At 60.6% G+C, this 68,440-nt stretch overlaps 1 protein-coding gene across 3 annotated transcripts; it reads right to left on the reverse strand.

The window, feature by feature from the left end:
* Nucleotides 1–6,168: 6,168 nt before the first annotated feature.
* Nucleotides 6,169–59,821, reverse strand: NDRG3 (NDRG family member 3). Of its 3 annotated transcripts, XM_075900764.2 has the most exons (18): nt 59,665–59,751; nt 57,111–57,175; nt 37,835–37,922; nt 34,998–35,033; nt 33,016–33,121; nt 22,042–22,162; nt 21,615–21,677; nt 21,316–21,376; nt 18,062–18,148; nt 17,693–17,749; nt 14,232–14,335; nt 13,565–13,630; nt 10,503–10,554; nt 10,022–10,069; nt 9,731–9,766; nt 9,603–9,654; nt 7,603–7,641; nt 6,169–7,338 (listed from the first exon to the last, which is right to left on the reverse strand). In XM_075900764.2, the coding sequence occupies exons 3-18, from the start codon at nt 37,889–37,891 to the stop codon at nt 7,160–7,162; spliced, it is 1,164 nt and encodes a 387-aa protein (XP_075756879.1). In that variant the 5' UTR covers nt 37,892–37,922; nt 57,111–57,175; nt 59,665–59,751; the 3' UTR covers nt 6,169–7,159. The 3 variants fall into 3 exon arrangements, with proteins under 3 accessions (XP_075756879.1, XP_075756878.1, XP_075756880.1); XM_075900763.2 differs by lacking the exon at nt 57,111–57,175 and having other exon boundaries at nt 59,665–59,821; XM_075900765.2 differs by lacking the exons at nt 7,603–7,641; nt 57,111–57,175 and having other exon boundaries at nt 59,665–59,821.
* Between the last annotated feature and the right edge of the window lie 8,619 nt (nt 59,822–68,440).

Below are 68,440 nucleotides of genomic sequence, written 5' to 3' on the forward strand. Positions count from 1 at the left end.
AAGGGGGCAGGGACGGGACACCCCTTCCTCTGGCACCTGCCTTAAGAACACAGTGGGGCTAGACCTAGGCCTGGACTCTGGGCTTACACACACCAGGCAGTGTGCATCATCACAGCCCACCTGAACCCTCCCCCACACAGATACATACACCTCAACACCCCCTCCCCAGGCACGCCTGGACCCTCTCCCCCAGTATAGGTAGGCTCACCTGAACACCCCTACCCCCATGTACAGCTGAACCCCTCCCCTTCTCCGGTACAGCCAGCCAAACACTCTGGCTGTGTCTAGACTGGCCGCTTGACTTTCCACAAGAACCCTGACTTCCTACTGTCTGAAATCAGTGCTGCTGGCGGGAATACTGTGCTGCTCCCGTTCGGGCAAAAGTCCTTTTGCGCAAGAGGGCCAGTGTAGGCAGCTCACATTTGTTTTGTGCAAAAAAGCCCCGATTACGAAAATGGCGATTGGGGCTTTTTTGCGCAAGAGCGCGTCTAGATTTTGCAGAAAAGCGTCCGTGCCAAAGTGCTTTTGTGCAAAAGTGTCCTGCCAATCTAGACGCTCTTTTCCGCAAATGCTTTTAATGGAAAAACTTTTCCGTTAAAGCATTTGTGGAAAATCCTGCCAGTCTAGACGGAGCCCCTCATGTACAGCGACTTGCACCTACACTCAACACACTGCACGGCCCCCTGGTTTCCTGGCGCGGCTAGAAAATGCCCCTCCAGGCATTTGGCCCTTGGCTCAAGCCCAGGCAGGGCAGAGCGCCAGCTGGCTGGTTGACTCCGGCTGCCCCACTCCTAGAGCAGCGCCCTGTGCGCCAAGCCGGTTTGGCACAGGGGTCGGGTGCACCGAGCAGCGCCAGGCATGAAGGCCATTGCCCAGCTGTGGTGCCGGCTGTGACCCTGGGCTAGAACCAGTGTATCACCTGTGGGCTTGCTCCCAGCAGGGCTGAGCCCTTCCCCGGCCGATGGCACCCACAGGCTCTGGCCCAGCCCCACGGCTGGCCTGTCGGCTTGGAGGCGCTGAGCGCTGAGGCGCTGCCCTGTACTCGCTGGGCTGGGCTGCCCCGCCCCAAACTAGCCTGCGTGTCACCGCAGCCATCACCGCCATCCCGCCCACGAGCTGACACCAGCTAGGAGGCGGCTGCTTCATGGAAACTGTAGGACGGGGCCTGCACCCTCCCAAGCCGGCAGCTCGCAGATCAGGACCACTCACAAGCAGCCCCCCCCATCCTGCAGGGCCCTGAGCCCCTCGCCCACGCCTTGCCCAGCCCTGGCAGCGCAGCCTGCAGCTCGCAGGCCCTTCTGCTAGGGTTACCAGGTAGTTCCAGAAAAACTACCCGACACACTTGATGGCGGGGGGGGGGGGGGCAGAGATTGGCCGGGACGGGAGGGGAGCGGGGCTGGCTGGGAGGAGGAGGAGGAGGGTCTGGAAGCAGGGCTGGTTGGGAGAGGTCGGGGACAGCTCGGGCGGGCAGCAGGAAGTGGGCTGCTCAGGGTCAGGGGGAGCAGGGCTGGTCGGGGTTGGGGGCAGTGGGGCTGGCCGGGGGAGCTTGGCGGGGTGGTCAGGGGGGGAGTGGGGCTGGCTGGGGGAGATCGGGGGGGGTGGCCGATCGCGCCCCCCCTCCCCCAGCCACTCCCTCGCCCCCCGCCCAGGCTTCTGTCGGGCGCCCAGCCGGAAAACCAGAAAGTACCGGATATTGCACGTGTCGGGTATTTTCTGAATTTTTTTACCGGCCATAGGGCCCAAAAACCGGACTGTCCAGTTGAATACCGGACACCTGGCAACCCCGCCTGTAACACGAGACCGCCGGACACCTGGCAACCCGACCTTCTGCTGTTTCCAGCGGCCCCCTTGGCTACACGCCTGCGGGTAGGTGCCAGGCTCGGTCGCTGGTGGGTGTCCCGGTGAGCGGGGCGTGCTGGGCGCTGCAGGCCGGGCGCAGGGGCCTGGAGAGGACCCCTGCTGTCCTGGAGGAAGAGCCCTGCAGCCGAAGGGCACGCACACCGAGGGAGAAAGCCCGGCCAGCACCAGCCCAGCTCTCCTTGGCCACTCCGGCCGAGCCAGCAGGCCCTTTAGTTTGGGCTCCTGCAGCCAAGCGTGGCCAAGCCAGACGCTACAGGGAAAGGCGCAGGGGCCCTGCAGCCGCCTAACGGAATAGCCAGTCCAGACGGGAACCTCCTGCCCCCGGTGCCCTGTGAGGTGTTACCCCATTTAACAGGCCTGTGGCTGCAGAGACGTGGCCAGTCCTGGTATGTACCTGTGGCAGCGTGTTCCCCGCGCTAGCTATGTGCTGCGCCGAACCATAGTGCCGTGTATGGATTGGCTGCCAGGCTTGCTGGGTGCCCCCTTCTGCCTCAGCGATTTTCAGCCTTTCCCCCATTTACAGCCCGGTAACACGCTCTGAGGGTGTCTAGACGACACGCCTCTGCCGACAGAGGCATGTAAATTAGACATACCGACATAGTCAATGAAGGGGGATTTACATATCCCCCACTTCATTAGAATAAAAATGGCCGCCGCGCTGTGCCGGCTCAGATGTTTTTTGGAACAAAGCGGTGGTCAAGACGGGGATCGGTCGACAAGGAACGCCATTGCAGACAGATCCTGTAAACCTCGTTCTCCAACACGCCCCGGGCCCCGCGCCCGGCTCCGACACGCCCCGGGCCCCGCGCCCGGCTCCGACACGCCCCGGGCCCCGCGCCCGGCTCCGACACGCCCCGGGCCCCGCGCCCGGCTCCGACACGCCCCGGGCCCCGCGCCCGGCTCCGACACGCCCCGGGCCCCGCGCCCGGCTCCGACACGCCCTGGGCCCCGCGCCCGGCTCCGACACGCCCTGGGCCTGCCTCTTGCATGTCTCCAGCGCCCTGGAAGGGGCTTTTCACAGCACTTAGCCCCCAGTAGCCCAGGGTCGGGGCGTGAGTCCGGATGCAGGGAGCCAGGGTAACGGCACTAGGGCAGACAGCTGGAGCCAGGCTGGGGGATGAACTTGGGGCCAGGGCCCACAGTGCACAGCTAGGGAATGCAGCCTGGGGCAAGAGCCTGCCAGCCACCAGCCACAGGCTGAAGCCCAGCCCCACCCTCACAAACCTGCTGCCTGCTCCTTCAGCTTGGGGGGGGTCCCCAAAGGGGGCAGAGCAGGGACCCAACTACTGCTGCAGGCCGGGGGGGGGGGGGGAATCTGCTGCTGTGTCGTCGTCCCCCCCCCCCGCACTGCCCAGGAGCCTGTTTGTGCAGAAGCCCTGGGTGGCCACAGTTGAGAAATGCTGGGAGGTGACGCAGCAGCCCCTGCTGCTGGTCCTGGTCCTGTCTAGGCTGTGCCCCCCGCCCAGACAGCACTGCGCACCTGAGCCATTGGCTCCCGGGGGCTCGTTCCTGCCCCTCTAGCAAGAAAAGAATTATCCCTTTCACATGCAGCACAAGAGGGGAAACTGAGTCAGGCCCTTTTTCCCCTTAGCGCCCATGGCACCAGGGACTGCAGACTTGCCCGTCCTGCGGGGCGTCGCTGTTCCCTCGCTGGCTGGGCGGCACCAGCGCTGCCTGCGCCATGGCGTTTGCCGTAGGACTCAGACCCATGCGAGAGCACTTGGCCCAATTGCCTGGCAGAACAGCTGCCCCCGGCGCTCCTGGGTGCCCGGCCCTCAGGACGGGGGGTGGGGGGTGCGCTCACATTTGGCCCAGTCTATACCCCTCGTGAAGAACTTAAATCGTGTTGGGCAAACGTCACACAGAGGACCAGGCCTGCAGCCCCGCCAAGCCCGGGTGCCCACAGACACTCACGTCCCATCGCCATGGCTCGCGCGGCTCCAAGGTGCTGCAGGGTCTGGGCTGCTGCTCTCCCGGTGAGACACGAACTCGGCTCCCCCCGAAGCGTTTCAGTCATTTCGGTTCAGCTACAACTGCCAGCACCACACGCACCCTGGGCTGCAGGCCCCTAGCGCAGCCCTGGAAGCAGCTGTGGCTACGTGTGTGATGGGGAAAACTGACCATTTAGTCCCAGTTCCTGGCCAGTGTCTCATCCAGGCCCGTGCTCTGCCTGCCAGCCCAGTTCCATCCTTTCCCCAGGAGTCACAGGTGAAGGGCTGAGAGGAAGTGGGGAGTGGTGGGGATTCAACGGGGGGTGCTGCATACAGGGGGGCTCAGTGCCCGGCCCCTACTGGTTCAATGTGACAAAGGGGGGAGTTTGTTGTTGCAGAGAACAGCCCTGAGTTGGAGCTGCGGTGTCCAGGACCCTGGTGCCCCCGACCCTCCTTGGAGGACATGGCCAGTTCTGGCCAGATGAGAGACAAGGGAGAGACCCAGGCCACCAGCCCAGCTGACCCCAGCGAGGGGAGGACATTGGACAGCGGCAAGGAGGGGCCCTGGGGGAAGACACTGGCGGGGGAGGTGCTGTTGCGGGAGTGTTGGAGTCTCTGCTGGGAGACTGGGGCTGTTTTTGGGGGCGGAGGGCAGGGCAGGCAGCGCTCAGCTGGCTGCAGGGGAGGCTGGCGTGTGGGCCGAGGGCGAGACCCATTGCTGTTCAAAGCTCCATAACCCTCCTGTTCGGTGCTGGCTGGGAGTCGCTCTGGGCGGGGGAGCGGGGGGCACTGTTCCTTCTGGGGGGAGGCCCCGGGCATCCAGCGAGAGGGGACCCCCAGGGGCTCACGGCGGAGGCGGGCGGCTGGAGGCCCTGAGAGGTGGCCCCCCAGGCGAGTGGCCCCCCGAGAGTGTTGCAGCGCTGAGACAGGGCTGTGTCTCTGCCGCTGCAGGAGAGGGGCTCCCCGAGAAGGGGCTGCCGCACTGGAGGGGGGGTCCGCCCAGGAGCCAAGCGTGGGCCCCACCTGAGAGCCGTGGCAGGCTGTGGCCAGGGACTCGCAGAAGCCAGCAGGACCGAGCGCTGCTCCCCCACTGCGGGTTGGAGACCTCGCTTTGGGATGAAAATCCAACCCCACCCGCATGCCCCAAGGGCGCGTGCAAAGCCACAGTCGCGTCACGTTCCGCAGGAACCACTCAGTCCATGGCCACTGCCCCGCTGCTCAGTGTCCCCCGCAGCCCGGCCTCGCCCTAGGGCTGGCGCCTACACGCCGCCCCAAGCCACAGGGGAGCGCGGAGGCAAGAGCACCCCCCCGCATGGGCCGGTCCCCCCATGAGCTCGGCCAGTGCTGCAGCCTCCCTCCCCACTGCTGCCACAGCAGGGCTCCTCCACTACTTGAGGCAAAAGCTTGTTCGGGAGGGGCAGCCCCTTTGCCAGGCAGAGCCTTGTGGAGTCAGTTCTGACCCAGGTTTGGATTCCCCTGCAGACGCCTGGTTTAGAGCTGCTGGCTGCACACCAAGCCAGCGCTGCTGGACAGCCAGCCGCCTGCCTCCTGGCAGGACTTGTGGGGATCAGCATGGCCGAGCGGGCGTGGGGCACTGCCCCAGGCCTGCAGACTCCCTCCCACTCCGTGAAGGGCTCGGCTCTGCAGCAGGATGGAGAGCGCTGCCAAGCCTGACGTGGCGGCACAGCCACAGCCACGCACCGGAAACGGGTGGCCGAGCCAGGCGCCGCGGCCAGTGAATTGGCCCAGCCTGCGGTAGGGTCGCCAGGGGTCCAGTTTTCAACCAGACAGGCCGGTATTTGAGGTTTCTGTCCAGGAAATACATTGAGAAAATACCAGACCCAGAAAAGGTCCAGTGTTAAGCAATGAGCTGAGTTTTATTAGGAGCGTTGGGACATAGCTGCGAATGGCCTGGCTGGTAGATGCGCTCGCGCTGCACGGGCACATCTCCAGCCAGGCAGCTGAGAGGAGAGGGCGGGGCAGGCTGGAATCGGGCGCCTCTGGGACTTGCACAGGGCAGGCAGGACCCTGGGATCTGCGTGCGCCTAGGCCAGCCCTGCTCCCTGACAGCTGGTTTCCCCCCCCTGCCCTCCCCCAGCAGCCAGTTCCTTCCTAGCCAGCCCCGCCCCCCAGCGAGGGGAGGACATCCTCTCCCAGGCAGCCCTGCTTCCTGCCAGCCATCTCCCCCCCCCCCCAGTCCAGCCTCGCTCCCCTACAGGCCGTCCCCCCCCCCATCTGAGATCAAGTGTGTCCCATAGTTTTTTTGAAGCCATCTGGTAACCCTGCCCATGGAGTCCGAGGCGGGCGGCTCCCTCCTGCGAGCAGCTGGGCGTTTGAGGCAGCAGTGGCACAGCCGCAGGACCACACAGAGCCAGGCCACAGTAACTCATCTCTAGTTTTATTCATCGGTACCAAGTCTCCCATTGGCAGAGGCCAGGGCCCAGTCCTGAGAGCCGGGCGGCAGAGGGTGTCACCTTGGCTGTAGCAGGGGCCTGACGTAACCCGGCACCTTACCCTTCCTTTCAGGTCCCGGCTGGCCTGCTGCGTGGCAGGGTCCTTCAGGCGCCTGCTCTGAGTGACTTGCCACGCCCAGCGAGCAGCACACGAGTCCACGACCACGGATCTGCAGCGTGCGGCTGTGGTTGGTCAGCCACACCCCCAGGCCTGGGAACAGGCCGCCCCTGGCTGCGGTCAGAGTCTGGCACTGCGCAGCACCCCTTGAACTGGGAAAGCTGGCGGGGCCACGGGCCGGCATGCGTGGCAGGGCGAAGCGGATGCTGGCACACGACCCACAGCCTGTTTCTGGATCCCAGGCCCAGGCCCACGTGCTGCACCGCGCCGGCGAGGCCCTGGGGGACGCAATCTGAGTAGCGCATTTCAGCTGGGGAATTGCTCGGCCCTTTCAAGAGGTTCAGCTAAGACTTGGCTCTGCCCATTGTGAACACCCCAGGAGACCGAGCCAAGGCGCTGGGAACCCAGCTGCCCTCGGAGGGCCCGGGCCCTGCCGTAAGACTCGCCTCTCCAGCCCGGAGCTCTGCCCCGCCGTGGGCTCACCCCCCAGGCGCCAGAAGAGCCGCCCCTCAAGAGGCCGAGTGTCCTCTAGCAGCAGCACAGCTAGGAAGCAATTGTAGCCTCACAAAGACACAGACGTGGGGGCCGGCTCAGCACAGGAGGGGGCGCTAGCATGGACAGTGATGGGCGGGTGGGCGGGGCTGCTGGAATGGGAATGGCTGGGGAAGGACCAAGCGCAGGCTGGGGAGGGGCATGCACAGGCTGAGGGGAACAGCCTGGTTTTGCTGGGGGGAGTGCTGGGGTCTGGGAGGGGCCAATGGGGGAGGGTGAAGTGTCTGGATCCAGAAGGGCTCCTCTCAGCAGGATACTTCCATGGTCTGAGGTGTGTCCGGGAGGTCGGCGGGGCCCGGGGGCCCAGCAGCGCCCTCGCCCTGGCTGCTGCCGTGGGACCGGCTCTGGGTGCTCTCTCCAGAGCCCACGCTGGAGGAGGAGTGGGTACGGGAGCGGATCAGCCTGGTCATGCTGGCCGTTGGCACTGTAGGAAAGAGAGGGCTGTCAAGGCCGGGAGCGCCGGGCTCCCCTGGGGCAGCGCCGGGACGCTGCGTAAAGAGGGGAGCCGCCCTCTGCCGCCAGCGCAGGGCGACAGCAAACGGCAGAACCGGCCACGGCCTGTCTCCACTGGGGCCGTAGCTGGAGAGCGGCAGCCATGCGGCAGCGCACACCCTGCACAACGGAGCCCCAAGCCATGCTGTGAGCAGCCAGAGCAGGGCCCCGGCCGGGCGGGCGAGGGGGCAGGTACCTGACTCCGGGCTCAGGTGGCTGAGCTGCACGTAAGGGACTGGAACAGCGGGAGACAGGGAAGAGATGAACAAGAGAGAGCAAGTCAGCTCCCCGTCAGCTGGGCTCCCCCGTCCCGCTTGGAGGCAGCGGCCCTCACAGCCCCCGCTGGCAGACAAGGAACCCGACCACCACGTCCCGAGCGGCTCCCCGGGCTTTTGGAGCGCCCCAGGTCAGTGCTCTCAGCCTGCTGCCCCCCACGAGGCCACAAGGCACCGGGGCCCTGACCGGAGAGGCGTGGGCTCTGCCTGGGGGCACAGGGCCCCCTCCCCGCTGCGAGAGCACAGGCTGCTGTGGCCAGGGGGCAGGAGCCAGGCAGGAAGGCGCTTTCCCTCACTGCCGAGACCTTGGGCAAACAGGCCCTGCTTGGAGTGGCCGTGCCTGGCCTAGCTCTGTTCTCAGGGCTCTGCTCGACCACAGCCTGCACCCCACCCAACATGTCGCTGGGAGGCTGAGGGGCCCTGCTCTCGCTGACGCTCCCCAGCCCGCCTGACGGAGCCGGCCGCCTGATACCAGCAGCACCAGCTCAGCTGCCAGGCAAGACGGGCCAGAGACAGACTCAGGAGACTCGGCCATGCTGGCATCTCAGCCCATGCAGAACCCCTGCGCCCCTGCCGCCTCTGTGGCTACCGGAGACGGCCAGGGCTCTTGTGGGGCTGGCTGGTGCCGCGTTTGTGCTGGCTCCCTGGCCTCAGGGGAGGCTGGCCTAGTGAGCTGGGACGAGCCATTGCTGCCCAGGAGAGCTCTGTCACACCCCCACGCACACAGGTCTTGCTCTGCCCCGTCCTCGCCGTCCCCACCTCACAGCCGGGCACATGTCCTGCCCTATCCCTGTCCCCCGCCCGGGCACGCCCTGCCCTGTCCCCTACCCGCACACGCCCTGCCCTATCCCTGTCCCCCGCCCGGGCACACGCCCTGCCCTGTCCCCTACCGCACACGCCCTGCCCTACCCTGTCCCCCGCCCGGGCACAAGCCCTGCCCTATCCCTGTCCCCTACCCGCACACGCCCTGCCCTGTCCCTGTCCCCCACCCGGGCACAAGCCCTGCCCTATCCCTGTCCCCCACCTGGGCACGCACACGCCCTCCCCCAGGGCTAAGCACACGCCCTACCCTACCCTGTCCCCTACCTGGGCACACGCCCTGCCCTATACCTGTCCCCCACCCGGGCACAAGCCCTGCCCTATCCCTGTCCCCCGCCCGGGCACGCACACGCCCGCCCCCAGGGCTAAGCACACGCCCTGCCCTACCCTGTCCCCCACCCGGGCACAAGCCCTGCCCTATCCCTGTCCCCCGCCCGGGCACGCACACGCCCTCCCCCAGGGCTAAGCACATGCTCTGCCCTACCCTGTCCCCCACCCGGACATGCGCCCTGCCCTGTCCCTGTCCCCCGCCCGGGCACACGCCCTGCCCTGTCCCTGTCCCCTACCCGCACACGCCCTGCCCTACCCTTATCCCCACACACACCCTGCACTGCAGCAGCCAGTCCTGTGGTGCCAGCTGCTCCAGCAACCGTGGCCTGAGCACTTGCCTTTGCAGCTCACCCGTCCTCAGACCATGCTGCGACGGCCCCAGCATGACCCCAGGGCCTGGGCCCCACACTGGCGCCTTGGCCAGGCCAGGCAGGCTCAGAGCTCTGCTGGACAGGTCACTGGGGGAAGGGAAGCTAACCGGGCCCAGGCCCCGCCTCCAAGCCACGCCCCTGCTGGCCCAGAGCACATGGAGGGCGGAGCCTAGTGCCCTGGGCCGCTGGCGGGCACCCCTGCCCAGGGACAGCGCTTAGGCAGCCGTGTCCGTAGCCCAGGGCACAGCCAGCACCACTCCCTGCGCGCCTGTCAGCACGAGGCACCTGCCTGCCGGCCGGCCGACCCCAGGTCGTGTGCCTGGCCGACAGCCAGCGGCCCAGCCCCGCCCAGGAGGCCAGCGGCCCCACCCCGCCCCACGGGGGCTGCGTTTGGCACTTACTGTAGCCCATCCCTTGTACGAAGTACTTGAAGGCTTCTGTCAGCTTTCCGGGCTGAGGAGACAAAAGCGAGTCGTTAACCGGCACCACTGGGCCAGGCTGGGGAAGGCGGGGCCAGACAGGCTCTCACCTGGACCACCTGGGGCAGCCCTCCACAGTCTGCCATCTGCAAGAGAGAAAGAGGGTTGGTAACACTGCCAGCCCCAGAGCCACCTGCAAGGGCCAGACTCCTCCCCCACCAGCCAGGCCCTTGCGCCCAGCTGAGCAGTGCCCAGGTGATGGGCAGAGGGGGCCTGAAGGGACACGTGACTCGTGCTGGCCCTGGCACAGGGGCCCAAGGAGCCCTGCGCTCCGGCTCTCGGTCGGCGCGTGTCCGTGTGACGCGGCGCAGTCCCCAGGCGGGAAGGCCGGGGGCGGATACCTTCAGGAGCGTGGTGATGGTGGGGTCCAGCCGGGAGTTACATTCAACCTACAAGCAAGGAGAGAAACCCACTGGCACCGCATGCACGCGGGCGAGAGCTCCAGAGCAGGGGGGCTGAGCTCCACGCCGCACAGAGCTACAGCAAGGGCTGGGGCGCGCCCTCCCCTCGTGCCCACTCCCACCCTTCCTCGGGTGCTGCTTCTGCTGGCAGCACGGCCGCTAGAGCTGGGGGCCTGGAGAGCGGCGGCTGCTGGCTGCCCCGCCCAGCCGCACCCAGTCTATGGCAGCAGCGGGTCCTGCGGGTCCTCCCTGGTCCCCCGCCAAGGGATGTGCTAGCCGGCTCCCAGGGCACACAGCCGGGCCTCTGCCTTGGGGAAGCCCAGCAGCACTCCTGCCAGAGCAGTGCCGGACGGGCCCTTTGCAGCAGGCTGCGGTGGGCTGGTCCGCGAGGCGAGGCAGGGCGGAGCCCCCGTGTACATACCACAGCCTCCACGGCAGGCGCGCTGTCACCAACCACCAGCAAGGCAGGGCACCTGCGCAAAGCCAGCAGAGACGGGCGTTAGCGGCTAGGCCACCTGCCGTCTAGGCACAGCTCCATGGCTCCAGCTTCACCGCCTTCTCTTCAGATGCCTCTGGCCAGAGAGCCAGGGCTGGCGTGCTGCTACAGAAGCCTGTAGCGCCCCCCACGCGCGCCGCTGCCGCCGCCCCCTCCCCCACCGCTACAGAACCCCGCGGCGCCTCCCACACGCGCCGCTGCCGCCGCCCCCTCCCCCGCCACTACAGAACCCTGCAGCGCCTCCCACTCGCGCCGCTGCCGCCGCCCCCTCCCCCGCCGCTACAGAACCCTGCGGCGCCTCCCACACGCGCCGCTGCCGCCGCCCCTCCCCCGCCGCTACAGAACCCTGCGGCGCCTCCCACACGCGCCGCTGCCGCCGCTCCCTCCCCCGCCACTACAGAACCCCGCGGCGCCTCCCACACGCGCCGCTGCCGCCGCCCTTTCCCCCGCCACTACAGAACCCTGTGGCGCCTCCCACACGCGCCGCTGCTGCCGCCCCCTCCCCCGCCGCTACAGAACCCCGCGGCACCTCCCACACGCGCCGCTGCCGCCGCCCCCTCCCCCGCCGCTGCCGCCGCTCCCTCCCCCGCCACTACAGAACCCCGCGGCGCCTCCCACACGCGCCGCTGCCGCCGCCCTTTCCCCCACCACTACAGAACCCTGTGGCGCCTCCCACACGCGCCGCTGCTGCCGCCCCCTCCCCCGCCGCTACAGAACCCCGCGGCACCTCCCACACGCGCCGCTGCCGCCGCCCCCTCCCCCGCCGCTACAGAACCCCGCGGCACCTCCCACACGCGCCGCTGCCGCCGCCCTTTCCCCCGCCGCTACAGAACCCCACGGCACCTCCCACACGCGCCGCTGCCGCCGCCCCCTCCCCCGCCACTACAGAACCCCGCGGCGCCTCCCACACGCGCCGCTGCCGCCGCCCCCTCCCCCGCCACTACAGAACCCCGCGGCGCCTCCCACACGCGCCGCTGCCGCCGCCCTTTCCCCCGCCACTACAGAACCCTGTGGCGCCTCCCACACGCGCCGCTGCCGCCGCCCCCTCCCCCGCCGCTACAGAACCCCGCGGCACCTCCCACACGCGCCGCTGCCGCCGCCCCCTCCCCCGCCACTACAGAACCCCGCGGCACCTCCCACACGCGCCGCTGCCGCCGCCCCCTCCCCCGCCGCTACAGAACCCTGCGGCACCTCCCACACGCGCCGCTGCCGCTGCCCCCTCCCCCGCCACTACAGAACCCTGCGGCGCCCCCTGCATGCGCCGCCGCCTCTCCCCGCGCCGCTACAGAACCCTGCGGCGCCTCCCACACGTGCCGCTGCCGCCGCCCCTCCCCGCGCCGCTACGGAACCCTGCAGCGCTAGCGCCCCTGCTGTACACACTGACAGAGGCTGCTGGGCACAGCTGCCGCCCAGACACCGCCGCCTTTGCACTGCTTAGCCAGCAAACTCAGGAGTGCCCCGCCACGAGGGAAGGCCCACCTAGCACCGCTGGCTCTCGGCCTCCCTCCCCAGCTGCCCAGCACAGGCAGCATGGCTAGAGCCAATGGCCATCGGCAGTGTTGGGCTGCTCTAGCAGCCAGTGATCAAGGGAGCAGCAGGGTGCTGACTGGCCTGTGCCGAGACAGCTGGGCAGGCCCCCAAGAGCCACCTGCACTGGCTCTGAATAAAGAGGTCAAGGCCAGGGCGTCCAGGGCTATGCCCACCGCTCGCGAATGGGTGGAGGGATCTGGGGGCCTCGACGTGGTCACGCTCTCTCCAGGGCTGGCACTGCGCTGTGCCTGGAAATCGGCGAAACTCCCCCTCCCTGGGGGCCGGGCCCCTCTATGAAACTCCCCCTCCCTGGGGGCCGGGCCCCTTTACGAAACTCCCCCTCCCTGGGGGCTGGGCCCCTCTATGAAACTCCCCCTCCCTGGGGGCTGGGCCCCTTTACGAAACTCCCCCTCCCTGGGGGCTGGGCCCCTTTACGAAACTCCCCCTCCCTTGGAGGTTGGGCTGGTCCACTTTACGAAACTCACCAACTCTCATCCCTCAGGACAAGCACACACCACACACTGGCGCCCAGAGGGGCTCCTGCTACCAGCACCCTGGCCTGGGCGGCACAGCGGGTCCCGCAGAGGGAATTTCTCCTGTCTGCGAGGTCTGCAGGAGGGGACGCCAGCCCCGATGTCCTGGCCACTAAAACAAGTTCAACTCCAACCACTGAAAGAAGCGGAGCAGTTGACACCTCCCAGAGCTGTGATCTCAGGCTAACAGCAGGGATCGCAGTTCTGCTGAGTTGCCTCGGGAGCGGTTCCCTCAACCCGAAGGCGGGAAGAGCTGGGGTTCTGTAAATGAAACCTTAGACTTTGTGCTTCCCTTGGATGAAAATTTACCAGCCAATTCTAATGTCTGCCGACCAGCATCGTAACCCTAGAACGCAGGGCGGGCAGAGCCCTCAGGAGTCGTCGAGTCCAGGCCCCTGCCCAGGGCCCGACAACCCGACAATCAGCCCAGCCAGGGCTTGGTCAAGCCGGGACGTAAACACCTCTAGGGACGGCGATTCCGCCCCTCCCCAGGGAACCCAGCCCCCCTCCCGCCCCCCCGGCCTGGGCAAACAAGGTCAGTGAACTCTCCGTTGGCCTCGGTCTCAGATTTTGCTCTAATACAGAAGCGAGTCAATTTGCAAATCCCCAAAAGGTAAGACCGACAAGTCTTTCATTGAAGCGGCTAAAGCAGCTCTTCCGAGCCCAGCGAGGCCAGGAGTGCTGAGAGCTTGGGAGGACCCGCCACGAAGGGCAATTCCTGCTGTCAGGGCAGCACCAGCACCTCGCCCTGGAGCCGCCTTGTGCTCCCACCACGCTGCCCTCTGGATTCAGATTTCTGCCCCGAGCTGCCGCTGCTGAACACTCTTCAGCATTCAGGCTCTTGGGGCTGGCGCGGAGAAGCGGTTCTCCCTGCTGACCGACGCCGCGGGAAGGGGAAGTGCTGGTCTTCCCGCAGCCACTTACTTGAATGTCTTTGCTGTGTTTTCATCGGCGCCCAGAACCGGGCGCTGAATGTCCAGGTCTCTGCGGCTGGAAGACAAAGCAGAAGAGCACCCCAGGTCATCTGGACGTGGCAGAGCCAGTGGCTTCTGTCTGCAGGGGCCATGGCCAGGAGCGCCCGGCCTCCCGAGCGGAGCCCAGAGCCCAGAGCCCAGAGTGAGGAGGGTCACGCTCAGGAATTCGCGAGCCACGTCTGCCAAGGCCGCTCGATGCCCCACACTGCTTGCAGTCAGAAAACAGGGCTGGGCCCGCAAGCCTCCGAAACAACGGCTCAGAGCAGGGGCCGGGCGGCTCACTTGGCGCACACTTCCAGGGCAGGAGGGACACCAAGCGGTGGGAGGTGGGGTGGAGGCTCTGAGCACAGCGCACGAGGCGCTTAGCCGCTGTCTGCACGAGGCGGGTCTGGGGAAGGCGGCGGAGGCAACAGCAAACCACCAGGTCCAGGAGTCCAGGGCCGTGCGCACAGAGAGCGAGGCTGGGAGAGTCACTGCAGACGAGGAACTTCAAGGCCCCTTGGACTGAACCGTTCTCTCCCCGTGTCACATTTGCTCCAGCGCAGCGCGCACCCCGTGAGGCACAGGGCCCGAGGGCAGCTCGGAGATGGACATCCCGCCCCGGCACAGCCCTGTACCTGTTATAGGAGGCAAGGAACAGCTGCAGGTTCTCCGGGTTAATGTCCTGTGCAATGTGCAGTCTGTAGGTCTGGATCAGGTCCAGGTTAGCCTGCAGCTCCTCCTGCGGGGGCGGGGAGGGGGAGAAGATACTGAGCGCTGCTTTGTACGAGCAAGCGTCTCCAAACGACACCCCCGAGCGTCAGGATCCGCCAAACAATCCCGCCCACGAGACGCCCCGCAAAGGCCAAACCCCAAGCCCTGCTCTGGGCCGGCCCTCAGGTTGGCCGAGCCGTTTCCAGCAGCACCAGCCCAGAGGAGAGGCCAGAGGCCTTCCTGAACGGGACACCACTGCCCTGGAAAGAGACACCCACTGCGGCAGCTGCCGCCAAGCCAAGGGCTGCTACTTGCTCTAAACCTTGTAGCTCAAAGGCAGACACGACCCCTTCGACTAGTGCTATATGCAGAGAAGCATCGCGCCCGCCCCCCGGCACCTCTGCACCCGCCCAGGTGGGGAGCATCGCGCCCGCCCCCCAGCACCTCTGCGCCCGCCCCCCGGCACCTCTGCACCCGCCCAGGTGGGGAGCATCGCGCCCGCCCCCCAGCACCTCTGCGCCCGCCCCCCGGCACCTCTGCGCCCGCCCAGGTGGGGAGCATCGCGCCCGGCACCTCTGCACCCGCCCAGGTGGGGAGCATCGCGCCCGCCCCCCGGCACCTCTGCACCCGCCCAGGTGGGGTCATCGCGCCTGCCCCCCTGGCACCTCTGCACCCGCTCCCCGGCACCTCTGCGCCCGCCCAGGTGGGGAGCATCACGCCTGCCCCCCTGGCACCTCTGCACCGGCTCCCCGGCACCTCTGCGCCCACCCCCCTGGCACCTCTGCGCCCGCCCAGGTGGGGAGCATCGCGCCCGCCCCCCAGCACCTCTGCGCCCGCCCCCCTGGCACCTCTGCACCAGCCCGGGTGGGGAGCATCATGCCCGCTCCCCCGGCACCTCTGCGCCTGCTGGGCGTGGGAAGGCCCCTCCCCCACAGCTGTGCCACCAACGTCCATGTGGCCTGGGGGGTGGTGTCCCTGGCCTGGCAGAATTCCTTCTCCTCCACGCGGGCACTGCCGGCAGCGCAGAGGAGCCCTGACTGCGAGATGGCCGCAGGCGGGGAGGAGAGACAGCAGCGAGGTGGGGCAGTGAGTAGTGGACTGAGGGGTGAAGAGCAGCGCGTCTGCTAAAGCGACCGACGGGCTCGTGCGTCAGCAGCTCCTACCAGCCCCGACATACTCCCTGGAAACCTGCATCGGCAGAGCCACCTCTGCGGGAACCCGGACGTTCCTCACACCCCTCGCTAGTGGGGAATTCGGGGGAGGGAGCGGCAGGACAGCAAAGGAGCAGGTGCAAGCGGTGCCATTGGAGCAGGCTTGCTTTGGAAGTGGAACGGCTTCATCTTAACTCCACCTCTAAGGGAGCCCTGACCCTCTGCCTGCTCCTCCCATGGCTCTCCCGCTTCCTCCGCAAGGTCACTGCTCTTCCAAGCAGTCCAATTTTCCCTGTAATAGTGTCTCCAGCTCCACGTGTTGTCCCAGGCCAGGAAAGCCGTTTACCTCCCTGAACAGGCTGCTGGTAAAGGACTCTCCTGGATCACCGGCTCCCTGAAGCATTCCTGCAAAAGCCTGGGCAAGGGATGGCCTCAAACATTAAACATCTGACCTCTGCCCAAAGGCACAGCTGCTCCCTGGGACGCTCCCAGGCAATGAGAGCACAGCCAGCTTCCTCGGTGCCGACGCTCCCCAAAGCCAGAGGGGCCTGCCTGCAGCAGGAGCACCGAGGAAAGAGCTATGAGAAGAGTCTTGTTTTGAAAACCAGTTTGTACTGGTGGCCTACGGGGAAGCTGCTGCTTCCCGAGAACTTCTACAAGCCTGGAGGGCACCAGGGCCGGAAGACTGGCATCCGCACATGCCGCACCACCCGCCCTTCCGTTCCCCTGTGCAGACGGGGGAAGGGCTCGTGTAGGAAACCAGCAGTCTGTCCACACTGCACGGCCTCGCCCCATGGGGAAAATGGAGCAAGAGGGCTGGGCAGGCGTGTTGCTCAAGTGCCAGCTCAAGGCTGCAGGGCTGCCCAGGAGAGCCCTTGGCACCACGTGTGGCACAGAGAGATCTCAGGGTCTGACACACAGCTGTGTCCAAAATGCAAGGCCCACACTTTGCCTGGCGTGGCCAACTCTGCAGCCTGCCAGTTCCTTATGTAACCCCCAAGGAGATTGCTTGGATTCCCGGGGCTTTGTCTGCTGGCAGCTCAGGGAGAGGCACTCTGAGTTTGCCTTGGCTCCCCCTCCCTACCAGGGCCAGAGTCTGCCCGGCAACCCACAGGGAGTGAGATGCCCCTCCCAGGGGGAAGGAGAGACCATTGTTGAGGGGAGTCTGGAGCCAGCCAGGAAAAGGGGAGGACTGAGTGTGTGGGAGCTAGTAAGCCCCAGGCCTGCATGCAGGGTTCCCCCTGAGAGCTAGCCTCTAGGGACCTGAAGGCAGGATCCCTCAGCTGGGTTTATGTCTCCACTGTTGATTCCCAGTTGTGGAGTTTGCTGGGAGGCTTCCCCAGCCAGGCGGAGTTGGCTCTCCAGCTCCCTGGGTGAGAGAGTCACTGCATGGTCAGCTGGGCTCTAGCAGCAAGTTCAGGGCTGCTGCCTGCTGTGTGGGTCTGGAGGCTGGCCTGGGAGGCTATAGTTTTGAATTTTGGTGCAGTTGTGTGGTCTGCATCTTGAGCCCTGCACCCCTTCACAGTGAGGGGAAATTCTGGGACCGAAGCAGCCTGGTTCCTGCTTGAAGAGGACCCCTGTGAGAAGAGAGCAGCCCCTTTGCAGAGACTGAGTCATCTCTCAACCTGAGGTCATTCATGGAGTGTGTGAGTGCACCAATTTTTAGTTAGTAAGTCAGGGAATTTGTTTAGGGATTTTATTACCTGCAGCCTATTAAACTGTGGAGGGATTTGCTGCCTTCTCCCATTTGTGAGTCCTTTGGGCTGTACTGGACCTAGTCAGCCCCACTGCTAAACCTCTGCAGAGAAGGATTGTGTGGTCAACAGTCATCAAGGGCCCCAACAAAGTACGCGTACCAACGGGACACTAACTTCACAGTTGCAGGGCACCGGTGACCCTAAAAATAATGTTTTACCCTGTTCTGTTATAATTGTCTCCTGTTTAATATAATTGTGTTTATTATAGTGTATGTGTTTGTGTTATTTTCTGGGAGTCTCCAACTATCTGGCGAATACGTGGGGATTATCCTGGGCTAGAATTTTCCTCCCAAGCTGCCCTGGCAACCCTGCTAGGAAGGAGTGAGGGGGGTGGAGGCACCGCCAAGTACATCAATCAGAAAGAATAAAATTGAGTAGGTGGCGGGATCCAGAAGAACCCAGACCTATCCATCCGAACCTGAAAGGAGATTGGCTCTAAAAGAAGGTAACCAGGTGGAGAGGGGGCGCTACACTTACCTGCCCAAAATGGTGAGCCAGGACAATGTCCACGATGTTGGTTGTCCAGCCAGAAAACTGAGAAGGAACAAAAATGTCTCATGCAACTGGCACCCTGGGCAGCGTGGTGCCGAAGGGGGAGACCCTGCAAAGGCCACAGGCTGGGGCAGGCAGCAGAGGCTGGCGCTTTGGTGCCTGTCGCAGAAGCATTCAGAACACAGCTCCTTGGGGCAGGTCACCGGCACCCCAGAAACCCTCCGTGCTGGGCCCGAGTGCAGTGCTGACTGCTGGGTCTCCCAGCCAAGCACGCCCAATCCCAGCCTGCTTCCCCCGAGAGCGCGGCCTCAGGGCCTGCACGGGGCGGTCTGTGGCACAGCCGGGGGGTCTCACCTTGGCTGCGGCCCAATCCATCCAGCCTCTTGCGCATGGATCCACATTGATAAGCACGAGCCCCTCCACCAGGTCGGGGTGATTCAGCTGCAAGGAGAGACACAGCGTGAGGGCCCCAGGAGGCGCCAAGCCAGCAAGGGACGAGGACCCTCATGGACAGTTCTCCCGGAGCTGGGGCAGCAGCCTCGCCCTGGTCTATTGGGCAGGACAACCCAAGGGACTGTCTAGGGCAGCCAAGCAGGCAGAGATTCTGGGGCCGCACCCTGCCTGGAGGCTCCTTGGGCAGGCCCCGGCCCAGGGACAGGCCAGCACCCAAAATTCCCCGCAGGGCCCGTTTCTTTACAGCTGCCTCGAGCCGTTTCAGTTTGCACCCACGCACAGGAGGCAAGAAGCTGGATGGAGCCTGGCATGGGACTTGGGTGCCTCTGCCCCCACATCCCCGCCGTGCTAAAACCACCAGAGGTCCATTTTCTGGAACAGCCATGGCCACGCTAGAGCCTGCACCCAGAGCGCTTGGCACAGGGTGCAAGAACATCCGTCCAGCTGTGTGCTCCGAGCCCGCAGCGACAGCGCTCACTCCCAGCACCGCGCTGCGCCGTACCGTGCTCCACGTCTGACCTGCAGCTTTGGGAAGTGAGATTTCTCTTTCCAGCACGGGCCTTGCTCCCAGGAGGTGACAAAGCCGCCAGCCAGACGGGGGAGCGCAGGGAAGCGACCGGACGATGCCACGCACCATGCCAGGCTGTGCTTGCAGCTCACCCCAGCCAGCCCACTGGCAGCGCCACGAGCATCGTCAGGAGGGGGACGAAGCGGGCGCACCAGTTAGTTTTGCTGATGTTTACAGGGGAAAGCATGAGGGTGCTTGTTGAAACGTTCAGCGGGCAATGCAGGCCGGTGTAATGGGCACACTGGAAGAGCATCAACGTTTTGATACGGAATGAGAGAATCAGGTGGGGATAGGCCAGGAAAGGCCTTAGTGACGATAAGCAGCTTACTTTTGCTGTGACAGAGATGGGGGCCCTCGCGGGGGGAGGCAGACGGAGCGGGGGGGAGGCAGAGCGAGCGGGGGGGAGGCAGAGCGAGCGGGGGCCCTCGCGGGGGGAGGGGTAACAGGGTCAAAGCAATAAACTAGGCAAACGATCTTTGCTGCAGCATTGGGAGTGGCTCTCAGCGGGCCACGGCTGCATCTGTTCACCCAAGGGGGGTGTCGGCAGAAGGTGCAGTTCCACACGGACTCCTTTGGAACCAGACGTGTGCACTCCGGGAGCAGCAGGGAGAGATTCAGCAAGCTCGGGAAGCCGTTCCGGTGCTCGTGGAAGTCCATGCTTGGAGGCGGACCTTCGAAAGAACCGCCCCAGGCAGCCGCCACCCCACAGCGGTTGTAACTCTGAGGTACGCAAACGGCTCCGAGCTTGGGCGGGGGGATTCAGTCGCAGGGAAGGACAAGGAAGAGCACTGTCTTGGAAACGTGATGGAGAAGGGATCTGCCAGACGCACAGCAGGCCTGGCTGTGAGGCCCTAGGAGAAGCCCGAGTCAGAGGTTGCTCGGGCTCCAGGCCCGAGGCGGTGGCGTGCGCAGGGAGCAGCATGGAAGGGCTGAGCAGGAAGGGGCGGAGCTGGGTTTCAGCTGGGTGGAGCATGAGTCCCTAAGAGACTCCAGCAGAGAGGTGGGTGGGTCTGTTTGCAGAGGAGTCGCGAGGACAAGGCCAGGCCTCTGTGGCCTCCCTCCCGTGAAGGAAGCGATGGGCAGCAGGAGCATCCTTGGCTGGATCCGCCGGGGAGAGCCTCGAGGGGCAGGGAGAGCAGCAGGCGAGCCCAGAGCCGCGGCGCCGAGGGAGGCCAGGCTTTCTGGAGGGGTACGGCTGACGGGCGCCCTGGTTCTGAGGCTTGGCTGAGTGGTGGCCCTTGAGAGCACGTGGAGAGAGCGGTGTCAGCGGCCTGTGAAGGGCAGAGGGGCTGGCGTGGCAGCAGAGGCACTCCGGACACCGATGCAGGCAGCGCCTGCCGTTAAGGAGAAGGAAGGCTGCCCAGAGGGATTCTCGGCAGCGTGGGGGCAAAGGGGGCATGTGACACGAGGTGAAGAGCGGAGGGCCAGATGGCTTCTCCGCATGGCCTGATGCCGCAAGGGAGGGCCCCTTAGCGGTGGCTTGGGAGCCCGTGGCAGTGGGGTGAGGTTCTGCAGAACAGCCTTGCTGCGCCTCCCCCACCGCCACGGACAGCACTCACAGGTGGGCCCCAAGCAGTGGGGGGAACCTCACTAGCCCCGCCCCCACAAACCCCTCAAGTTCACTCGTGAAGTGAGCTAGGCTTTTTGCCCCCGCTTGCCAGGCTGGTCCAGCCCCTGCCTCTTGTGATAGCTGGAAACCTTCGCCTCATTGCTACTCTGAGCTTACGGATGGCCAGTGTCCTTGTGCTACCATTGGCTCTGAGCTTCAGCGACTCCGCCTCCTCCCCGGGTCTACCCCTCGGCATCTAGCGCGCCTCAGCCTTGGCTCTGCTAGGCTACACAAGCCAAGCACCCCCTCCCCGGCCCATTCCAGGGCCCTTCGCTCTGCAGTCTGGGACCCTGCAATTGCCCAAAGGCGAGTCTGGCGAAGTCTGAGCATGCCCCGCTTTGTTCACCGATCCTTATGGGCCAGGTTTCTAACCCCTTCCTTGGTCCCGTGGGCTCTCTGCAGTCCACCCAGCCTAGTGGCCCCCACGTCTTACACACCACTGCGGTGACTCGCTGCTCCACCGGGAGGAGAAGCAGAGGCAAACGTCCAAAAACTTGGTAAGGAAACCCCCAATTGCTGGAAGAGCAGAGAGCTGCAGAACACTGCCAGAGCACGGTGGGCTCCAAGAGATGCCTTATCCGTGGGGAGCGCAGCTGGGCAGCTAGTGCCAAGCGCATCGTGGCAGACAAGGACCCAGAGACTCCTTAATCAACGGTGGCAGCCAACTTTTCCCCTCCCGGGCTCGAAGCCCGGCTCCCCTCTCGCTCCCTCTGGCTCGGAGGGTGGGTCCCGGGGCGCCCTCCTCTCACACAGCAGGTTTGCATCAGGTCCCTGTGGTCTCTCACTGGCTGGCCAGACAGACCACGTCTCTGTTCGTGGGTTCAGGGCCTTCGTGGGCGACCATGGCAGGGTCCGTTTTCACGTCAGCCTTTTGATCAGATCCCCTTCCAGCACTGGCTGGCCACGCTGCAAGCCCTGCCTCTCTGCCCAGGCCCTGCAAAGAGGCAGGAAGTGAGGGGAGGGGGAAAAGCTACTTACTGCAAACCTGCTGAGGATGTACGCCCCAGCGCCAACGCCAATCCCAACGATGCTCCTCAGGCTGAAACAGACACAGTCAGAAAAGACACTCGCTCCCGCTCCGGATCCCTGCCCCAGCCAGGCCTCACAGCAGCTCGCCTGCACTGAAGGCTTGTCCCTGGAGTCGCGCAGGGGGGCGTGGCGAACGCGTCGCCCACAGAGCCCCTCTGTCCCACGGCTGCGTGGGCCACTGGCAGGGTGGGGTGGGGTGGGGTGGGGTGGGGTGGGGTGGGGGGAGCCCGCCAGGAGCGCAAACTCACCTCAGGTGGGTGAGAACAGCAGGCAGCATTTCCGCCAGCTCATCCATGCTAGGGTAGCGGTACCTGAAACCCGCAGCAGGGGCTGGAGTTAGCGCAGCAGAGCGACCCGGACCCCCCTCACGAGGGCCTTCCACGCGCCAGGCCCGTTCCACCGGCGCCGGCTGCCCCATCATCTGTGTTGGCAGGGATCCCGGCAGCGCGGCCCCAGGCTGGGGGCCAGAGAGCTACGGCAGCGGGCTCTGCGGGGACCGGCAGCACCTCCTCCAGCACTGCTAAGAGCCATGCAAGTCTCCCTCTGCTCAAAGGGCAGAGCTCCTGCCAGCTGGACTGATCCCGCCACGGCACCTGCCTCTGCTGCTGGGCACCCCATTTGGAGGGAGCAGCATCCTGGCGGGAGCTCCGCGAAGGGGCTTCTGAGAGTTCTTACCCACTTGGGAAAGGGGGCGCTCCCTCCTGCTGGCCGGGGGCATCCACGTGGCACACAGCGAAGTGCTGGGTAACCTCCTGCATGTCCTCGAAGTTAAAGAATGCATTGAAACAGGACTTGTCTGCAAGAAGAAACACCCCGTGAGCCTTGGGGTCTGCCCCCACCCCGGCAGAGCCGCCCGCCGCCACTGCCCCCACCCCGGCACTGCCCCGACCTCGACACAGCTGCTCGCCGCCACTGCCCCCACCCCGGCACAGCCGCCCGCCGCCACTGCCCCCACCCCGGCACCGCCCCCACCCCGGCACAGCCGCCCGCCGCCACTGCCCCCACCCCGGCACAGCCGCCCGGCCACGCCACCGCCCCCACCCCGGCACCACCCCGGCCCCGGCACAGCCGCCCGCCACCACTGCCCCCACCCCGGCACAGCCGCCCGCCGCCACTGCCCCCACCCCGGCACCGCCCCGACCCCGGCACAGCCGCCCGCCGCCACTGCCCCCACCCCGGCAGAGCCGCCCGCCTCCACTGCCCCCACCCCGGCACAGCCGCCCGCCGCCACTGCCCCCACCCCGGCACAGCCACCCGCCGCCCTGCCCCGACCCTGCCCCGACCCCGGCACAGCCCCGACCCCGGCACAGCCGCCCGCCGGCACAGCCGCCCGCCGCCACTGCCCCCACCCCGGCACAGCCCCGACCCCGACACAGCCGCCCGCCGGCACTGCCCCGACCCCGGCACAGCCGCCCGCCGCCACTGCCCCCACCCCGGCACAGCCGCCCGCCGCCGCTGCCCCCACCCCGGCACCGCCCCGACCCCGGCACAGCCGCCCGCCGCCACTGCCCCCACCCCGGCACCGCCCCGACCCCGGCACAGCCGCCCGCCTCCACTGCCCCCACCCCGGCAAAGCCGCCCGCCGCCACTGCCCCCACCCCGGCACAGCCGCCCGCCGGCACTGCCCCGACCCTGCCCCGACCCCGGCACAGCCCCGACCCCGGCACAGCCGCCCGCCGGCACTGCCCTGACCCCGGCACAGCCGCCCGCCGGCACAGCCGCCCGCCGCCACTGCCCCCACCCCGGCACAGCCCCGACCCCGACACAGCCGCCCGCCGGCACTGCCCCGACCCCGGCACAGCCGCCCGCCGCCGCTGCCCCGACCCCGGCACAGCCGCCCGCCGCCGCTGCCCCGATCCCGGCACAGCCGCCCGCCGCCCCTGCCCCCACCCCGGCACAGCCGCCCGCCGCCCCTGCCCCAACCCCGCACAGCCGTCCGCCACAACTGCCCCCACCCCGGCACCGCCTCGACCCCGGCACAGCCCCAACCCCGCACAGCCGTCCGCCACCACTGCCCCCACCCCGGCACCGCCCCGACCCCGGCACAGCCGCCCGCCGCCACTGCCCCCACCCCGGCACCGCCCCGACCCCGGCACAGCCGCCCGCCGCCACTGCCCCCACCCCGGCACAGTCGCCCCCACCCCGGCAGAGCCGCCCGCCGCCACTGCCCCGACCCCGGCACAGCCGCCCGCCGCCGCCACTGCCCCGACCCCGGCACAGCCGCCCGCCGCCGGCACTGCCCCGACCCCGGCACAGCCGCCCGCCGCCACTGCCCCCACCCCGGCACAGCCGCCCGCCGCGACTGCCCCCACCCCGGCACAGCCCCGACCCCGGCACAGCCGCCCGCCGCCACTGCCCCCACCCCGGCAGAGAAGCCCGCCGCCACTGCCCCCACCCCGGCACAGCCGCCCACCGCCACTGCCCCCACCCCGGCACCACCCCGGCCCCGGCACAGCCGCCCGCCGCCACTGCCCCCACCTCGGCACAGCCCCGACCCCGACACAGCCGCCCGCCGCCACTGCCCCGACCCCAGCACAGCCCCGACCCCGGCACAGCCGCCCGCCGCCACTGCCCCCACCCCGGCACAGCCCCGACCCCGGCACAGACACCCGCCGCCACTGGCCCCACCCCGGCACCGCCCAGACCCCGGCACAGCCGCCCGCTGGCACTGCCCCCACCCCAGCACCGCCCCAACCCCGGCACAGCCGCCCGCCGGCACCGCCCCGACCCCGGCACAGCCCCAACCCTGGCGCCGGCACTGCCCCAACCCTGGCACCGCACCGCACCGCCCCGCCCCGGCACAGCCGCCCGCTGCAACTGCAGCCACCCCAGCACCGCCCCGACCCCGGCACAGCCCCCACCCCGGCACTGCCCCAACCCTGGCACAGCCACCCACCCGCACCGCCTCGACCCCGACACAGCTGCTCGCCGGCACCGCCCCCACCCCGAACCCGGCACAGCCGCCCGCCAGCACCGCCTCAACCCCAACAGAGCTGCCCACTGGCACTGCCCCCACCCCGGCACAGCCACCCACCAGCATCGCCCCGACCCCGCCATAGCTGCTCGCCGCCACTGCCCCCACGCCGGCACAGCCACCCGCCGGCACCGCTCCAACCCCGACACAGCCGCCCGCCGGCACTGCCCCCACCCCGGCACCGACCCCGGCACAGCCGCCCACCGGTACCGCCCCGACCGCGACAGCTGCTCGCCGGCACTGCCCCCACCCCAGCACTACCCTGAACCCGGTACGGCTGCCCGCCGGCACCGCCCCCACCCCGACCCCGGCACAGCCGCCCGCCGGCACTGCCCCCACCGCGGCACCGACCCGACCCCGGCACAGCCGCCCGCCGGCACTGCCCCCTCCCCCGGCACCGCGCCGACCCCGGCACAGCCGCCCGCCGGCACTGCCCCCACCCCGGCACCGTCCCGACCCTGGCACAGCCGCCCGCCGGCACTGCCCCCACCCCGGCACCGTCCCCACCCCGACACAGCTGCTCACCGGCACTGCCCCCACCCCGGCACCGCCCCGAACCCAGTACAGCCGCCCGCCGGCACCGCCCCCACCACGGCCTGGCCGCCCGCCCGCACTGCCTCAACCCCAACGTAGCTGCCCGCTGGCACTGCCCCCACCCGGCACCGCCCCGACCCCGACACAGCCGCCCGCCGGCACCGCCCCCACCCCGGCACTGCCCCGACCCTGGCACAGCCACCCACCACCACCACCCTGACCCCGACACAGCTGCTCGCCGCCACTGGCCCCACCCCGGCACCGCCCAGACCCCGGCACAGCCGCCCGCTGGCACTGCCCCCACCCCAGCACCGCCCCAACCCCGGCACAGCCACCCACCGGCTCCGCCCCAACCCCAACACAGCTGCTCACCGGCACCGCCCCAACCCCGGCACCGCCCCAACCCCGGCACAGCCGCCTGCCGGCACTGTCCCCACCCCAGCACCGCCCCGACCCTGGCACAGCCGCCCACCGGCACCGCCCCCACCCCGACACAGTGGCTCGCTGGCACCGCCCCCACCCCGGCACCGCCCTGACCTCAGTAGGGCCGCCCGCCGGCACTGCCTCAACCCCAACATAGCTGCCCGCTGGCACTGCCCCCACCCCGGCACAGCTGCCCGCTGCCACTGCAACCACCCTGGCACCGTCCCGACCCTGGCACAGCCACCCACCAGCACCGCCCCAACCCCGACACAGATGGTCGCCGCCACTGCCCCCTCCCCGTCACCGCCCCGACCCTGGCACAGCCGCCCGCCGCCACTGCAACCACCCCGGCACCGCCCCAACACGGGCACAGCCGCCCGCCGGCACTGCCCCGACCCCGGCACAGCCGCCCGCCGGCACCGCCCCCACCCCGGCACCGCCCCGACCCTGGCACAGCCGCCCACCGGCACTGCCCCCACCCCGGCACCGCCCCGAACCCAGTACAGCCGCCCGCCGGCACCGCCCCCACCGCGGCCTGGCCGCCCGCCGGCACTGCTTCAACCCCAACGTAGCTGCCCGCTGGCACTGCCCCCACCCCGGCACAGCTGCCCGCCGGCACCGCCCCCACCCCGGCACCGCCGCGACCCCGGCACAGCCGCCCGCCGGCACTGCCCCCACCCCGGCACTGCCCCGACCCTGGCACAGCCACCCACCAACACCACCCTGACCCCGACACAGCTGCTCGCCGCCACTGCCCCCACCCCGGCACAGCCACCCACCGGCTCCGCCCCAACCCCGACACAGCTGCTCACCGGCACTGCCCCCACCCCAGCACCGTCCCGACCCCGGCACAGCCGCCCGCCGGCACTGCCCCCTCCCCCGGCACCGCCCCGACCCCGGCACAGCCGCCCGCCGGCACTGCCCCGACCCCGCCCCGACCCCGGCACAGCCGCCCGCCGGCACTGCCCCCACCCCAGCACTGCCCCGACCCTGGCACAGCCACCCACCGGCACCGCCCCGACGCCAACAGCTGCTCGCCAGCACTGCCCCCACCCCAGCACTGCCCCGAACCCGGTACGGCTGCCCGCCGGCACCGCCCCGACCCCAACCCTGGCACAGCTGCCTGCCAGCACCGCCCCCACCCCGGCACCGCCCCGACCCCGGCACAGCCGCCCGCCGGCACTGCCTCAAGCCCAACATAGCTGCCCACTGGCACTGCCCCCACCCCGGCACAGCTGCCCGCTGCCACTGCAACCACCCCGGCACCACCCCCACCCCGACACCGCCCCCACCCCGGCACCGCCCCAACCCCGGCACAGCCGACCGCCGGCACTGACCCCACCCCGGCACCGTCCCCACCCCGGCACTGCCCCGACCCCGGCACAGCTGCCCGCTGCCACTGCAACCACCCCACACCGTCCCGTCCCCGGCACAGCTGCCCGCCGCCACTGCCCCCACCCCGGCACCGCCCCCACCCCGACACCGCCCCAACCCCGGCACAGCCGACCGCCGGCACTGACCCCACCCCGGCACTGCCCCGACCCCGACACAGCTGCTCGCCGCCACTGCCCCACCCCGGCACCGCCCCCACGCCGGCACCGCCCCCACCCCTTCACAGCCGCCCGCCGGCACTGCCCCCACCCCGGCACCGCCCCGACCCAGGCACAGCAGCCCACCAGCACCGCCCCCATCCCGACACAGTTGCTCGCCGGCACCGCCCCGAACCCGGTACGGCCGCCCGCCGGCACTGCCTCAACTCCAACATAGCTGCTCGCTGGCACTGCCCCCACCCCGCACCGTCCCGACCCCGGCACAGCCGCCCGCCGCCACTGCCTCAACTCCAACATAGCTGCTCGCTGGCACTGCCCCCACCCCGCACCGTCCCGACCCCGGCACAGCCACCCACCGGCACCGCCCCGACCCCGACACAGCTGCTCACCGGCACTGCCCCCACCCTGGCACCGCCCCGACCCCGGCACAGCCGCCCGCCGCCACTCCAACCACCCCGGCACAGCCGCCCACCGGCACCCCCCCGGACCCCGACACAGCCGCTCGCCGGCACTGCCCACACCCCGGCACCGCCCCGACCCCGGCACAGCCGCCAGCCGGCAATGCCCCTACCCCGCACCGTCCCGACCCCGGCACAGCCGCCCACCAGGACTGCCCCCACCCCGGGACTGCTCCGACCCCGGCACAGCAACCCACCAGCACCGCCCCGACCTCGACACAGATGCTTGCCGCCACTACCCCCACCGCGGCACCGCCCCGACCCTGGCACAGCCACCCACCAACACCACCCTGACCCCGACACAGCTGCTCACCGGCACTGCCCCCACCCTGGCACCGCCCCGACCCCGGCACAGCCGCCCGCCACCACTGCAGCCACCCCGGCACAGCCCCAACCCTGGCACAGCCACCAGCACCGCCCCGGCCCCGACACAGCCGCTCGCCGGCACTGCCCCCACCCCAGCACCGCCCCAACCGAGGCACAGCCGCCCGCCGGCACTGCCCCCACCCCGGCACCGCCCCGACCCCGGCACAGCCGCCCGCCGGCACTGCCCCCACCCCAGCAATGCCCCGACCCCGGCACAGCCGGCCGCCGGCACTGCCCCTACCCCGGCACCGCCCCGACCCCGACACAGCCGCCCGCCGGCACCGCCCCGACCCCGGCACAGCCGCCCGCTGGCACCGCCCTGACCCCGACCCCGGCACAGCCGCCCACCGCCACTGCCCCCACCGCGGCACAGACACCCGCCGCCACTGCCCCCACCCCGGCACCGCCCCGACCCCGGCACAGCCGCCCGCTGGCACTGCCCCCACCCCAGCACCGCCCCAACCCCGGCACAGCCGCCCACCGGCACCGCCCCCACCCCGGCACAGCCGCCCGCTGGCACCGCCCTGACCCCGACCCAGGCACAGCCGCCCGCCACCACTGCCCCCACCCCAGCACGGCCCCGACTCCGGCACAGCCGCCCGCCAGCACGGTACCGACCCTGGCACAGCCGCCCGCCGGCACTGCCCCCACCCTGGCACCGCCCCGACCCCGGCACAGCCGCCCGCCAGCACTTCCCCCACCCCGACACCGCCGCCCGCCGGCACTGCCCCACCACGGCACCGCCCCCACCCTGGCACAGCCGCCCGCCAGCACTTCCCCCACCCCGGCACCGCTGCCCGCCGGCACTGCCCCACCACGGCACCGCCCCAACCCCGGCACAGCCGCCTGCCGGCACTGCCCCAACCCTGGCACCGCCCCGCCCCGGCAAAGCCGCCCGCCGGCACTGCCCCCACCCCGCACCGTCCCGACCCCGGCACAGCCGCCCGCCGGCACTGCCCCCACCCCGGCACCACCCCGACCCTGGCACAGCCACCCACCGGCACCGCCCCGACCCCGACACAGCTGCTCACCGGCACTGCCCCCACCCTGGCACCGCCCCGACCCCGGCACAGCCGCCTGCCGCCACTCCAACCACCCCGGCACAGCCGCCCACCGGCACCCCCCCGGACCCCGACACAGCCGCTCGCCGGCACTGCCCACACCCCGGCACCGCCCCGACCCCGGCACAGCCGCCAGCCGGCAATGCCCCCACCCCGCACCGTCCCGACCCCGGCACAGCCCCCACCCCGGGACTGCTCCGACCCCGGCACAGCAACCCACCAGCACCGCCCCGACCTCGACACAGATGCTCGCCGCCACTACCCCCACCGCGGCACCGCCCCGACCCCGGCACAGCCGCCCGCCGCCACTGCAACCACCCCGGCACCGCCTCGACCCCGGCACAGCCACCCACCGGCACCGCCCCGACGCCAACAGCTGCTCGCCGGCACTGCCCCCACCCCGCACCGTCCCGACCCCGGCACAGCCGCCCGCCGGCACTGCCCCCACCCCGGCACCGCCCCGACCCCTGCACAGCCACCCACCGGCACCGCCCCGACCCCTGCACAGCCACCCGCCGGCACTGCCCCCACCCTGGCACCGCCCCGACCCCTGCACAGCCGCCCGCCGGCACCGCCCCGACCCCTGCACAGCCGCCCGCCGGCACCGCTCCCACCCCGGCACCGCCCCGACCCGACCCCGGCACAGCCGCCCGCTGCCACTGCAACCACCCCAGCACCGCTCTGACCCCGGCACAGCCGCCCGCCGGCACTGCCCCCAACCCGGCACCGCCCCGACCCTGGCACAGCCACCCACCAGCACCGCCCCGACCCCGACACAGCTGCTCGCCGCCACTGCGCCCACCCCGGCACCGCCCCGACCCCGGCACAGCCGCCCGGCGGCGCCGCCCCCACCCCGGCACCGCCCCGACCCTGCACAGCCACCCACCAGCACTGCCCCGACCCCGACACAGCTGCTCGCCGCCACTGCGCCCACCCCGGCACCGCCCCGACCCCGGCACAGCCGCCCGGCGGTGCTGCCCCCACCCTGGCACCGCCCCGACCCCGGCACAGCCGCCCGCCGGTACTGCCCCCACCCCGGCACCGCCCCGACCCTGCACAGCCACCCACCAGCACTGCCCCGACCCCGACACAGCTGCTCGCCGCCACTGCGCCCACCCCGGCACCGCCCCGACCCCGGCACAGCCGGCCACCGGCACTGCCCCCATCCCGGCACCGCTCCAACCCCGGCACAGCCGCCCGGCGGCGCTGCCCCCACCCCGGCACCACCCCGACCCCGACACAGCTGCTCGTCGGCACTGCCCCCACCCCGGCACCGCCCCGAACCCGGTACGGCCGCCCGCCGGCACCGCCTCAACCCCAACACAGCTGCTCGCCGGCACTGCCCCCACCCTGGTACCGCCCCGAACCCGGTACGGCCGCCCGCCGGCACCGCCTCAACCCCAACATAGCTGCCCGCTGGCACTGCCCCCACCCCGGCACAGCCGCTCGCCGGCACCGCCCCGACCCTGGCACAGCTGTCTGCCGGCACCGCCCCCACCCCGAACCCGGCACGGCCACCCGCCGGCACTGCCTCAACCCCAACATAGCTGCCCGCCAGCACCGCCCCCACCCTGGCACCGCCTCAAACCCGGCACGGCCACCTGCCGCCACTACCCCCACACTGGCACCGCCCAGACCCTGGCAGAGCTGCCCGCCGGCACCACCCCCAACCCCAGCATGGCCATCTGCTGGCACCGGTTACTAAGTAAACCAGTTACTAAGCCATGAAAGGACCTTCCCTCTTATCCCCTGACAACTTACTTTGCTTAAAACCCTTTGGTAAAAAGCCCCGTCAAAGGCTTTCTGGAAATCTAAGTACACTGTATCCCACTGCCCTCCCTTGTCCTCATGCTTTTGGACCCCTCAGAGTATTCTAGTAGATTTCCCTTTGTAGAAAGCTGTGTTGGCTTGTCCCCCCACAAATCATGTTCATCTGATACTTTTGTTCTTAATAATACAGCTTTAACCAGTTTGCCCAGTACTGAAGTTAGATTTACTGGCCTGTAATTGCCAGGATCACCTGTAGGGCCCTTTTAAAGAACTGGCATCCCATTAGCTATTCTCCAGTCACGTGGTTCAGAAGATGGTTTAAAGGGTAAGTTACTGTAGCCAGTAGGGCTCCGGGAGGGGCTCCTTCCCCTCTGGGTCAGCGGGAGGCCACTCCACCCCACTACACCCTGCTTAGTCTCTTGTGGGGAATTAGTTGTGGCTTTCGGCTTATGGGGCAGTTCGCCGTCTCACACAGCCGTCAGGGGCGCCCAAGGCCCGGTTCAGGGCGGGGCGGCAGGGAAACGGTTCTGGGCCCAAGGCCCGGTTCAGGGCAGGGCGGCAGGGAAACGGTTCTGGGCCCAAGGCCCGGTTCAGGGCGGGGCGGCAGGGAAACGGTTCTGGGCCCAAGGCCCGGTTCAGGGCCGGGCGGCAGGGAAACGGTTCTGGGCCCAAGGCCCGGTTCAGGGCAGGGCGGCAGGGAAACGGTTCTGGGCCCAAGGCCCGGTTCAGGGCCGGGCGGCAGGGAAACGGTTCTGGGCCCAAGGCCCGGTTCAGGGCAGGGCGGCAGGGAAACGGTTCTGGGCCCAAGGCCCGGTTCAGGGCTGGGCATCAGGGAAATGGTTCTGGGCCCAAGGCCCGGTTCAGGGAGGGGCGGCAGGAAAACGGTTCTGGGCCCAAGGCCCGGTTCAGGGCGGGGCGGCAGGGAAACGGTTCTGGGCCCAAGGCCCGGTTCAGGGCCGGGCGGCAGGGAAACGGTTCTGGGCCCAAGGCCCGGTTCAGGGAGGGGCGGCAGGGAAACGGTTCTGGGCCCAAGGCCTGGTTCAGGGAGGGGCGGCAGGGAAACGGTTCTGGGCCCAAGGCCCAGTTCAGGGCAGGGCGGCAGGGAAACGGTTCTGGGCCCAAGGCCCGGTTCAGGGAGGGGCGGCAGGGAAACGGTTCTGGGCCCAAGGCCCGGTTCAGGGCGGGGCGGCAGGGAAACGGTTCTGGGCCCAAGGCCCGGTTCAGGGCCGGGCGGCAGGGAAACGGTTCTGGGCCCAAGGCCCGGTTCAGGGCCGGGCGGCAGGGAAACGGTTCTGGGCCCAAGGCCCGGTTCAGGGCGGGGCGTCAGGCAAAGAAACAAATGAATAGTTCTCAAGTCCTGTCGCTACAAAGCCAGTCGGTCCCTCTTCCTCATGCAGGGGTCCAGCAGGTTCACGCTGCTGGTCAGGGATAGCCGAGGGGGGAGACTGCCATCCAAGAGTGGGAGCAGGGGGGCGCAAGCCCACCCCCTGCACTGCATCCCAGTCCAGGGCCCTAGTAGCAGCAGAGCAGTCTGCCACTGGGTCAGCAGGGATCCGTACCGCAACACGCTGACCTGGTTCTGGCCCAGCCAAATGGTGGTCAGCTACCCTGGGCTCTTTCCACACTCCCTCTGGGCTGTACCTGGGCCCCGTGCAGGCTCTCTGGGCTCCGGCGCTCTGGAATCTCTGGCCAGGTGAGCAGTCTCATAGACTTTAAGGTCAGCAGGGACCATTGTGATCATCTAGTCTGACCCCCTGCACAGCGCCGGCAACAGAATCTCACCCACCCCTCCTCGAATAATCCTCTCACCTATATCTCAGATATTGAAGCCTTCAAATACTTTGAAGACCCCAAGATGCAGAGATCCTCCAGCTGTGATCTGTGCCCCATGCTACAGAGGAAGGCGAAAAACCTCCAGGGCCTCTGCCAATCTACCCTGGAGGAAAATTCCTTCCCGACCCCAAATATGGCGATCAGCTAAACCCTGAGAATGTGGGCAAGACTCATCAGCCAGACACCCAGAATGTTCTCTATAGTAACTCCTATCATCCCTCCATTGACCTATTTACCACTGATAATGAATGGTCAATTAGATACCAAGATCATGTTATCTCATCAAACCATCCCCTTCATAAACCCATCTAGTTTAATCTTGAAACCAGATAGATCTTTTGCCCCCACTACTTCCCTTGGAAGGCTGTTCCAGAACTTCACTCCTCTAATGGTTAGAAACCTTCGTCTAATCTCAAGTCTAAACTTCCTACTAGCCAGCTTATATCCATTTGTTCTTGTGTCCACATTGGTATTAAACTTAAATAATTCCTCTCCCTCCCTGGTATTTATCCCTCTAATATTTACGGAGAGCAATCATGTCCCCCCTCAGCCTTCTTTTGGTTAAGGTAAACAAGCCAAGCTCCTTGAGCCTCCTTTCATAAGACAGGTTTTCCATTCCTCGGATCACCCAACGGAGGCAGGTGGGAGAGGGAGCCAGTCCTTGGAGCAAGAGGACTTACGGTTGAGGCCAATATCGTGGTAGGTGAGGATGACCGGGCGGTTCCCCTTCGGGGTGCCCCGCAGGGTGACATGGATGACCCCGGACGCTGTCTCGATGTCATGCTCCTGCAGAGAGAAGACAAGAGCTTCACTGCGGGGTCACAGCTGGGTGCAGACTGGGTCTGACAGCCCCAGCGAGGACGGGGCGCCCGAGGCAGGAGTCTGGCTACGTGTCCTGGGTGCTCTCCTGTTCCCATAGGGACGACTCACACTGGCAAAGCCCCGTGCGGCTCTCAGCTCCTGGAAGACGTAGCCCACCCTCGTGATTGCCTAGCACAGGGTACCCTGCCCTACTTCACCGCGCGGCAGACCACAGTGAGCGGGCAGGGAAGACATTTCCATGACAGGCAGTGGGGACAATGGTCTGGGAACAGGCAGTTTGAATGTTAAGGTCCCTTTTTGGTCACGTGCTGGCACAAGGCTAGAAATTAAGAGACTACGACAGCGTCTCCCCAGACGTAGCACCCTCCCGACAGACTGCTGCCTGGCACACTCCCAGGAGCACTGCCCCTGCTGGCCCCCACCTCAGAGCAGTGACACCAAGGAGCAGAGATGTGCCTGCTGGCTTCCTGGCACCAAAGCCAAGGCGTGTCCTGGAGGCAGCCACAAGCCAGCTCTCCAGAGACAAACGCCCTGCCAACGGCCCCGCCAGGCGTCAGGGCCAGCGACCTGAAAGCAGCGCTAGGATTCCACTGCATGCACGACCCGTCGTGGGGAAGGCAGAACGGCAGCCCCAGGGCATGCGCTCTGACCTCAGGCCAGCCAGCTCCTGGCACGGGGTAAGCCACTGCCCTGGGGACCAGCCCCTGCGACCAAGGCGGTGTAGAACGCGATGAAAGCCTGGTGCCAACAGCAGCACAGGGCGCCCCCCGGAGTTCCATTTTAGGCACAAATGACATATTCAGAAGGGCTCCTCCTAGGGGAAGCGCAGCATGTGCCAGCAGCAGCACGAGGAACGATGCGACAGCCAAGGACGTGGCCTAAGCTTCCTCCAGCTTTGAAACGCAACAGGCAAGCAGCCAGCCCATGGACTCTGAACACAGCCACACTGTGCGCCCGGCCCCGGCCGCGCCCCTCACACCCGACCCCAGCCCAGCTGCACAGCGCAATAGCGCCTCTCCAGGGGCTGGGACTAACCCCGCCACAGCTCTGACGTGGTGCGCGAAGCCCAAAGCTGGTGACAAGTGCCGAAAGCCAAGACCCGTTTCCTAGGGATGGCAGAGGGATGCCAACGCCGGCGAGCTGAGCTGTACATTAACAGCAGCTCGCGGGCTAGTAGGGTCAAATGGCAGCTACACGAGGATCCTGCCCGCTGGCATGCACAAAGGCAAGCGGAAAGCTTTGCCACACCACACCGGGTCCTGCGGTGCGCAGCCGGAGAACCAGCATGGCCCACCAAAGGTGGGAGTTGGCTCTGTGGTGCTAAGAGCTGTCTAGCCATGGCTACAGTGCCTTCGCGCAAGGGCTTGCTCCTTTCTCGCCTGGGGAACGACACTGGCCCACGTGTGGAGACAGAAGAGGAAACGCTGCTCTAGATCCCAGCTCTGAACTCAAGAGTGCCCGGTGCTGCCACGCCACAAGGAGCAAGGCCAACGTCCCGCTGCCTTACGCACGCACGCCCAGGGCGAGGCATGCAGCACTGGCTTGCGCAGCCACCTGCTGAACCGAAAAGGGGCGAGTTACGCTGGACTGGACAGGAAGGCTGCAATCAGGGCTTGCCGGTTCCAATTGACACCATGACTAGCAAGTGCCGGGAGACGCGAATCCCCCTCACAACTACAATCCAAATAGGAGTAATGGTCCAGTTCTGCTCAGTTAGCCCTTTGCAAGTGCAGGGCAGCAGGACTTCAGTGGGTCGTGTCTGCACCAGGCCTGGTAACCGCGCCGGCCGTTACCTGCTCTCTGTGCGTGGGACGGGCCCGGCCGGCCGCTCGCTCCTTACCTGGCAGTCGAAGTCCTGGAAGTTCTGAGCAGCGTTCTGTCAACGAGAAAGAGCAGGCGGCCGTCAGCACGGCCCCCAGCACAATCGACCGACCAGCTGTCAACCGCGAGGCAAGGAGCCCTGGGCCTGCACTCGGGCACAGCAGCTTGGATTTGCTGCTTTCGAGGCCAGCGTGGCACCAGCGTGGACACCACAGAGAGGGCCCAGCTGGCTCTGCAGAGAATCCTTAGACAGGCACTGCTGCAGGCAAGCACGTGGCTCAGCCAGGTAGCCAAGCGAAGGCCTGGTTTGCTCTCCTGGGCAGGCGTGCAAGCCGCCCCTCCTGCAGTTAACACAGCTGTGCTGGCAGCACAATCTCGCAGCTCTGCCCGGCGCAGGCAGGGTGCAAAGTACCGCCCGCCCCCGGGGCCGCACGGTGTGCAGAGAGCACAGGGCTCCCATAGCTGCCTGGTTTCAGCGGCGTGTGGAAAGCAGGGAGCCTGCCTGCCTGAGGGTCCCACTGGCCTGCTGTCCGGGGGCCACCTAGGCAAGCGCCCCCCAGCCAGAGCCTGCCTCTGGCTCCCTACTCCAACCCTCTGCTCCCCTCCTGTACACTCAGACCCCAAACCCTGCATCCATACCCCTCCCACATCCTCTCCCCAATCCCCCTCCCAGCTCAGGCCAGATCCCTGCACCCCTCCAGGCTACCTCGACTAGTCACACGGAATTTAACATCCCGAGTCTGGGCTGGATATTAGGAAAACCATTTCACCCGGGAGGTGGTGGAACCTGCCCCCCCTGCAGGCTGGGCCTGGCAACGCCGGGGTCTTGCTTTGACAAGATGACTCCTGACGTCCCTTCCAGTGCTAATGGCTACAAATCCCCGAGCTCTCTACTGCCCTGTTGGGCCTCCACCCGTTCATCATAAGCAGGTTCCCACTAGGACTTTGCTCCCGTGAGCAGAGCTGTGTCTTGTGCACCAGTATTGAGGGCGCGAGCGCTTGCTGGGACGGGCACCACCGCGGCACCCACGTTCTTAAGAAATGTAAATATCTTATCAACCCCTCCCCTTCCCTCTGCTGCCGTGTCTCCACCCCCTCTCGTCCCCCCGTCTGCTCCCCTGGTGCCTGCTGCCCCCCCACCCCTCACTCTCCTCTGCAGTCCTGGCTCCCGCCCTGCTCACTGCCCTCAGCCCTTTGGGGAACTGCCCCCCCCCCATCCTCTCTGATCCCTGCACCCGCCCTTCCCTTCCCCCTGTGCCCACCCCTCCTCAAGCCCCCTCCCTTTCCTCTCTCCTAGCACCTCCCTCTACCCACCTGCCCTGCCTCTCCCCTCTGCTGCCTGTCCCTCCCCTCCACGTATCTGCCCGTCTGCTTCACCCCCACAATCCCCTGGCACCTGCACCTTCCCTTACCCCTGCACCCTCCTGGTGCCTCCCCCTTCCCTCCCGACACCTGCCCCCTGTGCCCTCTTCCTCCCTGCTGCCCACCCCCTCACCACCCTCTGCCCCAGTTCGCCTCATGCCCCTCTCCACCCTCACACATGACTTGCTCCATCCCCTGCTTTCCTCGTGCCCATCCCTCCTTTCACCCCTCTTCTTCTGGGCACCCACTGCTCCCCTCTCCTCTTCCTCCCTCTTGCCCCCATTGCCCCTCCCCTCTGCCCCTCTCCTCTCCTAGCCTCACCCTGTCCCCTCCCCTTTGCACTTCCACTGACACCTTCCCTTTTCCTCATTGTCTCCTTCCCCGCCTGGCATTTCCTCCACCCTGCCCCTTGGATCCTTCCCCTTTCTTCTCCTGCCCGGGCCCCCTCTTCTCCCCTCAGCACAAGCCCTTTTCTCTCCCACCCTTCCCCTTGGAAGGTGAGCGAAGGGGAAGGGGGAGAACTACCTTCCTGACACCTGCACCCCTCATGACCGTGTGGCAGGCGGCTGCCCTGTGTGCTGGGACTGGAACTGGGGCTGCAGTGCTATTTTTAATATCCTGGTCCAGGAACAGCTGCACCATCGCCTGGCACCAGTCCTGGCACATGGGCAGCTGCCCGCCACACGGTCCTGCCCCAGGAGCAGCTGGAGCTGAGGCTGCATGGTGGTTTCTGGGGCCGGGACCACGGTACTAAAAATAGCACCACAGCCCCAGCTCCAGTCCCAGCACATGGAGCGGGGCTATGTGGAAGGTGGCTGCCCCATGTGCAGGGACCGCGGTGCTATTTTTAGTACTGTAGCCCTGGCTCCAGCTGCGGCCCACGCTGGCTGCAGCTCCAGTCCTGGCGGGTGGGGGGGCTGAAACTAGGGCCAGGGTCAGGTGGTAGCTCCTGGGGCGGGGCAGCCACCTGCCACACGGCCCCGCCCTGGAGCCACTGCGCAGCTCTGCTAAGGAGGTGGACCGGACTCAATTGTTGGTGCGTGCTTGCAGAGGCGTGCACCGTAGAGGGGTCTGTCGTCACAGGCTGTCAGCACATGCAGGAAGGGACCATTCAGGAGCTAGTCCACAAAAGAAATGACCTCATCCACCACGTGTGTCATATCCTGAGACCAACACGGCTAAAGCAGCACTGGCTACAACAGGCAGGTAATGAAGTCATGGCACCACACGGGAGAGAACCCGGTACCCCAATCATTTCTGGCACAAGGATGGCCCTGCTAGAGATCTCTTACCACGCCGGGTTTTAGTGAGGTCACCTGCCGCACAAATTTCCACCCCCACCCTTCATGACTTCATAGCACTGGCTGCATCCCATTGGCAGAGCTGGCTAGGATCCCTCATCAGAGCCTAGTAAGCTAGTTCGTCTGGGACTGGAGTCTGGCCCCCAGGAGTCCTGAGGCTGCACATGGAGCCGGCACAAGCCAGTAGCATTACCTTATCATGCAGCAGGGGCTTGATCTCCGTCAGCTGCACGTCCTGCAGTTCATCCATGGCGACGGGGGAGAGGGGCTAAGCAGGGACCCTGCAACAGGCAGAGAGGACAGGGTTAGAGAGGACGACATTTCAAAGGATCCTCCCTGGCTCTGATTCTAGCACAGCTCCGAGGACACGCTCAGCCTGAAAGCTGCTGGCCACGTGCCCGGTGCGACATGGAGCGTCTGTATCACAGAGGGAAGCAGCTTGGTTTGTGCTTCCCTGAGCGAGACCAAGTGACGCCCGGCACTGCAGGGAACCCCTGCTAGGAAGCTCTCTCCTGCTGAAGACCATGCAACAGCCTGGCGTCCCCACGCACTGTGCATCAGATGTCATGGACCAGATGCAGCGTTCACAATACTGCGCAGAGCTGTCGGGACTGGCACTGTGGGACAGGGATGTACCCGTTCCCCTGGAAGCATTACCCTTGTGTTGGCAGAGGAGGAGAGTTTTGCAGGAGGAAAGAGCGCTGCGCTGCACCGCACTGCACCGTATGCACCTCACCGCACCGTACTGCGCTGTGCTGCACACACCTCCACAGGTCTGCTGACGAAAGCTGACTTTTGCTGACAAGGCCTCACGTTCTCACTCTGGTTCTGCCATTTACCATTCAAACACCGATCAAAGGGTCTAGCAGAGGAACGCGCCCCTCCCGACTGCTGTTAGTGACTGGGGACGAGCTGCAGTTTTTATTCTGACTGTAACCTCATGATTAGAGGAAGCAACTGACAGCCAGGAGCTGCCCTGAAAGACAGAAAGTCTGGCGGGTCATGCCCATGTTGTCTGTACCCTGTTCTCCCTTCTCCCAGAGCTAATGCCTCATCAAGAGAGACAAGCCAAGGCAGCAGGCAGCCAGCCAGCTTCCATGTCAGCTTCATCTCTCTGAGGAGCTGCATTAAGAAAATCCAGAGCCCCCAACTTGCCTCCTGGTGCCCTCTCAGTCCCGCGGAACACAAGTGGGCGGTGCACTCTTGCAAAGCATAAAGTCCTGTAGGTCCTGCGTGGCCTGGATAAGGGAGAGGGGCTGGACTATCTGCAGATGCACTGCTGCCCACGCCCTGCTAGCTGAAACGCTGAGAAGAAAGTACACTGAGCACAAGGCCAGGACAAGGGAGACTACACAAACCTGATCGCCCATCACTTCCTGTAAGTGGTCTCGCTGAGTCCTGGGCCCCTGGCTGGTGCTCAGGCCCATAGTTATTAGTCCACCGGCCCCTTTAACACAGTGGAGCCTGAGGATGGGTAAGGCCACAATACCCGCGCTAGCCGAAAGCAACACAGCCTGACCCTGGTTCAGGCTGGTGCAGACAAACACACAGTGCCCACCATCAGTTTTTAAGCCAGGCCCTGGCTCAGGGCGGGGCCGGCAAACGCACAGTTCTCAGCACAAGTGGAGAGGGGGAGACTGCCACCCAGTATGGGGGGGGGGAGAAGGAATGTAGGCCCCTCCCTACTCCACCACAGCCCGGCCCAGGGCCCTAGCACTGGCTGCCTTGGTGACCACTGGGGTCAGCAGGGCATGCGCTCCGAAACACTGACACCATCATGGGGTGATCAGCTCCATCTGACCATCCTCCGCTCCTCCTGGACCACTTCTAGACCCCTCACCGTGTACCTGGCTCCAGGCAGCGGTGGGTCCACAGGGTCTGCACAGTCCAGTGGTCTCCAACCTTTTTACACCCAAGATCACTTTTTAAATCTCAGAACAGGCGAAGATCTACTGCCCCGCCCCTTGCTTGAAGCCCCGCCCCTTCCTTGAAGCCCCGCCCTCTCTATTCTCCTCCTGTCCATCACTTGCTATCCCCAGCCCTCACTCACACACTCTGATAAACAGTTTATTTTTAAATTATGCGATACATACAATTAAAATCAGGCATTTATAGTTATGAAATAAATGGTCTGTTTTTTATTCATGCTATTTACATCTAAAATGAAGCATTTATAATTGTACACTGTGGGGACAGGGTTCTGCAGCTGGGGGCAGGGGGCAGGGTGCTGGGGGGGCAGAGGACAGGGTTCTGCAGCAGAGGACAGAGTGCCAGTGGGTCAGAGTTCGGGGAGTGGGGACGGGGGAGTGGGGACAGCATTCTCTGGCTGGGGAGTGGGGTGCCAGTGGAGGCGGAGAGTCCCCTGCATCTCCCTCATCCCAGGATTCTCCCCTCCCTCCAGGGAAACCAGCCCGCACCTGCCCCGGGGCCAACCCCTGCCCCCCCCCCCCCCCCCCTGCGCGCTGGGAAACCCCCTGTGCACCTCCCGCAGGACTGACTCATCCCTCCGTGAGGTAAGTAGTGGGGCTTCTCGGGGGTGGGAGGGAAATGGGGGCGGGGCAGACAGGACGCCTTGCGAGTGACTGGTAAGGGCTGTAAGAGAGGGACTTTTATACTGCCAGCTCCTCCCCCAGGCCTCTGTGGACTTCAAGGGGCAGGTTCTGTCTCAGCCCCTGAGCTCAGAGCGGGGTCCTTCCTCCTCGGGGTCAGCGAGCGGCCACCCCTGCTCACTGCACTTCCATCCTGCAGCATCCTGCCCCCAGGCTTTTACACGCCCCAGCTCCTGAAAGCAGAGCGGGTGGGGGGAGGTGACAGGAGCCCACCGGGTTCTGAGCCGACTGCAGAAGGTGCAGACTGCCCTGGTGCGAGTAGGGTTGACAGGTAGACCCCGCCAAAAAAACTGACACACTTGATCGTGGGCGGGGGGAGAACAGCCCCCGCCCTGCCCCACCCGGCTTTTGTGTGCGACCACAGGGCTCCCAATGCCAATCGCGGCCTCGCCTCCCAGTCTCTCCCCCGCCCCCGCCAGGCTTCCGTCCGGTGCCCCACCAGGAATTCAGAAAATACCGGACATTGCACATTTCTGGTATTTTCTGGATTTTTCTACCAGACAGACGGTGCAAATACCGGACTATCCAGTAGAAAACCGGACACCTGGCAACCCTAGCGAGGAGATCGCTGCCTGCCGCTGGCTCACTCCCCTGTGCAGGACGACTGTGGCCCAGCACCGGCAGGAAGGGAACACGGACAGGCTCCTCTTCAGAAGGCTCCTTGCTGACGGTGTTGGTGGCCACGCAGGTCCAAGTCACCATTGTAGCGAGGCAGCGTGGGCCCCGCGGACGCAGAGGGAACACCCAAGCTGCTTGGCGGTGGAGCCAGGACGGCCACGCCCCACATGCGGAAAGCAGGGGGCGGGGCAGGAAGAGGAACTATAGAAGGCCGGCCCAGCAGGGAGGAAGCCGCCAGAGCTGATCTCAGCGTCTGTATCTGGAGCTGGGTGGGGCCTTGCCTGTGTGCGTTGCTGGAGGCCGTCCTGTGGGGCGCATCTGCTCCGTCAGGATCTCCAGTCTGACCCCTGAGCTCCCAGGAGGAGTAGGGCAAGACCGGGGGAGGGGGAGGGGGAGCCAGCTCAACTCCTGGGCAGCACAGCAAGCCCTGGCCCCTCCCCTTCTGCCCCCTGAAGCCTCAGCTCCCGCAGTGTCTGGGTGGTGCTGTCGGCCATGCTGCTCCAGGCAGCAGTGCTGCAGTTCCACCTGTCACTCATGCTCCGGGCAGGGAGGGTTGGACAGTAGCCAAGGGGTCCTGCATGGGGAGCAGGGGAGGTAGGATGGGGGTGGGAGTTCCGGGGGGAGTGGACTGGCTGGAGGCTGGGCCATGTCCAGCTGTTTCGGGATGCACAGCCTCCCCTACTTGGCCCTCCATACCATTTCCAAACCCAGTGTGGCCGTCCTGCCCACCCTGCTTCAGAATCTGGCCCAGCAGGATCAGGCAAAGGGACCAGGCTAGCGGAAAAGGCAGGCTCAGCGCTATCTTCAAGCCCGTCAGGCGACATCCCGGGGGAGGGGGGGTCCTAAGCCGTCACACCCCTGGATACTGAACCCACCGGGCAGACAAAAGCCAACACACAGTATTCATCAATGACAGGGCTGCTCCAAAGGAGTCTCAACAGCAGCCGTGGGCTGCACATCCCATCTGTCCCCATTCCCCCACACACTGGAGCCTCACAGGTGACAGACAAAGGTGAAGGGGGCAGACAGGGGGTTCGTGGGCTACAGGAGGAACCTTAGTCGGCCGCACGTGGCCCGTGGCCTGCCCACCACTGGAATCATGTGACCCACTGAGATAAAGGGGGGGCCCACTCACTAGTCGTGGTTACCCACTGCTGCACAATAGAGAAATGCTTTTTATCCACCAACAGTGTTCTCTCTGGCTTAGGATTCTAGCCTGCTGGCTAATACAGCCTTGCAGCCGATGCCTCTCCATTACCAGGCAAATGGGTTTCTGGGACTATTCCTCCCCATGCCAGTCCCAACAGCAGGCAGGGCCATCCACTCAGTATGTATTCCGTACTCCAACACTCCCCACATTCCAGTCCCTCTCTTACAGCCCTTACCAGCCCTACCGCTCAAACGGCGGGGAGCACATGGCCGAATTTCAGAGCTGAAACATTCTTGTTTTGCACTGGGTTTGCTTTGTTATTTTAAGAAAAAGGAATACAAATTGCTAACACGAGCTAAGACAATAGAAGCTAAAAGATGTATAGAAACGTGGCTCATAGTCATACAAAAGGCTATCGGAAACCATGCGCAGAGACTCAAAACCCCATCTACTGCCTCACACAGTTTCAATAAATAGAGAGCATGTACGTTACACATATATGGATTAATCCAGGGTGGGCAATAATTTTGGATGGAAGGCCTGCTTCAAGAACTTGGTAGGTAATCAAGGGCCGCACTCTTCCATTATATTAATGAAGCAATGCAGGCTCTGGAACGGAGGTTGGGTACGCAAGCGAGCTTGGGGTAGGAGCTGTTGTGCAGCAGAGGGTGGGGTCAGGGAGGGAATATGAGTGGAGGGGGTTGTGGCCTGGGATTGGGGTGCAGGGTGTGGGAGGGGGTATGGATACAGGAGAGGATTCTGATCCGGGGGAAGGGTGTGAACTGGGGCAGGGGTGCAGGCATTTGGGTTGTGACCTGGGTTAGATGCAGGGAGTTGAGATGCAGGAGGGGATGGGGTGCCAGGTGCAGGCTCTGGCGGGGAGGCACTTACCGTAGGCAGCACCTGGCAAGCAGCTCAGGCCCCTGGGACGGGCTCTCTGTCTGCCACGCCCTAGCACACTGCTCAAAGAGGCCAGCTGCTGGGGCCAGGGTGTGTCTACGTGCAGCGTGCACCGGGGAGGGGGGGGCGGCGTTGCTGCACACTTTCTGTGCTGCAAGCATGGCTCAGGCACCTCCCATTGACTGGTTTTGGCCAACGGGAGCTATGAGACTGTGTTGGGACGGGGGCAGCTCGTGAAGCCCCCTCTCGCCCCAGAGATGCATCCCTCCCCCCATTGCCTTACAGCCAGTAAAAAGTGTAAGAGCATAGCCCTCGACTTTTAAAAGAACAGGTGAGCGCTAACAGGGAGTTTTGAGAGGGAGTTCTCCAGGTGAAGGAGAAGCAGATACAGGACTCTGGAGGGAAGTGTGTTTTGTTATTGGGGCTTTCTCAGTGTGTGCTGAGCTTGTGTTTCTTTGGTGTGTGGTGGTGTTGGTTTTTTGTTGTTGTTTTTTTTCTTTCCCTGTTTGAGTGAGGCTTTAGAGAGGGAGTTCTCCAGGTAGAGGCGAAGCAGATACAGGAGTCTTGGGGGAAGTGGGTGTGGTGTTTGGGGCTTTCTTGCTGTGTGCTGAGCTTGTGTTTGTGAGTGAGGGTTGGGGTGTGTTCTTTTTTGTTTATTCATTTATTTTCCCCTGTGTTTGAGAGTGAGGCTTTTTTTCCTTTCCCCCTCTGCCCTCCCCCTCCCCTTGATGGAGTTTGTGCTGTGACTGACTGTGATTGGCAGGTGGAAACTGTTGGCTTCTAATTAAAGTTTGAATTCTAGAAGCCTCTGCTGATTGGCTGAGCCTTGGTAGGGGGAGGGGCTTTATAAGGCAGTGGGCAAGCGACCAAGGAGCTTGCGAACAGGTGAGTGCTAACAGGGAGTTTTGAGAGGGAGAGGGAAGGGCGGGAGGTTTTCTTGCCTTTCTTTTTAAATCCCTTCTCCAGGACAGCAGTGATGGATGGTGATGGGTCTGCTGTTGTTACCTGCACAGCGTGTGCCATGTTTGTCTTCCTCCCGGAAGAAAGAACGGATTTCATCTGCACTAAGTGCAAGCTGGTCGACATTTTGGAAGAAAAAATTAGAGGACTGGAGGCCCAAGTGTCGACCCTACGCTCGACCAGAGAGGAGGAAGACTTCCTCGATAGAAGGCAGCATTTAATCCTTCAAGCACGGCAGGCAGAGGAGCCAGAGAGGGCAGTACGTGACCAAGAAGAGAACTGGCAGCATGTAACTTCTAGAAGGGGAAAAAGGCCAGCATGGGAATCCCCCAGTGCTATAGAGGTAAGTAATCGCTTTCAAGCTCTCTCCACAGGCTCTGCAGTGCTGAAAGCTCTGGAAGGGACCTCACAAGGAAGAAACCAGAAGGGAACACCATCTACTGGAAGGCATGGGATGCGTAGTCCTAGGGATGGGGGTCCCACGGCCACCACCCCCAAAAGAAGATGACGGGTGGTGGTGGTCGGGGACACCCTCCTAAGAGGGACTGAGCCATCCCTCTGCCGTCCGGACCTGGAATCTCGAGAGGTGTGCTGCTTACCGGGAACTCGCATTCAGGATGTCACTGAGAGGCTTAGCAAGCTGATCAAATCTTCAGATCGCTACCCCTTCCTGCTGCTCCACGTGGGAACTAATGATACGGCCAAGAATGACCTTGAGCGGCTTACTGCGGATTATGTAACGCTGGGAAGAAGGATCCAAGAATTCGGAGCGCAAGTGATATTCTTGTCCATTCGCCATGTTGAACGGAAAGGACTGGGCAGGGATCGTCGACTTGAGGACGTAAATGCTTGGTTGCGCAGGTGGAGTCGCAGAGAGGGCTTTGGTTTCTTCCACCGTGGGACTCTGTTCCGGGCACAAGGACTGTTAGGAAGAGATGGGATCCACCTAACGAAGCAAGGAAGGAGCATCTTCGCGGGCAGGCTTGCAAACCTAGTGAGGAGTGCATTAAACTAGGTTTGTCGGGGGATGGCGACCAAAACCCTGAGGGGAGTGGGAAAGTCGGATACCGGGAAGAAATGCAGAGAGGAGGGAGCAAGAAAGGAGGACCCCTGTTTCAAATGGAGAAGATAGGGCGATCAACTGGTTATCTGAGGTGTTTATACACTAATGCAAGAAGCCTGGGCAAAAAACAGGAAAAACTGGAGACTCTGGCCCAGTCCAAGAAATATGATTTAATTGGGATAACAGAGACTTGGTGGGATGACTCGCATGACTGGAGCGCTGTCATGGAAGGGTATAGACTGTTCAGGAAAAACAGGCAGGGGAGAAAAGGAGGAGGAGTTGCACTATATGTAAGAGAGCACTACGACCGCTCTGAACTCCAGTATAAAGAGGAAGAAAAACCTGTTGAGAGTCTATGGGTTAAGTTTAAAGGAGCAAACAACAGCAGTGATGTTGTGGTTGGTGTCTGCTACAGGCCACCGAATTAGGTGGATGAGGTAGATGAGGCTTTCTTTGGACAACTGAGCGAAGCTGCCAGATCGCAGGCCCTGGTTCTCGTGGGGGACTTTAATCACCCTGACATCTGTTGGGAAACTAATACGGCAGTACACAGGCAATCCAGGAAGTTTTTGGAGAATGTTGGGGATAACTTCTTGACACAGGTGCTGAAGGATCCAACCAGGGGCCATGCGCAGCTTGACCTTCTGCTCACAAACAGGGAGGAACTAATAGGGGAAGTGGAGGTGGGTGACAACCTGGGAAGCAGTGATCATGAGATGCTAGATTTCAGGATCCTGACCAAAGGAAGAAAAGAGAGTAGTAAAATATACACCTTGAACTTCAAAAAAGCAGATTTTGACTCCCTCAGAGATCTGATGGGCAGAATCCCCTGGGATGTTAACATGAGGGGGAAAGGAGTCCAGGACAGCTGGCAGTATTTTAAAGAAGCCTTATTGAAGGCACAGAAAGAAACCATCCCGACGCGTAGCAAGAGAGGCAAACCTGGTAGGAGACCGGATTGGCTTACAGGGGAAATCCTTGGTGAACTTAAGCACAAAAATGAAGCTTATAAAAAGTGGAAACTTGGACAAATGACCAGGGAGGGGTTTAAATGTATAGCTCAGGAATGCCGGGGGATTATCAGGAAGGCGAAAGCGCAAATGGAATTGCGACTGGCTAAGGATGTGAAGGATAACAAGAAAGGTTTCTACAGGCATGTTAACAAGAAGAAGGTGATCAGAGAGGGTGTGCAGCCCTTAATAGATAAAGAAGGTAACCTAGTGACAGATGATGTGGGGAAAGCTGAAGTACTCAATGCGTTCTTTGCCTCTGTATTCACGGACAAGGTCGGCTCCTGGACTTCTGCGCCAAGTGACACAAGATGGGATGAAGATGGACAGCCCGTGGTAGGTAAAGAACAGGTTAGGAACTACTTAGAAAAGCTAAACATACACAAATCCACGGGTCCAGACTTAATGCATCCGAGGGTGCTGAGGGAGTTGGCAACTGTCGTTGAGGAGCCTTTGGCTATTATCTTGGAAAAGTCGTGGAGATGGGGAGAAATCCCGGATGATTGGAAAAAGGCAAATGTAGTGCTCATCTTCAAAAAAAGGGAAGAAGGATGATCCAGGGAACTATGGGCCGGTCAGTCTTACCTCGGTTCCTGGAAAAATCATGGAAGGGATCCTTAAGGAATCCATTTTGAGACACTTGGATGAGAGGAAAGTGATTAGGAATAGTCAGCATGGATTCACAAAGAGCAAGTCGTGCCTGACCAATCTGATTAGCTTCTATGATGAGGTAACTGGCTCGGTGGACATGGGGAAGTCAGTGGATGTTATATACCTTGACTTTAGCAAGGCTTTTGATACGGTCTCCCACAATATTCTTGCCAGCAAGTTAAGGGATTGTGGATTGGATAAATGGATGGTAAGATGGATAGAAAGATGGCTAGAAGGCCGGGCCCAGCGGGTAGTGATCAATGGCTCGATGTCAGGATGGCGGTCGGTTTCTAGCGGAGTTCCCCAAGGTTCGGTTCTAGGACCGGTTTTGTTCAATATCTTTATTAATGATCTGGATAAGGGGATGGATTGCACCCTCAGCAAGTTTGCGGATGACACTAAGCTGGGGGGAGAGGTAGATACGCTTAAGGGCAGAGATAGGGTACAGAATGACTTAAGACAAATTGGAGGATTGGGCCACAAGAAATCTGATGAGGTTCAACAAGGACAAGTGCAGAGTCCTGCACTTGGGACGGAAGAATCCCAAGCATAGTTACAAGCTGGGGACCAACCGGTTAAGTAGTAGTTCTGCAGAAAAGGACCTGGGGGTTACAGTGGATGAGAAGCTGGATATGAGTCAACAGTGTGCCCTTGTAGCCAAGAAGGCTAATGGCATATTAGGTTGCATTAAGAGGAGCATTGCCAGCAGATCCAGAGATGTCATTATTCCCCTTTATTCGGCTTTGGTGAGGCTGCATCTGGAGTATCGTGTCCAGTTCTGGGCCCCCCACTACAAAAAGGATGTGGACGCATTGGAGAGGGTCCAGCGGAGGGCAACCAAAATGATTAGGGGGCTGGAGCATATGACTTAGGAGGAGAGGCTGAGGGACTTGGGTCTGTTTAGTCTGCAGAAGTGAAGAGTGAGGGGGGATTTGAGAGCAGCCTTCAACTTCCTGAAGGGAGGTTCCAAAGAGGATAGAGAGAGGCTGTTCTCAGTAGTGACAGATGGCAGAACAAGGAGCAATGGGCTCAAGTTGTGGTGGGAGAGGTCCAGGTTGGATATTAGGAAAAACTATTTCACTAGGAGGGTGGTGAAGCACTGGAATGGGTTACCTAGGGAAGTAGTGGAGTCTCCATCCCTAGAGGTGTTTATGTTTCGGCTTGAGAAAGCCCTGGCCGGGTTGATTTAGTTGGAATTGGTCCTGCCTAGAGCAGGGGGCTGGACTTGATGACCTTCTGAGGTCTCTTCCAGTTCTATGATTCTATGCAAGAGATGGGGCCACGGATCCCTGAGCCCTCTTGTTCCAGTGCCCCAGCTACAAATCTGCAGGAACCATTTGAGAAAACAGCCAAATGGTAGCTACTGGGTCTCATTTTAAAAGACCAGGAATATGCCCCTGGGACACAGTGACAGCTGTAGCTTTTGTTCCACTCACCATACAACCCTTGTTCGGTTACAGCAGCAGTTTGTAACACAAAGGTCACATGATGGAAAATTCCATCGGCTAAGACAGTTCAGCAGTAAATCCAGGCAGCTCGGAGCATCTCTGGGGATCTCAGCCTGCCGCAAACTAGGTTTCCCAGCTACCCTTCTGAAAAGGGTACAGAGCAGTTAAGCCTCTCCTTTAAGGCTCTCTTAGGCTGGGATGTTTATCTGCATCAGTTGTTTTGGGCAAATCTCTCTGTAGACACTCGCCCCTTTTATTCTCAAGTCAGTGCACCCACAAAGCCCCACACTAGGACGACACTACCGCCACCTTGCGGGGAATGGCTCCGTTCAGGTGGTAGCAGTCTCTGAGCACGGCAGCCCTTAAATAGGAGCTGCAACTCACCTGCCACCCCAGGGAGCTGTAATGAGTGTGAAGGACGTTAGACGGGAGCTTTATTTCCTGCCGTGGTCTCAGGTAGATGGACCAGAGAAGGGAACAAGTCTGCCATCGCTAACTTGGATCTGTGCCAATGGACACAGCTGGCAGATTTACAGGGTCTTTAGCCCAGTTAAAGAAAAAGCCAGAAAACAATTCTATCTGCAGATTTACTTTTAGCTACTATCAGTGATGCTTAGTGCCAGCAGCGACTAGGGATGCTCGGCAGCATGTAACTGAATACCTGTGTGACTGCATAATATTTTAGCGGTTACACAACTATTTGATAGTCCTCAAGGGCGGGTCTGGCAGTCAGTGCACTCCCGACCCCACTCCTGGGGAGCCCTTGCCCCCCACGCTGCTGCCTTGCTATTAGACAGGATGGGATACATCTGGCAATTATGAACTCCACCCAACACCCCCCACCGCCACCAGTCCTGCTGTCGGAGGTTCTATAGAAGGGGGGCTGCAGTTCAGAGCTAAACTGCAAGCAGATGGGCACCGAGTGCATCAGGAGCCGGTGAGCATCTGCATGGGGGAGGTTGTGTGGGCAGGTATGTTTAACAACAAGTCTCCATGCTTCCCAGCAGGTAGGGTTCCTTTCAACCTCTCTCTCTGGCAAGTCTTTGTACACGGTGATGGTTTGCCCCATCCCCCACCAAGCGGAACCCTGTGTTTAAGTAGGGTCACCACTCTGTGCATGGGCTCCACACACAGCCCCTCGTTATGCTTGCCCACCTGCTGGCTGCTGCACAGGAAACCCATTGTCCTCTAGGCAGGTCCAGACCATGGTGTTGATGGCTCCTAGCAATAGACCTCACCGGCATGGGAGCTGGAATGCAATACAACAAGCTGCCCTCAGACACGGGCAGGGGTGTGTTCAGTGGAGTCCGTCATTGCCAGATGTATCCCATCCCGTCAGGGTGCACAATCAGCTCAAGGAGCTCTATCATTTCCATTAGTGGAGAACTATTGTAAGTTGAAAGAAAAAGCTATTTCACGCCAGTCTAATTGGGAACCAGACCCTGTCAGCACAGAGGACTAATATAGTAAATACGTTCACACCCGGCACTTCTGAGAGAGCTTTGCAGCATGCATCTCACTCGCTCCTGCACTCTGTCAGCAGACTCCTCACGGAGGAGAAAGACACGGACACACAACAACAGAGTGCTGAGCCCACCCTTCCAAACGCAGGCACAGGCAGGGGCAGAGACTGAAAGTCCATGGTGCCGGGGTCCTCCCACACTTGGGGATCCAGCTATGGTAAATACAGCTGATGTTTGTGAAATAGGACAGAGATGCTCCTTTCCTGTTCTCAGAGTCACAGCTCTGCCACTCAGTCTATAATGGGCTTTGAGCCTGGTTCTCTGATAAGGTTCAGGACAACACTGAGGTCTCTGAGGGGTTTTCTAGTCACTCCCTTTTCAGCACCTAGAAATGATAGATTACAAATTATTACTATTGAATTTCAGTTGGCTGAAGACCAGACAGTCCTCAGTATGAGAACAGGCGTGGTTTGCACCAACGGCCTAGAGTGGAACAAAGCTGTTGCTACATGTGATGGGCCGCCGACGGCCCACACGCCGGCCGACCAGAAGGGGGGTGCGGGGAGCTGTGCAGGGAGCGGCGAGCCCGAGGGGTGCTCTGCCGCCACCAAGCCGGGGCATGGCAGAAACCCTTCTCCCCACCGGGGCAGCGCCGATGCCACGAGCCTGGACCCCGGCTTACTGCCGGACCGAGCGAAGGCGGCGGGCGGCTGCCCGGAAGTGAAAGGGAAAGGCCCCGCATGACGGAGAGGATGGGGCCACAGACCCACGTCACAGCCGGTGGGCCGTTTCAAAAGGGCGGGCTGGCGTCGGAGAGAGAGGACAACTCGGCGTCCTCGGAGGGAGGGCGGTGAGGCCCGGGCGAGGGACGCCGCCTGCGAGTGAGGCCCCGGAAGAGGCGCTGGAGGACAGACCGAGACAGAAATTGGGTGTATGAAGCCTGGGGAAAATTGAAAGGGGACATGATAATAGTCTCCAAGCACGTAAACATTTGTATAAAGAGGGAGAGTGATACACTCTTCTCCTTAACCAATAAGGACAAGAATTAATGGGCTTAAACTGCAGCACGGAGATTTAAGTTAAACATTCTTTAAAACCTCCTAACTCAAGTGAGTTTAGGAATCTGCTAAAATGGCAGTCAACTTCTTTCCATTTAATGTAAGAGCACAACAAATCACCACATGTGATGTAAATGGTAAGATCCACCCCTAGTTACGGCAGCTGGAGGTTTACATGAAGTCATAGTAAAAGGGACACTACAGAACGTAAGATGTGCCATTCAGGAGCTCTGGCTAGTACAGTCACAACGAATGCAAAGCAGTCGTCAGCAGACAAGATGGCTATGCATGTATGTGACAGACCTACAAGCTAGTTCAGGCAAGAGATGTGATAGTGGAGTCGACTAACCGATTAGCAAAACCTTATAGGTTAATGCCATAGACTACACACATTTCCCATGTCAATACGTTTCTTAGCAGGCTGGCCCAGTCCTGGCTTATGATGGGTCTGGGACCTGCCCCGCTGCAGCTCTGCATTTAAAGTGTGTTAGGAGCCAGGCGGGCAGGCACCCCAGCTCAGTTCTGTCGCACACCAGGCCGGGGAACTCAGACCTCCTCCCCCCCCCCCACAAGGGCCGCTCCCACCCCGCACTGCTGCCTCTTTATCAGAGGCAGCAGCAAAGGGTGATAGGCAGCCAGTCCGCGAGGGAAGCTGGTTTTTAAACTGGCTCCCCTTCTGGACCAGCTCCCGCCTGATGCAGAGGCAGCAGCATGGAGTGGCTGGGGGCTCCTCGGCAATGGCTGCTGGCCCCGCCCCCAGGGACTACAGAATAGTCAACTAACAGCTAGGAATTCATGAGGTTACTTGACTATTCCATTAACCGATATTGAACACCCCTAGGTCAGGCTACAGGCAAAGGTGCAGTGGGAAGTGCAGCACTTCTGCCTTTGAAGTGTAGCAACAGCCCTGTGGGGCTCCTCATACATCTCAAAGGCAGAGGTACGGCAGTCAGGACCAGGCGCGATCGGGGACTGCTTGGGTCCCCCCTTGAGCCATTTCCCTGCTGCGTCTCTGCCTCCCCTGCTCCCCGCCGCATGGAGACAATGCTGGAGGGAACTGACTTTTAAGCCAGTTCCCCCCATCACTGGTTCCTGCTTCTTCCCCCATTCCTGCCTGTGATGGGGCGGCCCCACCCCGCACTCAAGCCCAGGGAAACCACCTGGCACAGGGGGCGGAGTGGGCCCCACCCACGCAGCCCTATAGGGCATGCTCCCAGGGGAGCCAAGGTATGAAAGGCTGCAGGCCTGCTCAGAAGGGGCAGATCACCATCGGAGTGAGAGCTAGTGCCCAACCTCCCGAGTCGCAGACCAGACTGCCAGAGAGGGAGTTGCCAGGCCTGCTGAACACGCCATTGCCAAGCCCAAGCCAGGCTCGACCCCAACGACAGAGCCGCCAGCCAACCCCCGCGACCCAGGCACCGGACCTGGCACCGCAAACCCCGACGCTGACTGGGGAAGTGCCGCTAACGCCACCCAACTAACGCCAACAGGTGGGACCACTACCCAGGAGAAGGGGGTAGGAAGTGACCCAGGGCAGGGAGCTGGAAAAGCTCCTGAGGGCTCGGCATGTTGCGGGGAGGAACCCTCGCCGAACCAGTGGTGGGAGCTGCCCACCACTGATAGGGCCCTGGGTCGGGGACCAGTGGAGAGGGAGGGCCCAGGCCCCCCCTACCTTGAACCCTGGCAAGTGGGGGCTCAGCTGAAGGACTAGGCCTCAGAGCCTGCATCCAAAGGACTAGGTCGGGAGGCTGTATTTCCCCTAATACAGGGGCAGTGTACTTTGAGACTAGGCCCGAGTGGTCTGAACTATGCCCTGGACTTGGGCGCCCCCCCCCCCCCGAGGGGTGGGTGGCCACCCCCGACACTGCCCCTCATACAGAGGTAGCATGGGTAGTTGAGTAGTGACTTGACTACCTGATAAGCCTATGCTTATTGGGCAGTCGACTAGTCACTTACATGCCTACTCTGTTTACTTTCAAGTCCAGTGTAAATAATGGTTGGGAGAGGGGAGAGCAATCAGTGTCCATTGTCTCTTTCATTGCTGAAGAGGGCGAACGGACTCTGAGCTTTCTTTGTGTAAAACCTTGACTCCAAGTGAGATGAATTTATTGAAGGTTTTGATCCCTTTTGGGAGCAGGATTCCCGGGTGCTGTGCCGCAGACCTGCATTCTCCCAGAGCGGAAGTGGTTCAGTGTCAGCATTGCTCTTCAGGAAGGGTGGTTACCCCAACTCTGTGCCTTGTCTGGGGGGAACAGACAGCCTGGCCCAGCAGGACTGGGGAGTGGAAGCCCCAGGAAGCAAGGGGGGGAGTGTCAGTGGTATAATGAGCACACAAGGAAACAGCCCCAAGGGGTTATTTGTGACTGCAGCTTTTTATGTGTCCCGTCCCCCCAGCCATTCCACATCCCTGCAGGGCAGCATGCCCCCCCACCTGCCCAGGCCAGGCTGAAGCAGCCCCAATGCCATAGGCAGAGGCTGCTAAGGCCCTTGGGGCTGCTGACTCCCAGCCTGTGCAGGCTGGGAGCTGGCAGCCTCGTGGAGTGGGGGAGGGAGGTTCCCAGCTCCCATGGGGTGGCAGGCTGGGAGTTGACAACCCTCGCCCCCCACTGGCACTTCGGCCCTGCCAAGGCTGCCGACTTCCAGCCCAGGGCGATACGTACCAGGTAGCTGGTTACTTGTTCATATCCCTACTGGGGGTGCAGGCTCTGTGGTGGGAATGGGCATGAGGGGCTGGATATGAGGTTTGGGATGCAAGAGTGTTGGCTAGGGGTGCGGGCTCTGGGGCAGGCCACAGGCGGGGGGCACCGAGTTCTGGTCGTCCCTCTCCCGGCCACAGCAGGCGGGGCTGCCCTTCTCTCGGCCATGGGCAGGTGCCTTGAGTGCCTGCGCAGCACTAAGTAGGCAGCTGCGCGGTCATGCAGCTCACAGGGAGCTTAGCCTATCGCCTAGCACACCAGAAAAGCTCTGACTTTCTGGAAAGAGCCCTCACTGACCCTACTGAAATCCCATTGCAGCTGCTGGGCAGTGAGTGTGACTTGAGCCATCAGCATCTGCCACCACTCTGCTCTGCCTGCCCTAGAAACAACCATGTTCCCAGAGGCCCTACGCTGAGCCCTAGCACTCCCCCCCCCCCGCCCCAGGAGCTGTGCTCATTAGAACCAGCCCGCTGTGGCACAACTTGCACTCTCCTGGGACACCAGCCTCTAACAGGGGGGAGGGCAGGCAGAACAGGGTGCGGCAGAGAGGATGCTGGAGGCTCCATAGAGCAGAGTCAAAAGAATGGCAGAGAGAAATGACAATTCTCTCCACGTTCAGTCTCCCCAGTATAACCCTCCTTCCATTCCCACCCTGCTGCAACCCAACTGTGCTTCCTACATGTGATCCTCCACCCCGAGACCTTCCAGGGTGCAGTCCACACCTGTGAGATGGGGTCCTGCCCTGGGGTGCCTTCCAATGCTTTGCTGTTGTAGCTCTCAACACAGTTGCTCAAACAGCCAGCCAACACGTAATTGACTCCCTGAATGTTTGTGTGCAGCCACAGCCCTGGTCCAGAACCTCAGATCCCTGCAGCCTGTCAGCACACACCAGTGACATGCTGGCTCCCAGCAACGCCCAACACACTCCCAGTCCTGAACTCCCCCCCCCCCAAATGCATGTGCCGCACTGTCCAGTCTGGCATGTAGACTACACGATTAACCGATAACCCTGGGTGTATCAGTTAACCGTGCAATCCAATTCACACACTGCCCCCCTCGCTGCCCCTGTGTCAGAAGCAAGAAGGTGGGAGGTGGTGCTCTCCCAACCCCCACACTTCCGCCTCAGATTCAGAGGTAGCAGCTCAAAGGGTGAGGGGGGCAGGTGGGTGCCCGTATACTCAGGAAGCCAGAGGCAGTGGGGAGGAGGCAGGAGCTGGTGCTCAGAGGAGCTGGCTTAAAAGCTAGTTCCCCACAAACACCGACTCCATGGAGCCACTTCCTCCCACATCTCGCTACCTCTATCAGAGGCAGCAACCCAGACAGGACGGGAGTCTCACACGGAGCAGCCTCTGTTTGCAGCAGGCCCATGTTTGCCTTGGACAGAGGCTGCTCTGTGGGATGCCGGCGCAGTCTCTGGCCCCCGGTGGATAGGGCTGCTGCCACCCCGCGTTGCTGCCTTTGTATCCGAGGTAGGAATGCGAGGCAGCAGGGGGGAGCCAATCTGCATGGGGAGTGGGTTTTTAAACTGGGTCCCCTCATGGGCCAGTACCCACCTGCCACCCTGAGCTGCTTCCTCTGATACACAGGATAGCAGGGGGCTCTCCAGGAGTGGGACTGGGAGCAGACTGGCTGCTGGCTCCACCCTCAGGGACTAACGAATAATCATGTAACTGCTAAAATTTCATGTAGTTACATGATTATCAAATTAGCTGTTAGCTAACTTCTCTAATTAGCCCCCTCCTTGACAGTCCCGATACATGAGATCCATTGTCCCTCAAAGTGTACAGACAACAGCTTCCCACCTTGAGTTACCCAGCTTAATGTATAAACACACTGGACTTGACTAGACAAGAAAACAAGTTTATTAACAAAAGCAGATAGAATTTTAAATGCACTCAAGTGTATGCATTAGTTAGATGTGGTTACAAGAAAACACCTTCTGATGCCAAACCTTAAACTACACTTAAGTTAAGGCAAAGATCTGACGACATGCGCCTGTCAGCATTACTGGGGAGCCTTTCTGAACAGCACCCTTCCCCCAAAGCCCAACCGCTGATTTTTTTGTTTTCTTAGATGCAGAGAGAAAGATTGAAACGGGATCTTTTGGGGTGTTTGCTCCTTCTTTATAGAGCTCATTTTCCCCTTTAAAATGCAAGCTCTTTAAAGTCATTTCTCGGTAAAAGTTACTTCCAGCTGAGGGCCAGGTGGCAAAGTCTCTTAGAGGAAAAAGTCCCAGGGCTTGTCTATACTGGCAAGTTCCTGCACTGAAATTTTCTCACTCAGGGTATGAAAAATCACTCCCCTGAATGCAGAACATTTCAGCACAGTAATTTGCCAGTGCAAGAGGCTCCCAGCATTGCGAGCTAGAACTCTCCCCCAGCGCTGGTACCACAACCACACTGTTGTGTTAAAGCAATGCTGCTTTAATGCTGCAAGCGTAGACAAAACCACAGGGTATTTTTTTCACATTGTTTGCCAAAATGTACATTTCCTTTGTCCCCTGCCTTCCCCCTTTCAACGTGGTAAGCTGTTTTGAGGGACAATGGACCTCGTGTATCAGAGCTACCCAAGAGAGGGTTGGACTGTGCAGCAAACGACAGTTAGCTGTTTATAGATAAATCTGAGACACGCATTTCCTTAGGCCTACTTGACCTGTTTTGCCTAATTATTGTTACATGAATGTAAACCTACTTCACCACCACCAGCTGCAAGGAGAGACTTCCTAATTCTCTAGATCACAGGTTCCCAAACTGGGGGACATGAAGAAATTCCAGGGGGGGGCGTGAGGCGACCCAGCCACCCCCCCGTCAATCCCACCCCAAGGTTTGCTGCTATATTGGGGGGGGGAGAACGTGAGGGTTTCTCAAATCAAAAGGGGGGTGCTGCCAAAAAGTTTGGAAACCACTGTTCTATATAGCGATGCCACACACAGTAACATTACAGAGCAGAGAAGTAAGAGTTTTCCAATGACACCACACAAAGCATACTTTGCAAGTACAGGCAGTCCCCGGGTTACATGGATCCGACTTACATCAGATCCCTACTTACAAACGGGGTGAGGCAACCCCGCACTAGCTGCTTCCCCCCAGCAGGCCAAGGAGACGCAAAGCTAGCGCCCCTCCCCAGCAGACCAGGGAGACGCGGAGCAGCTTTTCTCAGCAGACACCTCAGCTTGAGAATAAAGGACTGAGGGAAGTGAGGTGTGGGAGAATAAAACTGAGCTCTGGAGAAATGTTTGGCTAGAGTTTCCCCTACAATATGTACCAGTTCCGACTTACATACAAATTCAACTTAAGAACAAACCTACAGTCCCTATCTTGTACGTAACCCGGGGACTGCCTGTATAGTACAAGAAGTGTGCACTGGGTAAATACCAGATGCATTCAGTCCCACCCTCTCAAACCTTCTAGTGCACAGGAATATGCACCATGGTCACTCTGAATCAAAAACTGTAGCAGAGTGACGATGGTGCATATTACTGTGGACTAGAAGGGGTTTGAGAGGGTGGGACTTGGTGCACCTGGTATTCTTCTCAACAAGACCTACAGTGAACCCTCGTTTATCGCGGTAGATAGGTTCCAAACCCGACCGCGATAGCTGAAAATCCGCGAAGTAGGGACACCATATTTACGTATTTATTTAACATGTATATTCAGACTTTTCGTGTTTTATTTCTTTCTGTACTGAATTATGTGTCATATGTAATGCAATGAACCATCAGTAAGAGCAGATATTACTAATTATTAATGGAATTAACAAAATATTTGGGGTCTTCATATATCGCGGCTATTTTCGAAATTTCCGGAAAATCCGCGATATATTTCTTTTATAATATATACATACGTAATGAAAAAAGTCCGCGAAGTCGTGAATCCGCGATGGTCGAACCGCGAAGTAGCGAGGGCTCACTGTAAAGACATAGTGCTCTCAGATCTGCTGCTAACTTGACAACAGAGAGACTGGACCAGACATTAGAACTTCCATGGCAATACAACCTCCTAACTTGTGCAACAAGACCAATTGTCAGCCAGTCTTTCAGGAGGTAGGCCAAGTAAGTCTGTACAGGATAAATTTAAAAAAACAGTCTTTCAAGTGCTACCAAACTATAACAAAACAGGCTAAAAAAGTAATAGAAATGTAGCCGTGTTAGTCTGGTGTAGCTGAAGCAAAATACAGGACTACGTAGCACTTTAAAGACTAACAAGATGGTTTATTAGATGATGAGCTTTCATGGGCCAGACCCACTTCCTCAGATCAAATAGTGGAAGAAAATAGTCACAACCATATATACCAAAGGATACAATTTAAAAAAAATGAACACATATGAAAAGGACAAATCAAATTTCAGAACAGAAAGGGGATGGGAAGCTCATCATCTAATAAACCATCTTGTTAGTCTTTAAAGTGCTACATCATCCTGTATTTTGCTTAGGCTAAAAAAGACTGTTTTGTTAGTCTTTCAAGTGCTACCAAACTATGTGTCTTTTTTTTTTTAAGTTTATTCATCTAATTGAATGCTTGAAATCTTCCTTAGAAGTGAGGGGCAGAGTTGCATATGAGGCTGTCTGGACCAAACAGTTGGGCTCCTACAGCATAAAATGTTATGAAACTGTTTAATATAGTCCCATGAGTTTTCAATAACTCCTTCTGCTTTATGTTAATATGAGGTAAACATAGGCACAGAGCCAAGTAAAGCTGCAAATCAGGAAATAATTGTCACAACCAAACTCGTCTCCCTGCTAGTCCCTAGACAAAACCTCACTGATTTAAGAAATGTCTTGCTTTCATCTCCCAAAAACGAATGCATTTAGGGACTTTGAATCTTCCTGATGTGCTGAATTCCTTTCTACCTTTGTCAGAGGCTCTCAGCTCAATATTTTAAAGCTATTTGGGCTTGTTTTTTCGCAATTTGCAGCTAACCTCCAATGAAGTTAGGGGTCAAGAAAAAGTTACTGACCATCTGTGACTAAGGGTTATCTATGTTGTAGTTTTTGCCAGCATCATGGTGGCTTTCATAGCAATAGCCTCCAATGGATGATTTCAATGAATAAATCACATCCATCTCCTACTAGCTGGAGAATACAGACTTAGCAAATATATTTTTAAAAATGGGACTATAAAGAGAATTACTGTAAACAGGACTTGAAAACCAGTTATGGGTGAACAAGGGGAAGAGCTAAAATATGATGCAGGCAGAAGCTTTCTTTTCATGCTTCTAGCCTTTCTTTTGGCAAAGAAAATCTTTGGAATGAGACATCAAGACTCTGCTAAGCTTGCAGTACTCCCCAACACCAAGAGAATGAAACTAACATGACAGCTGCATTGCTGCTCAGTCCTTGTGTCAATTTCATTTGGCTACTTAGGAAAGCCTGGAATAGTAACATATGCAAGCATTACAGCACACTCCAAAACCAGAAGCTGAGGGGTGAGGGTGTAGTAAAGACCACACCTGCCTAAACAATCGAGCCTGCCAGGTATGGAGAAGACATCTGGCTTGTCTCCTTTTCAGCAAGGAGAAGTGGGCAGAGGCTTTGTAACAACATGAAGCTTACATCAGGCATAAGGATGTTAAAATGCAGTTAACTGACTAGTGGATAGAATTTCCACTGACTAGTCTACAGGCAATTCCACATTCCTCCTTTGTAATGTACAAGAGCCCCCATGCTGACTCTGGGCTGTACACAGCCTGCATGATTTGAAATGCACAAGAGTCCCCAGCAGGGGCTCTTGTGCATTTCAAAACCAGGGAGTCCCCAGGCTCCAGGACTGCCCCTGTGAAAGGCATGGAGGTGTCAGTTTCAAAGAGAAAGCTGCCACACAGCTGGTCTCACCTGTGCAGGGCAGCTTCCCCTTTGAAACTGCACAATGGTACCCGGGGTCAGCTGGACTCCCAGCTGACCCTGGCTCCTGGCAGCATTTCCCCAGAACTCAGGATCAGTTGGGGAGTCCCCAGGTGTGGATCCTGGGTTCTGAGGAAATGTTGGGGGGAGCCCAGGATCAGCTGGGGCGGCTCCACGCTGCCCCTTTGAAAGGCACAGAAGTGGCATTTTAAAGGGGCAGCCACTGCACAGGTGAACTGCAGATCAACTGCGCCTGTGACACGCGGCTCCCGGGGCCCGGCCCCTCCCCCCGGCCCGCGGCTCCCGGCCCCTCCCCCCCGGCCCGCGGCTCCCGGGGCCCGGCCGCCGGGGAAGAGGCCGGACTTGTGGGACATCTGAACCCTGGGCCTCGCCTCGACGGTCTCCCCCTCCCCTCCGGCTGCAGATCCCGGCCTGGGGCGGGGCCCGCGACGCGAGGGACTGAGGCCGGGCGGGCGGGAGCCGCGGAGGCGCTTCCCGCCGCCTGAGGGGACCCAGCGCAGCCGCCCCAGAGCCCCGCCCCGCCCGCTGCCTCTTACCGCGCTCGCCGAGGAAGCAGCAGCTCTGACGCTGCCAGCAGCGTGTGGCAACTGGACGCGCCTGCGCAGTGGTCGGCACCGCGCGCACCTGCGCAGAGCGGTGGCAGGTCGCGCTTCACTTGCCGGGCGGGGCTGTGCGGGCGGTGGAGGTGCGCGCGCAGCGGCTCCGCTTCCCGCCGCCCGGAAAGCGAGCCGTGCCCGTGCGCGGCGGTTGTGTGCGACTCGCGGGGGCGCGCAGCTCCCTGCTTGAGGCGCTGAGGAGAGATAGAAGCGCTCGGGCGCCGAGTCTCAGCCAGTCGCTGTGGGGGAGGGGCGGGATGTGGGGGGTGCGATTCAGGAGAGGTTGGGATGAGTCGGGAGAAGGGGTGCGCTGCAGGGGGAGTTGGGGGTGAGTCGGGAGGGGCGGGAGCTTGGGGTGAGTCAGGGAAGGGTGGGATGCATGGGGAGTTGGGGGTGAGTCGGGGGAGGGGCGGGAGCTTGGGGTGAGTCAGGGAAGGGTGGGATGCAGGGGGAGTTGGGGGTGAGTCGGGGGAGGGGCAGGAGGTGGGGGGTTTGGGTGGAAGGGGTGCAATTCAGGAGGGGTTGGGGTGAGTCAGGGAAGGGTGGGATGCAGGGGGAGTTGGGGGAGAGTTGCGGGAGGGGCAGGAGGTGGGGGTTTGGGTGGAAGGGGTGCAATTCAGGAGGGGTTGGGGTGAGTCGGGGGAAGGGGAGCTCCCTGGTGGACTTGGCTATTGGAGATTGGGATGCAAAAGGTGGCTCCAGGCTTGGGGAGGGGCTCAGCCTCTGTACTGGGAGCATGGGCCTAAGATGAAGGGTTTGGGGTGCAGGAGGGTACACAGGCTCGGGGATGGGGCCGTGCGCATCTTGACCTGCTGCTCACAAACAGGGAGGAACTAATAGGGGTGACAACCGGGGAAGCAGTGATCATGAGATGGTAGATTTCAGGATCGGGACCAAAGGAAGATAAGAGAGTAGTAAAATACACACCTTGGACTTCAAAAAAGCAGATTTTTTACTCCCTTAGAGACCTGATGGGCAGAATCCCCTGGGATGTTAACATGAAGGGGAAAAGAGTCCAGGACAGCTGGCAGTATTATAAAGAAGCCTTATTGAAGGCACAGAAAGAAACCATCCCGACACGTAGCAAGAGAGGCAAACCTGGTAGGAGACCGGATTGGGTTACAGGGGAAATCCTTGGTGAACTTAAGCACAAAAAGGAAGCTTACAAAAAGTGGAAACTTGGACAAATGACCAGGGAGGGGTTTAAAGGTATAGCTCGAGAATGCCGGGGGGTTATCAGGAAGGCGAAAGCGCAAATGGAATTGCGACTGGCTAAGGATGTGAAGGATAACAAGAAAGGTTTCTACAGGCATGTTAACAAGAAGAAGGTGATCAGAGAGGGTGTGCGGCTCCTAATGGATGAAGGAGGTAACCTAGTGACAGATGATGTGGGGAAAGCTGAAGTACTCAATGCGTTCTTTGCTTCTGTATTCACGGACAAGGTTGTCTCCCGGACTAATGCGCTAAGTAACACAAGATGGGATGAAGATGGACAGTCCTTGGTGGGTAAAGAACAGGTTAGGAACTATTTAGAAAAGCTAAACATACACAAATCCATGGGTCCGGACTTAATGCATCCGAGGGTACTGAGGGAGTTGGCAAATGTCATTGAGGAGCCTTTGGCCATTATCTTTGAAAAGTTGTGGAGATGGGGAGAAACCCCGGATGATTGGAAAAAGGCAAATATAGTGCTCATCTTCAAAAAAGGGAAGAAGGACGATCCAGGGAACTATAGGCCGGTCAGTCTTAACCTTGGTTCCTAGAAAAATCATGGATGGGATCCTTAAGGAATCCATTTTGAGGCACTTGGAAGAGAAAAAAGTGATTAGGAATAGTCAGCATAGATTCACAAAGGGAAAGTCATGCCTGACCAATCTGATTAGCTTCTATGATGAGGTAACTGGCTCTGTGGACATGGGGAAGTTAGTGGATGTTATATACCTTGACTTTAGCAAGGCTTTTGATACAGTCTCCCACAACATTCTTGCCAGCGAGTTAAGGGAATGTGGATTGGATAAATGGACAGTAAGATGGAGAGAAAGATGGCTAGAAGGCTGGGCCCAGCGAGTAGTGATGTCAGGATGGCGGTCGGTTTCTAGCGTAGTGCCCCAAGGTTCAGTTCTAGGACTGGTTTTGTTTGATATCTTTATTAATGACCTGGATGACAGGATGGATTGCACCCTCAGCAAGTTTGCAGATGACACTAAGCTAGGAGAAGAGGTAGATATGCTTAAGGGCAGAGATAGGGTCCAGAGTGACTTAGACAAATTGGAGGATTGGGCCACAAGAAATCTGATGAGGTTCAACAAGGACAAGTGCAGAGTCCTGCACTTGGGACGGAAGAATCCCAAGCATTGTTACAAGCTGGGGACCAACCAGCTAAGTAGTAGTTCTTCATTAAAGGACCTGGGGATTACAGTGGATGAGAAGCTGGATATGAATCAAAGGTGTGCCCTTGTAGCCAAGAAGGCTAATGGCATATTAGGTTGCATTAAGAGGAGCATTGCCAACAGATCCAGAGATGTCATCATTCCCCTTTATTCGGCTTTGGTGAGGCCGCATCTGGAGTATCGTGTCCAGTTCTGGGCCCCCCACTACAAAAAGGATGTGGACGCATTGGAGAGGGTCCAGCGGAGGGCAACCAAAATGATTAGGGGGCTGGAGCATATGACCTATGAGGAGAGGCTGAGGGAGTTGGGTCTGTTTAGTCTGCAGAAGCGAAGAGTGAGGGGGGATTTGATAGCAACCTTCAACTTACTGAAGGGAGGTTCCAAAGAGGATGGAGAGAGGCTGTTCTCAGTAGTGACAGATGGCAGAACAAGGAGCAGTGGTCTCAAGTTTTGGTGGGAGAGGTCCAGGTTGGGTATTAGGAAAAACTATTTCACTAGAAGGGTAGTGAAGCACTGGAATGGGTTACCTGGTGGAGTCTCCGTCCCTAGAGGTGTTTAAGTCTCGGCTTGACAAAGCCCTGGCTGGGTTGATTTAGTTGGGATTGGTCCTGCCTAGAGCAGGGGGCTGGACTTGATGACCTTCTGAGGTCTCTTCCGGCTCTATGGTTCTATGATTCTAGGATGAAGGTTTTGGGGTGCAGGAGGTGCTTTGGGTTGAGGGGGGATCAGAGTGGGGTAGTGGTTTAGGGCTCAGGCTTACTGGGTGGCTCCTGGGCAGCGGCACTAAGACGAGTCGCCTGATGGCTGCTTGTCCCGAGGCACCACTCTGAACCCTGGAAGCAGACAGTAGGTTTGCCTCCTGCTGGGGAGAGACATGAGCCTCCATGGTGTGCCATGTGCACTGCTCTCATCCACAAGCACTGCCCCCAGCTCCCATCGCAGTGTGATTTATTTCATATTAAGATTATGGTCCATGACAGACGCCCAGAAAGAGTCAAGCATCCCTAGGGACACAATGCTAGATGTTAGTGGTTTTGTGTATTTACATATGTGTTAAAACAATGAGGAGTCTGGAGAGACTTTAGAGACTAACAGATTTATTTGGGCATAAGCTTTCAAGGGTAAAACCTACTTCATCAGATGAACTGAATGTATATTTATAAGGACATATATAAGGATTTTATATAAGGACAACAAATGAAAAAGGGTACTTGTGTAAACTAGACTAATCAAGTTAGGGTGGAAATGGCTCATTCACAGCAGTGGATGTGGATACAAAGAGCGGGGAAATTACCTTTGTAGTGCATCAACCAGTTAAGATTGTTATTCAGTCCTAAATTGATAGTCTTGAATTTGCAAGTGAAATCCAGTTCAGCCATATCTCTTTTTAATCAGGGTTTGAAATTCTTTTGTAGAAGGATGGCTATTTCTAAATCTGTTACTAAATGTCCAGGGATGTTATAATGTTACCCCACAGGGTTCCGTGTGATACCATTCCTGATGTCTGATTTGTGTCCATTTATCCTTTGGCACTAATATACATGGCAGAGGGATATTGCTGGCATGTCCTATTAGTGGATGTGCAGGTGGATGAGCCCCTGCAGGTGTGGCTGATGTAGTGAGGTCCTGTGATGGTGTCGCTTGTGTAGATCTATGGCCAAAGTTGGCAACAGGGTTTGCTGCATTTCCCCCCCAGCATGCCTGCTGACCTGATCTGCATCCTGCCTCGCCTGTAACAAGCAGCTCTCCTCAGTGGGCGCTCTCTAGCTGGCTGCCACAACTGCAGCCTGGCTATAGGAAGCAGCCCCCACAGCAGGCTGAGGTTTGCATCTGCTGAAGGAAAACACACATGGTGTTCCCCCCCAACCCCAGGCAACTCTGAATGGAGTCCTTCCTGCTAGGGGGTTGGGTGAGTGTGTGGGGTGCTGGAAGGGGGGAGTAGAGGAGAAGAAAAGAGAAAAGAATGGGGGCCCTAGTCCCAGGGCTGGACGGAGGCATGGGCGAGCCGGGCAGCTGCCCAGGGCACCCAACTGATGAGGGGTGCCTGATGGCAGCTGTAAGGAGCGCGCGGTATCCCTTACAGCTGCCAGCAGGAGCTACGTGCCAGGCTCCCGCAGCGCTGGCCCCACGGCACCCTTCTCCCCACGGCTGCGGGGCCCTGCATGGCCTGGTGCGCGTGCCAGCAGCACTGGCCAGGCCAGTTTCTTGCCATTTCAACCAGAAAGGACATTGTCTCAACGACTTAATTACCTGCATCCTGCTTCAGAAGCCTTTTAAATCTGCACTTGACAGGGAATCCTCTGAACTGTCATTCATGCTAAAATTCGACACTCTACACTTGGGTCTCAACAAAGACCCCAGTTATCTTACCCATTACAAAGATAGCTTCCCCAATTATCACCTCTAATACCATTAGCTCACATACATTAACCTTCCCCTCCCCCCCCCGCTTCCCCCTTCTGTTCTGAAATTTGATTTGTCCTTTTCATATGTGTTCTTTTTTTTAATTGTATCCTTTGGTATATATGGTTGTGACTATTTTCTTCCACTATTTGATCTGAGGAAGTGGGTCTGGCCCACGAAAACTCATCATCTAATAAACCATCTTGTTAGTCTTTAAAGTGCTACATAGTCCTGTATTTTGTTTCAGCTACAAACTCAGGATGCTACACTCTGAGAGGCTTTGGGTGACAGACCTATACTATCGTATAGACAACCACCTAACCTCAGGAAGATTGTTACTAACAACCACAGGGCATACCACATTAAAACTAACCCTGGAACTTTCCCTTGCAGCAAACCCCATTGCCAGCTTTGTCCACGTATTTACTCTGAAGACACCATCACTAGATCTAACCATGTCAGTTACGTGATCAAGGGCTCATATTCCTATACGTCTAGCAATGTGATATATGCCATCATGTGCCAGCAATGTCCCTCTGTGATGTATATTGGACAAACTGGTCAGTCACTTCACCAGAGAATCAATGCTCACAGTTCAGACATCAGAAATTTCCACACAGAAACCTGTTAGCCAGCATATCAATCAAACTGGCCATTCCCTTAAAGACCTGACAACATGTGTCTTACTACAAAGAGACTTTAACACCAGATTACAGAGGGAGACTTCAGAACTTTTATTTAAGGCAAATGGGCCTTAATATAGATAATTACCTTACACATTACAAAGACAGCCTCCCTACCTTTTGATATTTGTAGTAACTCCAGATTAGCCACTTAATTGACTCTTACAATAAGCAATTTCCTCCTTCCTTGTCCCCTCACCCCCACCTTCTGTTCAATGTAGCTGATTCATTAGTTTGTAATTTGTTTACTTTTTTCATTGTGTCCCTCTGTTATATAATGGTCATGCCAATTCATTTTCAGAATATGATCTGAAGTGGGTCTGCCCCACGAAAGCTCATCACCTAATAAACTATCTTGTTATAAAGTGCTTTTTTTGTTTTACCAAGATCAGACTAACATGGCTACCTCTCTGTTATTTCTGATTGAGTGGGATTTTTTTCAAATAAAGCTCCTGATTTCTAATGGGAGTATCCTCCTACCATCTCCAATCCTATTCTTTACCACATTAATAATCTACACCTTCATCTGCCTGTATGCCAGGCCCAGTGAACTTTACTCAGGAGGGCACCAGCAGCAAGACTCAGAGTTGGCTCTCTTCATGGGATTGCTTCATTCTTCTAAAATCTGTGCTTCCCCACTCTTGTGCAGTTTAGCTGATCTAAGCATACCCTCGGCAGCATTGCGAATCCTTTAGGACTTGACCCATTGCATTCATTCTATGCACAGCCTGCTACTCTTTTCTACTATTGAGAACTCCTACCACAGTGCCAAATGTCCCTTTCTGTCCTTGCAGGGTCTGTGGACATCTTGAAGATTAATTCAATTCCTCCCACCTTAGCATAGTGATAGAAATGCAGCCGTGTTAGTCTGGGGTAGCTGAAGCAAAATGCAGGACAATGTAGCACTTTAAAGACTAACAAGATGGTTTATTAGATGAGCTTTCGTGGGCCAGACCCACTTCCTCAGATCAAATAGTGGAAGAAAATAGTCACAACCATATATACCAAAGGATACAATTAAAAAAAATGAACACATATGAAAAGGACAAATCACATTTCAGAACAGGAGGGGGATACGGGGGGGGGGGGGAGGAAGGAAGGTAAGTGTCTGTGAATTGATGATATTAGAGGTGGGGAGAGTGGGATGTATGTGAGTTAATGGTGTTAGAGGTGATAATTGGGGAAGCTATCTTGGTAATGGGTAAAATAGCTTGAGTGTTTGTTCATTCCTTTTTGGAGAGTGTAGAATTTTAACATGAATGACAGTTCAGAGGATTCCCTTTCAAGTGCAGATGTAAAAGGTCTTTGTAGCAGAATGCAGGTGGTTAAGTCATTGAGAGAGTGTCCTTTTTGGTTAAAATGGCAAGAAACTGTTTTTTCTTTGTGATCTTGTCTGATATCTGTTTTGTGGGCATTAATCCTTTGGCGAAGTGTCTGAGATGTTTGTCCAATGTACATAGCAGACAGACACTTTCGGCACATGATAGCATAGATTATATTTCTGGATGCGCAGGAATATGTGTTCTTGATCTTATAACTCACTTGGTTAGGTCCAATAATGGTATCAGCAGAATGAATATGTGGACAAAGCTGGCAACGGCCATTTTCGCGATCGGGGCTTTTTTGCACAAAACAATAATGTGTTGTCTATACTGGCCCTCTTGCACAAAAGCATTTGCGCAAGATGGCTTTTGCCCAAACGGGAGCAGCCTAGCATTTCCGCAAGAACACTAACAATCTTACATGAGATAGTCAGTGTTCTTGCGGAAATTCAAGCGGCCAGTGTCGACAGCTGGCCCAGAGCTTTTGCGGAAAAACTTGCCAGTCTAGACGCAGCCAAAAGGATTTACGGGTAGAAGAACAATCAAACATTTAAACTAGCTTTTGTCACCAATTTCCAGTTCTCCCGAGAGCAACATTACATACAACTGAGCAATTCTCAGCATGTGGTGCTGCACCAGAGTGATGGCTGGCCTGCCTTCAACAATTTCTGGGCCTTAAAAGAGGGAGGGGCAAACGCCTGTGTACTGACCTGTATTGTAGCAACTCCATGGTGGGGCCGGCAGGGAGGGGCCCCTTCTCCCTGAGCCAAAGCAGCTCTCTGCTGGGGCTGGTGGGGAAGAGTTTCTTCCTGCCAGCTGTGGCAGCTTTGAGGCTTGGGGGGAGAAAGGTCATTGCAGCTCTGTGCCCTGTGCGAGGCTTAATGGGAAGCTGTATGGCCACATGGCTTAGAGGGAACTTTGAGACCATCAATAGCTGTTAGGATGGACAGGGATGCAAAACCATGCTTTGATGTGTACATGGCCTCTGTTTGCGGGAAGCTGGGAATGGGTGACACAATGGATCACTAGATGATTCCCTCTTGTATTCATTCACACCAGGCATTTGCCAATGTCAGAAGACAAGATGCTGGGCTGGAATGACCATTGGTCTGACTCAGGCCATTTTTATGTTCTTATGATAGTAACAAATCATAAAGCAAGTGCAGTTAAAGCGCCGTATGAAATTCAGCGTTTGCATGTCACACAGTTCTTTGCACTAGTGCTGTGAAATTAGGCACTTGCCACCTCAGCTTGCTGTTGTCCTTGTTCTTGGATAATTCATTCTCAGTAAATAGGCCACAAGTAGAAAAACAACATCCCAACAAGTTAGCCTGGTCTGAAATCTGGTGTCTGGCTCCATCCACTGGTCATAAATATTATTTCCAATTAAATCCCCTTCATAAAATAGTGCTGGGTTGCCTAAGGCAGTGATTTTCAAACTCTGGGTCATAGCCCAGTACTGGGTGGTGGAATGTCGGGCACTGAATCTTGTTGCTGCATGTTGATCAGTGGAGGTGCCAAGGCAGCTTCCTGCTTGTCCTGGCACCACAGACTGCACTGCGCCCTTGCTCCTCTGTCCACAGAGCACAGAGCTCCACACACTGACCCTGCCCCAAGCACAAGCTCCGCACTTCCATTGGTTGGGAACCTGATGCTGGCTGCTTCTGGGGTGCAGAATGGACTGCAGTGCCAGGAGAGGCAAGAAGCTGCCATAGCTCCCCGCTGCAGTGCTGACCCGGAGCTACTCAAAGTAAGACCTTTTCTTAGCAATAAACTAGGCAAATACAATTTAGATGGAGCTACTATAAGGTGGGTGCATAACTGGCTGGATAACCATCCTCAGAGAGTAGTTATTAATGGTTCACAATCATGCTGGAAGGGCATAAGTGGGGTTCTGCAGGGGTTTGTGTTGGGACTG

Source organism: Pelodiscus sinensis, chromosome 17 (genome assembly GCF_052426305.1).
Source record: "Pelodiscus sinensis isolate ZL-2025 chromosome 17, ASM5242630v1, whole genome shotgun sequence".
Lineage (NCBI taxonomy): Eukaryota > Metazoa > Chordata > Testudines > Trionychidae > Pelodiscus > Pelodiscus sinensis.

What these genes read in the sequence shown, in the direction of transcription:
- NDRG3 (XM_075900763.2), bottom strand. Translation starts at nt 37,891, where the DNA reads ATGGATGAACTGCAGGACGTGCAGCTGACGGAGATCAAGCCCCTGCTG. An exon ending in CCACGATATTGGCCTCAACC is followed by an intron (nt 22,163 to 33,015) that starts GTAAGTCCTCTT and finishes TTCTTCTTGCAG; the next exon opens with ACAAGTCCTGTTTCAATGCA. An exon ending in AACACAGCAAAGACATTCAA is followed by an intron (nt 10,555 to 13,564) that starts GTAAGTGGCTGC and finishes GGCTTTGCGCAG; the next exon opens with GTGCCCTGCCTTGCTGGTGG.